The sequence below is a fragment of the Erinaceus europaeus genome, chromosome 1 (assembly GCF_950295315.1).
Source record: "Erinaceus europaeus chromosome 1, mEriEur2.1, whole genome shotgun sequence".
NCBI classification, from domain to species: domain Eukaryota; kingdom Metazoa; phylum Chordata; class Mammalia; order Eulipotyphla; family Erinaceidae; genus Erinaceus; species Erinaceus europaeus.
The window spans coordinates 42,964,648-43,036,736 of NC_080162.1; the positions used below are offsets into that span (position 1 = coordinate 42,964,648).

A 72,089-nucleotide genomic window follows, 5' to 3' on the forward strand; every position below is an offset into this window, starting at 1 on the left:
TTGTTGACTAATCATGAACCTAACGGCAAGAATATTGCTGATGAAGATTTGAGGTCTCCATTTTGGAAAAAGCTAGTAGGTCTACTTTAGGAATATTCCAAGGGGTCCATGACTACTTATTTAGTGGTTCTTGCTTTCTTTTGCCAAAAGATCATGAGGAATTGCTCTTACACAATGAAATCCCTGAATATGATTAAATAGATCTAACCCAGTGACTCTGAACAAGAGATGATTTTGTACCCAGAGCATACCTGGTAATATTGAGACCTTTCTGATAGTTGCATGTAGAAGCAGATGTTTTGGGGATGTTGTTAAATGTCTTGCAGCATACTCAGGACAGTCCCCTATAAAGAAGAGGTATTCTATCGGAGGCACTGATAACACCAAGGCTGAGAGATGGGGACACAACTAGACAGCATGCACAATAGTGTACAGAACAGGTGCTGCCTAAAAACTGCACTCAGGCCCTGAACCTGACACCACCCAGCAATGTGAATTAACCAATTACATCACAGCCTTGGTTTCCCCACCTGTAAATCGGAGATGAAAACTTCAGCTACCATTCTAGAATGCCCGTGAAAAATTGAAATGACTATAACATGTAATTTGCCTGGGATCTGGCACAAAGCAGGAACTCAGTAGTGAAAGCCACCTTTTTTATGACAAACAACCTAATGTTGGCATGTAAATTTCAGTGTGACCCTAGGCAAAGTTGGGCCACTGGATCAGTCTTGCTGTCATCTTAAACCCACTATAAAAATCACTTTCCCAAAATGTATACCCTTCAATTCACTTCCGTCTCCTTTTCCAAGAGCAGCTGTCCAGGCAGCTTCCCAAATTCTAAATGCATTTCCTTTCCCTACATTTCTTGCTCTGAAGTCCCTGGACCATGGTTCAGGGGTTTTGAACTCTTCTGTGATCACAAGCAACTTAAATCTACTCTGTTTACAAAGGTTAAAATTGATTGTGTGCAGATCATACTGAAAAGCTAGAATAATAATAGTGTTAAGCAGTACTAGACTTAGTTTATTCAGCCACTCAGTCAATATTAAGAAGTATATAGTACGTTCTTAGCACTTGTCAAGCACAGTAAAACAGACTAGCCAATGAGCTTCCTTTTAAGTAGAGAAGAAGGTTGTTAGATAAGTAGCACAGATAGTAAGGTCATGCCAGATGGAGATGTTTTGTAAGGATATTAAACAGGTCAATGGGTTAGAAAATTATCAGAGGGTGATTACAGTGAACTGTAATTATAGAGAGTATTCTATGTCCAGACTTTCCAAGTGGAACCCACCTTGTCTTGGAACAATCCTAAAACAAGCTTTATCATCCCCACTTTAAAGATAAAGAAACTAAGTCACAAAGACTTCTGTAATTTGTTCAAGATTCCACAAAGCTAGGGAGTAATAGAACTGACTGACTGAACACTAATACTAACCCAATGAACTTGAGAGATACTCCACCACCCATGAATGAGATATTTATTTAACACAGCATCTGACACAGAATAAATGTGTGCAAGAAAAGTTTTGCTGTTGATGTTGCATTATTTTTATTCAGATGCAACTTCTTTGTATTTTTCTGTAGGGACCAAAGCGGATGTTGGATGCTCAAGTGCAAACGGATCCTGTATCTATCGGACCAGTTGGCAAATCCAAGTAAACAAATCACTCCAGTTCCTAGCGAATTCTCCTGCCACAAAGATGTCTTCTCCTTACCCCATCTCCTCCCCAACCCACTCCATGTATATATATTTTTTTTTTCTTCTGATGTCCATCAAATGAAATTCTACCTACAAATTAGCCTGAGAGGTTGTATATTGAGTTGTATTATTTACTTCTCTGGTCCAGTCTTTCCTGATAAATAATGTAAAGATGGTTTAGTAGGTTAACTAGTCAGGTCAGAGGCATTGATGGTTGCCAAGCAGGAGAAAAGTGGGTGGTGGAATGCATTCGGGCTAAGTTATGAAAAATAGTAGTGACAAGTAAGTACAGAAGAAAAATGCCTGCTGAGAGGAACTAAGCCTTGTAGTAAATACATGCTCATCCTCTAAGCTCGAAGAAGAGAGTTGAAAATCTATTTGCTTAAATTCACATTTCAAGGAGGGAGAGCATGGACTCTGTTGGGAGGTTGCCAATTTTCTAGAATGGAATGTGTGGGGAGTAAAAAAAAAAAAAAGGAATGAATAAGAGTTGGTTTTCAAATAGTCCTTGAGAGTTATTGACGAGAGGGTAAAGATTGACTGGAGAGGGCTTGAGATGATTTGGGAGAATAATTGCTTTTTAGAAACTCAGTGACAAGCGCAAGGATTATGACTCCAAAAAAAAAAAAAAAAAAAAAAAAAAACCCCGAAACAAAACAGATAAACGAAGTCACAAGCTCACTTTACAACACAAGGGGGCGCCGAGGTCTTCATTTAATCCTGTATCCAAGCTAACAAAGATTTGGTCTCTGCAATCTTACATTATTAATGTTTCTCAGATGGCTGAGGGGCTTGCTTCATCTGTTCTGTCTGACACTTATCTCAAGTCTGTCTGTAATTTCCTAATGTGCTCTGATAAAACCCTCCCCGTAATCCCTGTTAATAAAAATTTACTGAAGATGATTCAAATACCTGGGCTTTTTCTTTAATACTTGTACAGAAGAATAAATAGGACCATGATCTATTAAAATGTAATTCAAAGTAGAATTTGGTTGACTTATATCATGTTTACTGTATCTTTTTCTGATTTAATAAAAAAAATACATTTATATCTAAAGCATCTTTTAATTTTCAACTTTAAAAGCAGGTTTTTCATATGTTACGCTCAGATACCCATACACTCCACAGTACAAATCAATGCCCTTCCACTGTCTCATCATTGCTCCCAGATTCTCCTATATCTCTTTATAAATGGGCAGAGACACACGTAAATGTGTACACCTGTATATTTGCATATGCACATATGTGCACATACACAGGTACTGCCTTGTGGTTGGCTGTCTAGTGTCAGGAACTTGGGTGCACAAGCACATGGCTTTCAAGGGAGGGGAAGAAGATTAGTTGCAGTGGAAGCTGCAAGGATTGGTTTCCACTGGAGCTTTATGCTGATCCCCAGGGGGCTCTGGAGAATAAATTGCTCCTTGCAAGTGATTCTGAAACTAAGTGGTGGGATGAGTTTTGTAGTCTTATCCAGAGACATGGGCCACCATGGGAAGTAGGCAGATAGGTAAGCTGCCTCCTTTGGGCTCAGAAGCTGGCATTCCTTAGTCATAGAGAATGAGCTCATCAGCAGGGTCAACTACTGATACCTATTTTCAGATATATATATATATATATATATATGTGTGTGTGTGTGTGTGTGTATGTATACATACATATATATATATAGTTGTACCCACGTGTTCACACTTTTGCCCATATAAACATTCATTGCCTTCAAGAATAGGTAAATGCACATACACAATTATTCTCATGTGCTTTTAAGTCAACATGTAACTAACACAAGTCCACATATACAGTGACTTCCACAAATTATCTGTGCCTTTTATCAGTTACTGGTAGGAAATAAGCATTGACTAATCTCTCCTGACAAGTACACCACAGCACTAAAGCTATGACTTCTGCAGAAAGTTGTTTGGAAAATAGGTTTTGTAAAACGCACACAGACTATATATATAGTTTTTAACATAAATGTAGGTTTTATGGGGTGGATCTGTTCGCTCTCAGTGGGAACTGACTGAATGCTAGGATTGTACAAAAGCCAGAAGTCTCTTCCCTGTAGCAGGGTTAGCATCCACAAACCTCCTGCCTGAAGCTGGAGCTCACATATCTTATTCAACACAATTGAGACCCACCTCCTCTCAGAATACTTAAATTGGCACAGATGAAGGGAGGGAAACATTTTCTGGAAGCTGATAATAAAAGGTGACTTTCCTTCTTCCGTTGCTGCCTTTCAAGAACAAGGATGATGCTAGGAAATGAGGCAGCTGCTATTCCTTTGTCTCCTAAGGGGAGAAGAGGTGTGCCTGGTGCGACCTTTGACCTTTGGCAAACTCATCTCCCTCCCAGCAGTCCATTGAGAAATGAGATCGTATCTGTTGCAAGTTTCACCTCACTGGACACTGGGGCTCTTTGCCCTGATGAAGAATAACCTCAGGTCAGGATGAGTCACTAATGCAGGACAGCACCCATCCTTCACACTCCTCCACCCCCCAAAAAGGTTCTCCCTTGCCAATAGTTTCTGTAACTGGTTTCCCATCTTCCAATTTAAAAAAAAAAAAAAAAAAGGAAAAGTGAAAATGGCTACCTTTTTTTTTTTCAAAGTGAGAACATATAAGCCAATGAAGAAAATTACTCTAAGTCCAGCTGTGAATTCATTAAACTCCATTTTTCAGATCTGTGGGGGTTTTAATTTTGTTTTGTTTTGTTTTGTTTATTTTATGTTAAAAGTTCCATCCAGATGCGTCGTCAATAAATACTAATTTGCCCAGCTCATTCATCTCATGCAGACCTAGTGTTTTAAAGAACAGAAACCCACCAAGGAGGCCAGAAAAGCTTCTCAGAGGGACCTCACAATACCAAATCCAAAGCTACTATTCATTGAGCTCACCACAGCTAAACACTAATGCACCTGAAAGGAAAAGAGAGACCATGGACTACGGGAGGGAGCAAAGGTGCCTTTTTCAATGTACTTACTCATGTGTTTGTGTACTGATTTATTTTTAGATGCAGAGGGAAGCATGTCTTCTCCCGTGTCAAGAAGAAATGGCCTTTCCAAGAAATGAGCTGAGATGAAACGGCTGCCACTGGTAAACAAAAACATTGCTTTCCAGTCTCAGATGATGATGATTTGTTACCAATATCCACAAAAGAACTCGTTCAAAAACATAACGATTCTCAGCAGCCCATGAGGTCCTTCCTGAATTCATCATATTTGAGAAGGGAACATATACCTAAAGAAATGCCTGGACAGGAGGCAAAGAGAAAGAAAGTACAACTTTTGTTCTATAAGCAAATAGGAATTTTAAACATACATTCACAGAGTCTTTCCCTTCCCCCCTTCTCTTCTCTTCTCTTCTCTTCTCTTCTCTTCTCTTCTCTTCTCTTTTCTCTTCTCTTATTTGTTTGCAAACAGTTCAAATGCACCAGGGTCTATTAAATAAGATTCCAAGAGACTAGAATCTGTGTCCTGCTTGCACCAGGGAACAGATTTCTACAATATGGGTCTGACAAATGTCATTTAAATATTAGAGTTCCAAACTGATATTAAACTATGAAAATAAAATAAATCAGCTCGTCTACTACCTTAACGAGATAAAAAGAAAAATGTTTTCAATTGTTAGCTAACCTCAGTTACAGAGGATGCACTCTATAAAGACATAAGATTACAAAAATTGATTTTTAAACTACCCTCCCAATGCCACTTTGTATGCTTTTTTTTAAAGACAACTGGCACAGTGAGTGGAATCAGACTCCTTTGTGGTCTAGATCTTGTTCAATCTGTCAATGAAAATAAAGTGGCATTAGCCCACTGGCTCCTTAGAAATCACGGAGCAGCAAATTCTGTAAATTTGTAATTCAGATCTTTAGTTGTAGCCTCAAAGCTGGTCTGGAGTCAGTCCTTTGCATAAATTGGGGGGTGGGGGGTATTTAAACCTTTTCACTCCATTTCCCTCCCCCTATCCTATCCTTTAAGGGACCCTAGCAAAGGTAGCAGCTTCAATTTCACGGAACTCAGGATAACAATAGTAGTAATGCCTTACATCATCACACTTTACAGTTTATACAATTTATAGAATGCTTCTGAATGCATTATCTAATTTAAAACTACATGTCCCTATCAGAACTTAACTGCCTTCTTTGTTATATTTTACTAGAAGGGTTACAGACGGGCTTACACTTCTATGGTTTGGGTGTTTTTTATTCTAATCCCACAAAAGAGACCTTACTAACGCCGTGCCCACCCCCACCCCGTGTTTCCCCACAACGATGGAATTCATTGCTTAAGATAAGCTAGACGGTATCCTTAAATTCAACCACACGGGGGAGTTCTAGGACCAGGGGTCCTACCATCTGGGGGCGGGGGGAGGGGGTTCCTCCCTCACAGCCTAACCAGGAGGTGGGGCCAAAGTATCAGTAGCTCTTAATAATATATTTGTTGATAAATTTCTAGGGAGCGGTCAAATTTAATGACGAAAACTAGAAAAAAAAAAAAAAGGAACTAGGTGAATCTGCCTTGTCTGATGGCCAGCCCTGTACACAATGATAAAATGCGTTGGCTTATTTTTCCATCCCGAGCAGCTCTATCTTTAAAAAAACGCTTAAGGAAGCAAACCTTTTAAAATGGAGTCATGGCAAAGCATTTAAGTCACCTTCACCAGCCCATCCTGCTCCACAAAACAGCTTTCCTTACCTCTCTGATCTCCACGCTTAACTAGAGGACCAGTGACTTTGACTTAACCACTCAGTTTCTCCCCTAAACACTAGTGTCTAACTGAAAGAGAACTGTGAACACGGAGAAATGTAGGCAAGCACCCAATGTAATAAACAGTGTGGAACAGTTGTATCATAAGGAACTTTTAACACCTCCTAACAGAAAATCTCTACTTAAAATTAGGGTTGGGAATAACAAAGGTTATGCAAAAAAAAAAAATTCATGTCTGAAACATCATAGGTCCCAAGTCCTAGGTTCATCTCTAGCACCACTATAAACCAGAGCAGAGCAATACTCTGGCATGAAAACAAAAACAAACAAAAATACCAATGAAAATAACAAACATAGCAGTAAAGATATCACTTTTTATAACGAGTGGCTAATAATAGCAATAATAATAAGGAAATTTATCATTTCATATAAGTTATATTACAACTTGACTGATTCTTTGGTGCTCAATTCTGGGTTAAGTTTATCATGTTTCATGCATTGACTTTATTCTAAAAGTAGTGCTGAATGATAGAATCTCCAGACAAGAGGATTATGGGATTGAAATAAACAAATCTGATTTATCAATTTGGTGAAATCACTATTACAAAAACAACCACAATGATGCAGAAAGCAGTAAAGCAAAGATTCATATCAGCATTTTTTTAGGCTTAGTCTTTTCCCCACAGAGTCATACCCCTTCAATTCAGACTGACGGAATGGATGCAATTATGATACTCATCCTCCAAAGCAGGTCATTAGACCATGAGCTCACCAAGATTCAGGATCTTGTAGTCTATCTCATTCAGTGCTCTGTCATCAATGTCTGGCACAATGTTTGGATTTTGTAAATACTCAGTAAACAGTAGTTGAATTAGCTGATGGATATTCTGCTGCCACTTCCATTGGAAAGTGGGTTGCTTTTACATTCTTGTGTTGATTACTTTTGTCACACATATTTAATCAGCTTAATCACACATCTACCATTCTTAGGTGTTGCTCTTGCTGTCATTATAGGGTTGCATTCTCAGATCCCATAATACCACTATCATGATAGCAAGAGCAACTCCTGAGAATAATAGGAAGTTAAAACTTTCACAGCCCACTCTAGTCCTACCCAATCAAAACCTCTTGAGGTGCCCCCAACCATAGTTTGTATTTCATCACGTTCTTCAGGTGGTTCTGATGCATGCAGAATTTTAGAAAAGATTGGTCTAATAATCACTGCCACTTCACTGAGCACTAAGTGTTTGATGCAAAGATCAGCCCTGGAGATGTCAAGATAATAACAGTTAACATTAAACAGTACTATCTGCTGGGTACTGTGTGTTATGGATCTTGTTTACTGCCCATTTCACAGACGAAGAAACTAAGGCTCAGACAGGAAAGATCGTTTTGCCAAGGAATCACATGACAAAGGCAAGACTGAAATCTAATTGCAGCTCTTAAAGACATATTTTCCTGTTTAAAGGGGAAACGGGAAGACAAAAGGACAATGCATTGCAAGAATATTGCCTATTGTAAGTTAAGTAAATGTAGGTTGTTGTGGAACTCAGAGGATGGCACAGTAGTCACAAGATGATAGAAAGCATAAGGTGGGCCTTTGAGATAGAGACAGTTGAGTTAACTCACACACACACACACACACACACACACACACACACACAAAAAAAAATGTAAGAGTTAGCCAAAGGGTTTTCCAGTAGAATAAGTAGTCTGCAGAGAGAATGACAAGTAGGTCAGCAAGGCTGGAGTGGGGTTAAAGGGAGGGAAATAATATGGTAGAGGTTGAAGAAGAGTCACAGATCATATCAACAAGGGCATTTAGTAATGAGCCTATAGAAGAAGATGAAACTTTTTCCTGCTATGAAAAGGTAGCCATGGGAAAGTTCTAAATCTGGAAGGTGGCAGAATCATAATTTCGGTTGAAGGTAGGAAAGATCTAATATAAACTGATGTCAACTCATTCTCATTTAGGTGGTATAACCATGATTAATTTCTTTATAAGCTTCTTTTTGTTTTGGGGTTTTTTAATTAATTTTTTGTTATCTTTATTTATTTATTGGATAGAGACACCAAAAATTGAGAGGGAAGGGGGTGATAGAGAGGGAGAAAGGGAGAGAGACATCTGCAGCACTGTTTCACGACTAGTGAAGCTTTCCTCCTGCAGGCAGGGACCCTGGGTGCTTATACACTGTAACATGTGTGCTCAGCTACGAATGCCACCACCTGGTCCATAAGTTTCTTTTTGTTAATGATAAGAAGTATCCGATTAGATAAAGCTAATAAATTACTTTGACCCTTAAAAAGCTGTTTAAGCATTTATGTCCAAGTGTCAAAAATATGGATTTGGAATTTGGTCTCATGATTCACTCAAACATAGTCAGTCACACCTGTGATTCAAGGCCATGGTTCTTGATCAGCTTTCCTTACCTCTTGTCACCACAGTTTGGTCTTTTGCAGGATGGGGATAATAGCAGTATTTTTCTCAGAGAACTACTGAGAAGAGACCATGAGCTTAAACATTACATAAACTGAAAGTAATCAGTGTTCAGTAAGGTTCATGGCAGAACGAATAATATCTCTTTCATGGGTTCAAATGACATCCCAATCTCTAAAACACCCTTAGACTCTGACCCAGTCCCTCTTGATAACCAGTTACATGAGTGGTTCACCTAAGAAAAAAAAGGCAGGAAGGATTAGAAAGGGGAAAAAAGTAACATGTTAATTTTCCCAGGGTTCACCTTTACTCTAAATTAAAGTATAATTTCTGAGGAGGACACTTGGTCACTTGGTTGTCCTTGTTTGCATCTACTTGATTTATTAGCCAGGCAGCCCTGGAGGCAGACATATGCTATGCATACTCTACCTCACTACACTGCAGGCCACTTCTCAGTCCACCTGCAGCAACGATAGCTTCCCATCTCATGGATACATCTTTATTTGCTTTCCTTCCTGGTGGTTTCTGTCAGTGTTAGAGGAACTTGTTCAGTACTTATGTGAGGTATCTTGAAAGACCTGAAATATGTACTCCATGAGACAACTCTCAATCAATAAAGGATAGAGACTTCCCTATCATTCAGTCACGTAATTTTTTATTCCCTTTTGTTGCCCTTGTTTTATTGTTGTAGTTATTATTGTTGTCGTTGTTGGATAGGACAGAGAGAAATGAAGAGAGATGGGGGAAGACAGAGGGGGAGAGAAAGATAGACACCTGCAGACCTTCACTGCTTGTGAAGTGACTCCCCTGCAGGTGGGGAGCCAGGGCTCGAACCTGGATCCTTAAATTGGCCCCTGCGCTTTGCGCCACCTGCGCTTAACCTGCTGCACTATAGCCCAACTCCCTAGTCGTGTAATTTTGAGATCTATTTTATTTGTTCCCAGAAAAGTACCCAGCAAGACTGAACAGCCACTGCCCACAGAAGTAATATATTTTTTAACATACTCTCCCTCTCTTGTTTGTATTCCTTGGGATCATTTCCCAAATAAACTACTTGCTCTTAACCTCAGGGTCTGTGTGTAAAGCACCACTGTTAGTGCCCTGTAGGATGAGGAGTTCCACATGTGGAGCTAGGGAGGCTGGCTGAGGGTAGCCTCTATTGACCAGGGGCACAAGAAAAATATCTTGGAGCAGGTCCCTCCCAGTGACTAAACATAGCCAAAAGTCAGTCGCCAATGGAACCTGGAAAATACAGCTTGAAAGGAAACATGGAGAGAGGAAGTCAAAGCAAGTAAGCAAGTACACAGTGTAATCAAAGATGCTGCTTTAAATATATATTCAACACAAAGTTAAGGTCCCACAGCTTAGCCTGCATCTAAATATCTGTACAGTGTGTGTGTGTGTGTGTGTGTGTGTGTGTATGTGTGTGTGTGTGTGTGTGTGTGACAGAGAGAGAGAGAGAGAGAGTCCCAATGAAAACCCTGCCACCTGCTAATTTTCAGAATGGGGTTGTGGTTATAAACAGAAACTTTAGATACCAAGGCATTAGCTGGTAGGTTAGTATCCCAAATCATGTAACTTTCTGAAAATGTATTGTTGTTGTTGTTGGCTGAAGCTTGGTGCCCGCATGATAAATCCACCACTCTAGGTGAGCACTTTTCCCCTTTTTCTTTCTTTTTGATAGAGACAGCGAGAAATAGAGAGGGAGAGAGACACACAGAAAGAGATATACATAAAGTACTACTTGACCATTTGTGACGCTCCCCTTCTACAGGTAGGAAGCGGGAGTTTAAAGCTGAGTCCTTTTTCATGATAACATGTGTGCTCTACCAGGTGTGCCACCACCTGGGCCCCTGAAGATCCACTTTTACATTCATAAAGTGGAGATGATGATGGAATTCACCTCACTGAGTTGCATGTTTGTTTTTGTTTCATTGTGTTTTTAATTGTCTTATGAGAGAGGGGGAAAGGGGGAGAGGAAAGGGGACAGGGGAGAAGGGAGAGAGAAAAGGAAGGGATAAGGATAGGGATAGGAGGAGAGGGAGGGGAGCAAAGGAGAGGGAGAAGGAAAGGAGAGAGAGGAAGAAAAAAGAGGGGAAAGGGGTTGGGAGATCCTGAGGGAGAGGGAGAGGGGGGGAAACGGGAGGGGGAGAGGAGGGAGGGGGGAAAGGGGAGGGAGGGAAGAGGAGAGACTAGAATTTGGTATCTCAGATATGCATGTATTGTCAAGACTTGAACCCAGGGCCTCACACATAACAAGTATCCCCTCAACTAGCTGAGCCACCTCCCCAGCCCCACAGCAGGAATTTAATGTTGTCTTCCAATTTGTACTGGGCCTGGTACGTTAATGCCTAATAAATGCCCGTGCTTATCAGATCATTTTGAGATTCAACTGTTCTTTGAGTATCTGGCAGCCCATTAAAATTCCTGCTAACTTGTTTATTCTCCTCTTTACCACTCAATCTCCCGACTTCTCTGTTTAGAATCTGCCACCAGTGTCTACTTCATTGCCTTAAAAAAAAAAAAATCTTTCCACTTTCATAGAAGTTCTGCCAAAACTGAAGGAGGAACAATCTTCTCCTCCTCTCTTGGCTCACAAACCTCTCTCCACAAACTCTCCTCACCCCACCCTCATTTTTGCAGAGCAGTTGTTCACAAGTAACTTAGCAGTTTTGAGGATACAAAAACAGGAAATTATGCACTAGTCTTGACTAAGGCTAAAACTCATGGGCAAACCCTTCATTACACAGATTTCTTCAGCTCTCAAAAACCAGGGCCTTGAGAAATCAGGTCTCTAGCCAAGATATCTGGACTTGCTTAATCATTTCCTTTGCAAATTCATAACCTCTTAAACCATGAAGAAGTGACGGTGAGAAAGAGGAAGGCGGGAACTGAAATGCTTTAAGTCAACCACAAGACAGAACAGGAAATTCTGGAAGGGGGGGCTATTTTCTAATCCCTCAGTGCCAAAGCAGCCTAAGATAGCAACTCTGGAAAAAGACCCTTTCTAGGATAATCTTCTTTTGTTGACTCGACCCAAAAGGAAATGTAGTTTCTCACTCAGATGAGAATATTCATAGAGAATATTAGAACAGAGGACTCTGAAATGTATCTGTCTAACACATTATTTGACTCAGGCGGCAAACATTTATCAGACCTGCTCTACCTCTGCCCTTTCCCTTTACAGAGAGGTATAATATGAATTCCTAAATAGGCAAAAACAACTTGCCTGCTTGCTCAGTGCACTTGAAAGTTTACAGAGCCAACTGCAGGCTGCCAACTGTGAAACTTTGTAATGGGGGTTTCAAAGCTATTTTGGTGTCACAACCCCTGAAAAACAAGAATTGTGGCTACTTTTAATGACAGATCAGAAATAAGACCTTTGTTAATGCATAAGGCAAATCACTATCTTGAACAATGATACTTCTCTGAAATAGGATCTAAACCATTAATGTTGATTGGAATATAGAACATAAAATGTAGATTTAGAAATGGGATGGGATAAGAAATGATGAAATGTAATAGAGGGAAATAAATTGAATAGAATAGTGTTCCCTCCCCCTCCCAGACAGCTCAGTGGGTAGCGTGCTGGACTTGCATGCATGAGATCCTATGTTCAACCCCCAGCACCGCATATACCAGAGTGATGCTTTATTTCCCACTCACTATATAAGAGCTCATGGCTCACTATATGTAATGTGAGCAATATTGACCTGTGAGATATGAATTACTGAATATGAATATGTATAGATAGACTTCCAAGTGTATTTTTTTTCTTTTTTCACCAGAGCACTGCTCAGCTCTGGTTTACCCTGGTGCAGTGGATTGAACCTAGGACTTTGGAGCCTCACACAAGGCAGTTCTTTGCATAACCATTATGCTATCTACCACCACCAAGGTGTATTTTTTTATTTATAAAATAAAAAATAGAAAATATGGACAAAACCATAGAGTAAAAGGAGTAAAATTCCACACATTTACCACCCCTAGGGTTCCATATCCCATCCTCTCCACTGGAAGCTTTCTTATCCCACTGGGAGTATGAACTCAGAATCATTATGGGATGCAGAAGGTGGAAGGTCTGGCTTCTGTAATTGCTTCTCTGCTGAACATGGATGTTGGCAGGTCAATCCATACCCCCAGCCTTTTTCTATCTTTCCCTAGTAGGGCAGGGTTCCAGAGAGATGGGGTTCCAGGATACACTGTGAAGTCCTCTGCCTGGGGAATTCAGGTTGGCATCATGGTAGCATCTGTAACTTGGTATCTGAAAAAGGATTAAGATATAAAGATGAACAAATTGTTTCATAATCTGGAAACTAAAGGCAAGAATATAGCAGGTAAAATTTGAGGTCTCCATTTTGGAAAAAGTTAGTAGGTCTATTTTAGGTATATTCCAAGGAGCCCATGACTCTACTAATTTTTGCCTGAGCACGATAGCTAACATGCAAGTGGACCAAAGGCAAAGAAAAAATGTAAAGTGGTTAGTCCTCTGTATTGTTTAGTAGTTAAAAGTGGAGACTCTGGAGTCTGCTGGATTCCCAAATACAATGTGAGATTTCTGCAGTATTGAATAATCTCTGTGGATTGAGCCACCTCACGGGAGTATAACACAGTAAAAAGAAATATAAAATGCAATGCTAGATATGAAAGTCTCTGGTTCTGGGTCCATTTGTTTTCAGAAAGCGCCATTTTGTTTCCTGTACCTTTTCTATGGTTTCATTCTGTTGTTAGTTTAGTCCTTTGGAATTCACTCATGTAAAACTATATGTCTTAACCTTGCTCCCTTTGACTGCCCTTCATTCCCTCAGCTGCCAGGAAGGTATATTTCCAGTTCTATGTTGAGAAAATCAAGGTCATACGTAAAACTTCTCTTTGGGAAAATGGCAAAGGGCTGATTTAAAAAACACAACTGAGAACAACTTCAAAAATCAGGCCCTAAAATTAGCCTGGTAACATCTGAGAACTGAGACACTACTTTCCATTTCTGTGACAGCAACAGTGAGACTAAAAGTTAACTTTTCAGTAAAGCCAAAGGCAAACCCCAAATAAAAATGAAACACTGAAGAAAATAACTGCCAACCCATATTTCTACATCTAGTTAAAAACATCCATGAAAATTTTAAATGAAATAAACCTATCATCAGAGAAATAAATCATCAGTAGAATATATTCAAATTACCAGCAGAGTTTAACTAAAGGGAAGATGAAATAAAGTTTTTAAGATAGAAATATTCTCTAAGAAGAATAATTAAAAAAGAAAAAAGATTAACAGAAGGATAAATGTGTTGGAAAATCTAAATGAACATTGACTGTGTTGAAAAATTGATAATGTCTTGTGGGATTCAAAAGAGATATAGGATTAAAATATATGAGAGCAATAGTACAATAGAAAAGATAAAATAAAAGGGAATTTAAAATGTCCTAAGTTTTTAGCACTGTCTGAGTAGCAGTGAAAGCATTAATTTTAGTAAGTAAAGGATCATATTTGTAATTTTTTTTTTACCAGAGCATTGCTCAGCTCTGGTTTATGATGGTACAAGGAACTGAACCTGGGACTTTGCATCCTCAGGCATGAGAGCAGTCTCTTTGCATAACTATTATGCTATCTACCCCCACCATATTTGTAATCTTAAGTGTATAGATTACAAAGAGCAAATATGGAGCAAACAAGCTATAAAAGAGAAGAGCTATACCGATGTAAATAAAAGAGCTCATTAATTAAAAAGTTCATAAAAAAGAAACTCTAATGGAACTAATTGAAAACCGCTAGTAATATACTAATATTCTATTACTAATTATATAAAAGGCAGGTGGACTAACTACTTCAATTAAAAGACAGATTACTGTGACAAGGGAAATAAGTCAACTGGTAGAGCAAAGGATTTATATGTCTGAGGTTTCTAATTCTATCCCTGGTGCTACATATTCTGGAGTGGTGTTCTGGTCTCTCTCTCTCTAAACTGTGTGTGTATGTATCATATAAAATAAATCTTAAAAAGAACAGATTGCCATGCTAAATGAAAAATCAAAACACCAACTATACCCTGCTTACAAGAAACATCTTAAAGATAGCAGAGAAGATAAAAAGGATCACTATAGTTATTGCACATACATGCTAACCTAAAGAAAACTGGCTGGCTAGTATAATATCAGATGAAGTAAGTAAATTTTAGGACAAGATGTTATGTAATAAAATAGACAAGGAGAGACATTTTATCCAAACAAAAAGTCAATCACACCAAAAAAGATAAAATAATTCTAAGCCTACAAACACTTGCTGAAATAGCCTCAATGTATATGAAGTAAAAACTGCCAGATCTACAAGGAAGGATAAGGGAATCCACTATCACCATGGTAGACTTTAATATACCTTTATTAGTGTCTAGTCTACAATATGACAATAAATCAGTAAGAACAGAAAAATTTTGGCCAGCAGTATTTGTATCCTTGACTAATGGACAGCTTTTGTCTTTTTATTTTGTTTTATTTTGTTTTGTTTTGTTCATCTCTGGGGTGTCACCACTCTGAGCTGACTCTTTCAGAGAGAGTAAGACAGAGATGGGGGTGGGGGGTTTAGGGTAATGGGAGAGAAGCTACAGCACTGAACTTCCCTCAGTGCAGTGGGAACTGGACTGGAATTTTAGTTGCAGGCATGGCAAAGAAGCATACTACCCATGTGAGCTATTTTGCTGACTTGACTAGTATTTATAGAAGAAGTCAATAATTTCACAATGCATATATTTTTTCAAGTGTGCATAGAACATTTACTCTGGTTTTTAATTACAAGTCTCAACAAAGATCAGAGCATAAAAACATCAACATATATTCTCTGACCACAGTACAACTAGCTAAAATCAATGGTAGTAGAATGCGCTGGAGATTTTCATCAGCAAAATGACCATAACCTGATCACTCATAAGATTTGTTTCTCTTTTGCCCCTCAAAGTAGGTTACTTTGTTATATTCCTTCCCAATAAAGTTTTTAAAGTCTATAATTAAGCTTCCAGTAACAAAATTTAAAAAAAAAAAAAAGAAGAAGAAGAAGAAGAATGGAAAGGAAAAGAGAAAAAAAAAAGCAAACTTTCCCTCAAAGATCAATCCTTTGGCATTCCTACTTAAAGAACACTTTTCAAGGACCCATTTTCTCACCCAGCCTCAGCTGGATGTTAGGAAATTAACAGGGAGAAAGAAGATTTTTTTTAAAAGATCACTAAATTTTGATGACGCAGTGGACATAAACAATGCTACAAGAAGGGAAGGAATCTAGTTTGGAACAATTCTTGTGAGATCAAGAAGCATTTTAGAGGGGGTCAGGTGGTGGCACACCTAGTTGAGCACACATGTAAGAAGTATTTTTGAGGAGCAACCATGAAGTTACTGCTCAGACAGAAGGTAGAAAGGCTAATGACACTAGAGAGAAATTCCACCCAAGTAAAGATAAGCACTTGGTAGCCTTCAAAGAAGAGCAAGCATGAGAGGGAAAAAAAATTCAAATACAAAGTCCCCAATGAAGCTTGCTGACATGTTTCCTCAGGCAATGGGTATTGGGTGGGGAGAGTATTCTGTTAAAACTTGAACTTGCCCAGAATGAAATATTAAAGGGAATCATACACAAATTTCTATACCCAGTCCTTTTAGAAATTTGGAAAACCTGGACAAAGTACAGTGGGCTTCTCCTCTGATGGAAAGTACTCTCACTTCAGTACTCAAGGTTCCCACTGAGAATTGTTGCTCAGCAGCCTACAAAAGATAGCTGTAAATGGACCCTCAGGCTCAGGAGGAAAGCTTAAAGTGATTGTGAAGGGAAAACCGCCAGTAGGGCAAATAGGCTTTCGATCGATCTGAGGCACTAGTATTCCCAGTTCAATCGCCAGGATGACCATAAATGGAGCTGACCAATGCTCTGGTAAAAATAAATAAATACATACACACACAAGTACTTATTTTTTTCCACAAATATTACAAGTTGGTGTTGTTTATAGCCACTAAATTTGTCTTAATTTATAAGACAGCACTACAAAACTACTACATATGTTCCTTTGGTTTCTAATAAGCCCATCAACTATTTGTTCCATGCCGTTTCAGAAATTACAGCTGTGCCAAAGAATCAAACAGATGGAGTCTTGCTTTCCAAGAGTCTATAAGGGACATTGGATAGCACACAGGAAAATAGAGATATATACTTTTATTTAGGTTGATAAGTGCCCCTCCCCCACCCTGAGAATCTTAAGTCAGAGAATGGGGTTAGAAGGCAATTCATGATGCTTTCTTTGGGAAGGTTACTATGTGAGTGTGGACATGAGTGAAGTAAGGGAATGAGCCCTATGAGTATCTGAGAGTAACACTCTACTTTGTCTTCTTGGGGATTCACAGGATATATTACTATGAGATGTGAATATCATGCTATGCATATTGTGCTAACACACCTCAATATGAAGACTAAATGTATAACATGCAATATGGATAATATACAATGGTATCTTAATATATCCATAAATGTAACAGGTGCACTCAACCAGGTGTGCCACCACCCAGTCTCTAGTATATCCATAAATGTATAGTATATGATGTAGGTAATATGCTAACTTGTCTGCCAAATATATTCGTATATATGATAATATGTAATGTGTGTACCATGAAAAATGTATTTTAGCATATAGACTAATGTATAAAGTGGGTCATATACTAATGTTCCTTAGTATATGCAGTCATATTTAATGTATAATACGCTAAGATACATATATTAAAGCTCTCCAGTAAAAAACTGGTAAAGTTCCTGAGTTCTGTGGCCCTAAACTTATTAGAACTGATGATCTCATGAATGAGTGGATCCTCTTCATAGACTTCATAAGATTTTCAAGCAGGAACCAGACTCTTGGGGAGTACCTGCTTTAGAGACTGAAGGAAAAATAGGCAAACAGAAAGGACCTAGAGATGTTTATATAGATCATGTTTATAGCAGGGAAACTGAGTCCTTTAAAATGTATGTCAGGACAGTTAAAATGGGGAAAAATATATCTATATAATCAGCCTATTTCAGTGACTGTAGTTTCCAGTGGAAGGGATGGGGACCCAGAACTCTGATGGTGGGAACCATATGGTATTATACCTCTATTACAATTGAGATGATACCCCTATTACAAAATTGATTTATAATTTTATAAATCAATACTAAATCATTAATTTAAAATAATAAATAAATTAAATGTATGTCAGAAGGAGCTGGGTGTGGCACACATTACCATGTACAATGACACATGCTCAAGCCTCCAGTCCCCACCTACAGGGGGGATGCTCCCTGAGTGATGAAGCATTGCTGTAGATGTCTCATTGTCTCAATTCCTCCTTCCCTCTCAATTTCTCTCTATCTCTGTCAAAAGAAAACAAATAAAGGAAAATGACCACCAGTAGCGGTGGATTGTTCTATGCAGGTACCAAACCCCACAGTAAATGCTTGTGGCAGTAACTAATAAAGAAGAAAAGAATGGGAGACTTCCAAGAGGCATGGCCATGAAGTAACAGGGAACACAACTGATCTCCCACAAAACAACAAAAACCTACAGTTATCCAACTTAACAAAACTCACCATGTACAGCTGAGAAATCTGCATCCTCAGCCACCAAGTTATGATTCCATGCTGATTTCCCTGGGCAGGTGAACTCATCAGAGTGCGCCCTGGAACCTCATCTCTCCATAGTCCTACCCCATTAAGAAAAGATAGAAACGGGATGAGAATATGGATCGACCTGCCAATGCCTATGTCCAGTGGAAAAGCAATTACAGAAGCCAGAAACCCTACCTTCTGCACCCTCAAAAGAGTTTTGGTCCATACTACTCCCAATAGGGGAGAAATAATAGGGAAAGATGACCAGAGCGCTCTTAACTTCAACTCCATCAGGACCCGGAGAGAGAAGAGGAAAAGGGAGGGACATTTGGGTGTAGTAATAGGTGTATGTGTGACTTGGAAAGGAAGAGAAGATGGGACCATGAAAAGCTCGGAGGACAGGTGGTGGTGCACCTGGTTGAGTGCACGTTTTTTCACACATTTTTGCCCATGTTTTTATAGTGTGGAAGGACCCAGGTTTGAGCCTCAGTCCCCACATGAAGGGGGAAGACTTTGCAAGTGGTGAAGCTGATCTTCAGATGTCTCTCTGTCTCTCTCCCTCTCTATCACCCCCTTCCCTCTTGATTTTTGGCTGTCTCTATCCAATAAATAAATAAAGATAATAAAAAAAGAAAACAAATGGGCAAATATATACAAATATAGACAGAAAGTTGTAGAAATTATAGTTAACCTACAACTACAACCTTAGCAGAACTGCTGTAGCTTCCAATAGAAGAAATGGAGATACAGAACTCTGGTGGTGGGACCAGTGCAGTTATACCCTGTTATCTTATAATTTTTGTAAATTGATATTTAATCACTAATAAAATAAATAAGAAAAGAATTTCAGAGCACACTGCAACCTCATGCTCCTTCCAAGGATGGAGATAAGGAAAGCCAGTTATCGTCCAATTAGGGATGACCTGGATTTAACCAGGTTACTGAGGAGCAATCACACTCTGGACCCACTTAGAAGATGTGTTGAGCAGGTTTTGTGATGAACTGTAAGTATGAGAGAAAGTGGAGTCAAGGTGCTCTGACTCACTATACATAGTCAGCATTTTGGAAAAGTAAAGGTGTGTGTGTGTGTGTGTGTGTGTGTGTGTGTGTGTGTGTGTGTGTGTATGGTGCAGTCACAGTAAGTCAGGAGTATTAACATGTGTGAGTCAAACTGGGAGTGATCTTATATCTATCTGAACATAAAACAATTATCCAAAGTTGGTTTCCAGAATACTCTCAGAGTGAAATAATTTCCTGGTTTAGTCAATGTCTTCTCAGTTTAAGTATTTATTCTTCTTATTAACTGACAACTAATGTCATCTATCTCAATCTCTGTGACAAACCCACAGGTAATATCATTCTCAAAGGGAAAAAAGGTGAAAGATTTCCCCCCTAAAATCAGGAACCAGGCAAAGATGTTCACTATCTTCACTATTATTCAACATAGTCCTCAAGGTCCTTGCCACAATCAGACAAGAAAGAAATATCAAAGGAATACAGTTTGGAAAGGAGGAAATCAAACAAAGGTATATATATTGGAAAGGAAGGAATCAAACTACCACTATTCGCTGAAGGCATTAGAATATACTTAGAGAACGCCAAAGACTCCACCTAAAAACTACTAGGAATAATCAATAAATTCAGTAAGGTAGCAGGATACAAAACACACATAAATCAATTTCTGTGAGCACACAGAAAAAAAACCTCAGTGTTCCATACACAACACAAGACACTGGGGGAAAAAAAATGAAGTGGGCAACTCAGTTCCTAATCTCTGATCAAAAGAAGGGTTGGTTTCTTCATCACTGAAAGTAAGTCATGTTTGATACTTTTTTTTTTGATACTTTTTTTTTTATTGCCACAATGATCTTTACTGGGATTGGTATTGGCACTACAAATCCACCACTCCTGGCACCCATTATTTTTCCTTTTCTTTCCTGTTTTTTCTTTCTATTTTATTGGATAGGACAGAGAAACACTGAGAGAGGAGGGGGAAGTAGAGTCGGAGGAACACACCTGCATACCTGCTTCACTCTTGTGAAGTGTCTCCATTCTGGAACTCAGTTTTCATACAAACATTCCATGACACAGGCTGATCTAAAGTAATATATGTGTCTCAGTTTCTTCAGCTGGAAAAAGGGGAATGAAAATTTTGATTAAATCAGAATATAAAACTAAACTAAATCAGATAAAATACATAGACTATTCCAGACAAAACCTAGGATTTAGTGAGCACAAAATTAGCAATGTCTTTGCAATTTCTTCATTTTTGCTCTTTCAGATATATTTGTGTGTGTGTGTGTGTGTGTATGTGTGTGTGTGTGTGTGTGTGTGTGTGTGTGTGTTTTAATTATGGGACCATGATATCTTTTGAAATTGGAGAAGAGTAAAAGTAAAACAATTCATCATACCCCATCTCCCTAAATCAATGCTGTCTTTATATAGCCACATTCACATTTTTGTGTTGATCATTTCATAGTTATGAGACAGTCACTTATATATTTATTCCAGGTTCTCAATAAAGTGTACACTGACTACCTCTCTGATTCAGTGCAAGCTGTTCCATGCTTTGTGTAACTAAAATTATGTCATATACTTTCCCCTTACATTTTTTTTCATGAGCTTCATAACAGTTTTTATGGTTCCAGAATACTCACCGTGTTAATGTATATACATCATGGTACTGTTGTACAGGAGATGACTTTAGACTGTGCTACTTTAGGCAACACAAAGTGAATAGCTCTATATTCAGTGTTTTGTCTTTTATTTATAAAATTGTTTTTTAAATTTTTTATTTATGAAATTCTTAAAACATCACAAAATACAAAAATAAATATTCTGGGGGCCTACAGGTGACTCACAAGGTAGAGCACACATGTGTGAGACCCAGGTTCAATCAGCAGGTCAACACGTGGGAGCATCTGTATAATGGATGCAGTGGAGTAATACTCCAGTTTCTCTCTCTCTCTCTCTCTCTCTCTCTCTCTCTTTCCCTCCCTCCCTCCCCTCTCCCTCCCTCTCTTTCTCTCTCTCTTCATCCTCTTCTACTTTCTGTCTAGAGGGGGAAATAAAAAGAAATGACCACTGAAAGAAATAGAGTATATGGGCACTAAGCTCCAGTGATAATCCTAGTAACAAAACAGAAAGAGAGAGAGAAAGAAAGAGTAACTTAGCTAATAAGATACTTCAAAACTGGGATTTCTTCCCTGTGATTATAAGAAAATGAACTCCACAAAATTATGACATCATATGGTGATTTTGTTTTCATTCTGAAGCATTGATTTTTACTTTTTCAAAAAAAAAAAGAAAAGAAAAGAAAAGAAAAGAAAAGAGAAAGCAAAAAATTTTTAAATGTATTTAAATGCTTAAGTGCCTCAACACAGGCCTGGAAAAAAGCTGAGTATTTTGATGTGTTTGTGAATTAAAAAACAGCAACAAATTCACCCTTAGTACATATACATAAGGAGAGATTTCAGTGGACCTTTAGTTACTCAAGAATGGACTTTCCAAATCTTCCGGGAAAGATTTTCAACTGCGTATTATTTTTCCTGAAGCAGCATTCCCAAAATCATATGATGTGTTGGATGGATAAATGTCTCCCCCATGGTGCTTGTAAAGCAGGGGGAAAGGGTGAATCACGACAAGCTATTTGAGGGAGAGAAACTTACTATTAATGCAGAAACAGTGGCTACACACGATTGTTCAATTCTCAGCAATAATGAGGCATAGCAAGCCTGAAGACCCAGTGTGGGGGCTTGGAGCCAAGATAGTCTTGTTTGTGATCAGTGACTTTGTCACATACTCTTGTGACCATAGGCAAGTTGGTTATGAACAAGGCAGGATTTTATTCAAGACTCCCTGCCTCCAAAGTCCCTGACCTGCCAGCACATAACACTTTAAATTGTTCTCCCTTTTTTCTTTTCTTTTCCTTTCCTTTTCTTTTTCTTTTTTTTTTTTTTTTTTTTTGAGGGGGCAGGGTTGATTTCAAAAGCACTAGAAATAATAAGGATGAATTCCGAGAAGTCAGGAAGATGGTTTAGTACTGTCACTTTTTGAAAAATAGTGATAGCTTGGAGTATCATGGTTGATGAAGAGATGTGGGGTGGTATTTGTTTTCAGGATTTAAATCAATAAAACATAATCTACTTGCAGCTTGATGGTCAGCCACACTGCCTAGAAGACAGTAGTACTCAACAAAGTTTCTTGTTGTCTCCAAATGGACACCAACCTGGACCTTTCTTTTCACACGAAAGTTTGTAGGTTATGAAGACTATGTTTCTCCTCAAACTGTCCTGTCATAACATCATTTTTTTGATTTAGGAGCATTGAGTCAGATAAAAAAAATAGGTAACTTGAAAATAAAGTCACTCATTCAATGAACACTGCATGCCCACTTCCCATACTTTATTCCACTAATCTTCAAAAGGAAGTTCACACACACACACACACACACCCTTTTATTCACATGAGAAATCGGACATGCAAAAAAGTTACAGAATTTGCAACAAAAAAAAAAAAAGCCAAAACAAATTGTTCCGTAAAAGAGCAAATATTGGGGGTCAGGCGGTGGGGCACCGGGTTAAAAGCACAAAGTTTGAAGCACAAGGACTGCGCAAAGATCCCCATTCTAGCCTCTGTTTCTCCATCTGCAGGGGGTTCGCTTCACAGAGGAAAAGCAGGTCTCTCCCTCTCTATCCCCGCCCCCTCCTCTCAATTTTTTTTCTGTCCTATTCGATTAAAAAAAGGGGGAGAGGAGGGAGGGAAGGCTGCCAGGAGCAGTAGATTCATAGTGCAGGCACCAGAGCCCCAGCGATAACCCTGGAGAGAAAGAAAAAAAAAGAAAAAAAAAAGCAACTATTACATACAGGCTTGGTTGACTCCAAAATATTTAGGTTTAAACATAGAATTGTGTTGCTTCCTGCCATGTTTGTCAGTGGAAAGAAAGGAGATGCACCATGAGAGGCAAGGGTTAGAGTTTGTCTTTCTGTACATTATGTGACACTTTCAACTCACCTTAAGAAAACAGGAGCAACCTCTGTTGGTCAGCTTGATGCTCCAGCCTACTGAAGTGCTATCTCAGGGGCAGGAGGTGTGCGGTGTACTTCATTGAGTGGACATGTTTACAGTGCACAAGGATGGGGGTTCTAGCCCTTGGTCCCCACCTGCAGAAGGAAGGCTTTGCCAGTGATGAAGCCAGTCTGTAGGTATCTCTCTGTCTCTCTCCCTCTGTATCTCTCCCTTCCCCTCAATTTTTTGGCTGACTCTAGCCAATAATAAAGACAATAAAAAAAATTTTAAGTGCTGTGTTTCCTCTTATAAATTGAAAGACATTCACTAGTCCTTGGGTTGGTGGCTGCCGGAAGGAGTTAACATTTGCCACCAGTGCTCAAAAGGTTGGCCATTTTGAGCCCTTTATCTGTGTGTAAGCCTCACATTTGAAACTGCAACAAAAAGGAGAGAAGTCTCCAGAAGAGTACTTGGCCTGCTGATCTCTTGCCAAGTAGGAATCCTTCACTGGCTATCTTCCCTAAAACGTGATTTTCAAACTACAGTTTTAAAAACAATTCCTTTGGGGAGTTATAAAAGCAATAATGTTTTTGATAGAAAATTGCTGTGTCAAAAGAAATGCATGAAAAATAAAATTTGCCAATTTCCCTATCACCCAGAGAAAAGGACTGTTAATAATTGAACGCTTTTTCCTTTCTTGTTTTCTTCTGTGTATATGCCTATATTTATAAGTCCAATAAGATTCCATTTTATTTATTTTTTTGTGCCAGAGCACTGCTATGCTCTAGCTTATAGTGGTGCTAGGGATTGAACCTGGGACTTCAGAATCTCAGGCATGAAAGCCTTTTGCATAATCACTATGCTATCTCTTCCAAACCTGTATAAAATTTTATAACACACATTTTCATTAATTATTTAACATTGGTTTACAAAGTTACAAGATAACAGGGTTATAGTTCCACATCGTTCCCACCACCAAAGTTGTGTGTCCCCATTCCTTCTACTGGAAACTGCAGTGATTCTCCCAAGGTCACATCATATATCAGTTAACTGTTATTTCTTTCTTTTTCCCCACATCTTGTATTTATTTGTTCATTTATCTCCAGGTTCATCACTGGGGCTCAATGCTTACAGGATGACTAACACTCTCAGCAGTCTCCTCCCTCTCCCCCACCTTTTTTCTTTTCTTTTAATATTTTATTTTATTTATTATAGGATAGAGACAGAGAGAAACTGAGAGGGGGCTAGAGAGGAAAAGAAACAGAGAGACACCTGCAACCCTGCTTTACCACTCATGAAGCTTTCCCCCTGCAGGTGAAGACCAGGGGCTTGAACCTGGGTCTTTGTGCACTACAATGTGTGCATTTAACCAGGAACACTACCACCTGGCCCCCCCTTTATTTATTTTTGGTAGAAGGTGAGACACAGAAAGGAAGAGAGATAGGCAGAGAAGGGGAGATACCTGCAACACTGTGCCGCCACTAGTGAAGCTTCACCCCTGCAGCCATTTTTTATTTTAGTGACAAAACCGCCATCTGTTAAATAGAAAGATTATAATGTATTTATATAAGTGCAACTCAGCTGAAATTTGATATTGGCTTTCCTTTGGAACAAAGGAGATGCCCTAAAGGAGATGCATGAAGTTAAATATATATATATATATATATATATATATATATATATAAATGCATGGGGGGGGGAAACTATTGTTTACCAACAGTATTTGGGGCTTCCTATGCACCATGGTAATCAGTTGACTGTTATTTCTATAGCTGTCTGTCTATTTATACCTGCCCATTTTTTCCATGGCCCTGCCTTCTCTTCCTTTCTTAATCACACCTGCATCTATTACTTGCTCCTAATGTCTTTCTTTTTTTCTGCTTCTCTCTGTGATGGAATTGGGTTTCACAGCCCTCTAGTGATCTTCCCCTAATATTTCTCCCTCTCTGGGAGTATGGACCAATATTCTTTGTTCGGGTACAGAAAGTAGGAGGTCTGGCTTCTGTATTTGCTTCTCCTCTGTACCTAGGCATTGGTGGTTTGATCCATACCTCCAGCCTATTTCTATCTTTCCCTAGCAGGGTAGAGCTCTCTGAAGAGGTGATTATAATATACATTTCTAAGTAAACATTGTGTAACTAGTATTTCCATATATTTTTAATTAAAAATGCAAATCATAATTTTATTTTATTTTTAAATTTTTATTTATAAAAAGGAAACAATGACAAAAACCATAGGATAAGAGGGGTACAACTCCACACAATTCCTACCACCAGAACTCCATATCCCATCCTCTCCCCTGATAGCTTTCCTATTCTTTAACCCTCTGGAGTATGGACCCAGGGTCATTATGGGGTACAGAAGGTGGAAGGTCTGGCTCCTGTAATTGCTTCCCCGTTGAGCATGGACTTCGGCAGGTCGATCCATACTCTTAGTCGCAAAGCATGATTTTAATAGCTATTTAGTAGTCTACTACGCACACTATTAAAACCTAATCATTTCTCCACTGGTGAATATTCTTTTGCATATTTTTAAATATTTTCTTTATTTTATTTTAATGAGAGAGAGAGAGAGAGGGAGAGATACAGAAAGAAAGATATGGACAGAGAGAAAGAGAAGGAGGCCAGAGCTCTGCTCAGCTCTGGTTTATAGTGGTGCTGGGGATAGAACCTGAGATCTCTGAGCCTCAAGCATCAAAGTGTTTTACATAAACATTATGCTATCTCCCCAGCCCTCTTGTATACTTCAAGCAACATTCTCCTCATATGAATTTTTCACCTTTATACAGGTAGTGTGATCGATCCTACCCTACCAATCAAATAATTGTGATTTCCCATAAAAATTCTGCTAGACTTTATCTGGTATGATACAAGGTCAAAAGTAAACCCTTAAAAAAAGTAAACACCATACTTGACTATAGAATCAATACCCTTATAGAGAAGCAGAAAACCTTTTACTAGAGCTTTTGAGTCAACGTTTGAAAACCAATCAATAAGCAAAATTCCCTAGACCTTCTCCCTCAACCACCCAAGCTTTTCTGGAGCTTTTTCCCATGGTGTCAGTTTTCATCTCTTTATCTCATTTTCTACTCAAGATTTTGTAATCTATTTTTCATTCCCACTGCTCTTCTGGGAGAGTCCTTCAAAATACCAAGTATACATGCTTTTAATTAAATTTTAATTGCACAAGTGATACAGAAATGCAATTTCTTAGTTAATATAATTAGCAACTCAAAGATACCCTCTTAACCATTTATCCCACATTTTGGCACATTTCCCATTCAACAAGGATACATACTGCTATAAGTGGAGGGGGGTCGCACCAGGGTGATAAAGGTTCTGTTAATGGGGCAGCTGAGGCAGGTTGATACATGGCAACACACATTTATACCTAGAACCTTTCTCTGCCCTTCCACAGATCTTCAGTAATATCCTACAGCAGATACTTACCTCGATTTCTTGTTTCATTCCTTCTTTTTCTTTATCTCTTCTTCTGTTCTTTTTTGTTTTTTTTTGATCTCTTCCAAATCCTTTTTTACAATCTCTTTCTAACTTCTCAGTTTTGAAATCTCTTCATCACCTTGATACTAAGTGATTCCTTATACTTCTATGGCTTCCATACTTTTCAAGGTCACAGATTCAAACACTTAAAGGAGTCAGGTGGATGAAATAAATGCTTGGAATTTCTGTACTTCTCTTCACTATCCAACGGCACCTCCACCCCATCTCCTGTCATTGTTGATTTATTGAAAACTGTACCTATACTAGTAGAGACCAGGTGGTAGCACACCTGGTTGAGTGCACATGTTACAGTGCAGAAGGACCCAGGTTCAAGCCCCCTGTCGACACCTGTAGAGGAAAACTTTCACAAGTGGTGAAACAGTGTCTCTCTGTTGTCTCTCTGTCTCTCTCCCTATCACTCCCTTCTCTCTTGATTTCTGGCTGTCTCTATCCAATAAATAAAGATAATAATAAAAAATGTTATAAATACTATACCTATACTTTCAGATTTTCTTTCTCTAAAATTTGGAAAGTTAAATTTATATATATTTACATTTAGTGAGAGTTGAAAGTTAATTTAAAAAAGAAATTACTGGCCTACAAAGCATATCTGTGTCATAGTTTCAGCTATCCAGATGTTAGATCTGAACTTCTTTCTCAGACAAAATCATGTCCTCCCTGAAATTCTCTTTTTCCTAACTTGGATCTGCCCCTCAGGTGGTCAGTCACTAAACCTCTGATTTAACCTAAGAAATTATTTCAGTTTATTAACCATCTTGTCTCAGCTTAGGTCATGTCACCTTCCAGACACCAAGTTACAGATGCTACCATGACTCCATCCTGACTTCTCTGGGAAGACAACCTCACCAATGTGTCATGAACCCTCACATCTCCAGAGCTCTGGTCCACTAGGGAAAGATAGAAACAGGCTGGGGGTATGGATCGACCTGTCAACACCCATGCTCAGTGGAGAAGTAGCTACAGAAGCCAGAACTCCTACCTTCTATTCCCTATAAACAACCTAGATCCATACTCCCAATAGGGGAGAAGTGGTGAAGTTAAAGATAAGAGGGCTCTTAACTCCAGCTCCATCAGTACCCAGAGAGAGAGAGAGGGACATATGGTGGTAGCTACGATGTTATGAGTGACTTTGAGGGGAAGAGAGGATTGAATCAGAAAAAGAAGGGGGAAACTATGTATAAATGTGGACAGATAGTTGTAGAGAAGATGGTTGGCTCATGTCCACAACCTTAGGGGAACTGTGGTGGATTGCAGTGAGGAGAGTGAAGATTCAGAACTTTGGTGGTGGGAATGGTGTGGATTCAAACCCCTGTCGACATGTAATATAAAATAACTAATAAAAAAAGAAATTATTTCAGAATTCAGCCCACATGTCCATCCTCACTGTTGTCTCCTTTATTTTTTTTAACTTTTTGTTATCTTTATTTAGTCATTGTATAAAGACAGCCAAAGTCAAGAGGGAAGTAGGAGATAGAGAGATAGAGACACATTTGCAGCACTGCCACACCACTAGCAAACCTTTCCCTTTGCAGGTGGGGGACTTGGGGTTTGAACCCAGGTCCTTGCATATTGTAACATTTGCACTCAACCAGCTGTGTCACCACCTGGCCCTCTCTTTTTTTAATTTATTTAATTAATTTATTTTTTTTACTCACTGTTCTTTAATTCCTATGCTCACTGAATTGTATACTGTGACTAATGATTCTTACTGGCTGCCTTACTACCAGCAAAATAACTCCTTGCCTCCATCTTTGCACCACTCTATTCACCATTCACCAATGGCTGTCAGAAAGAGGAGAAGGACAAGAGAAGAATTAAGTGGGGGGAGAAGATTATATGTTCCTCTTCTACTCAGACAGCCATCTTGTCCATAAATCAAGGTTGCCACATTTTATCAGCCCTCAAACTGGCATTATATAATCAGACCCCATATTACCAAATCAGATTTCATATAAGCAGTTAGGCATTGACTTTACCAGAGCTGCCTATCAGTGATCTGTAGATTCTCATAGAATCAATTGGCTGGAGTCCACTAGTAACTGTCACCTTGGGGGCTGAGGGGGTTTTGTTTTTTTCGTTTTGTTTTGTTTTTTCCTTCCCTACTTCAAGTATCCATATGACTGCCTCACTTGGAAAGAATTTGCAACCCCAGAACCACGGGGTAGAATTCAACCTGATGAAGTGCACAGAGAACCCTAAGCAATTGGTCTCCTTTGCTCAGATCCCCAAACTCTAGTCCCAACCCTCCCCTTCACCACATTGTTTTCTTCATCACTAGTAACATCTGACTCACAAAGAAGTGGTTTCAAACCTGAACCTAACCACCACTCAAATGCTAGGGCTCTTTTAGTTTCTTAAATCAAAGTAGACATTCTCCCTTCAGAGAAGTCTTCCCTTTAGCTCAGTAAATCTCCTTTCAAATTGCTAATGAAGTTGAACTTGCTCTAGACAGTACATGGCAGATTTAAGAAACTCCTTCTGAAGGTCTTTATTTACTTCTCAGGAATATCCTTTACAGTTCATATGAAGACTGAACTGTTAATGGACAAAGTCAAAACTCATTTATTTAAACTCTCAGGAAAAATATGCTGAAGATGCTTCAGCTAGCTGCTCTCCTTGGCACATAACAAATGCACTCTTGGGAGTCGGGCGGTAGCGCAATGGGTTAAGTGCACATGACATGAAGTGCAAGGACCTGGGTAAGGCTCCTGGTTTGAAGCCCCCGGCTCCCAACCTGCACCGGAGTTACTTCACAAGCAGTGAAGCAGGTTTGCAAGTGTCTATCTTGTTCCCCCCCATCTTGTCTTCTCCTACTCTCTCCGTTTCTCCCTGTCCTATCCAACAAGGACGACAATAACAACAAAAAACCAAGGGCAACAAAAGGGAAAATAAATAAATATTAACAAATGCACTCTTTTTGGAGAACACAGAACACCTATCTTAACTAATTTTTTAACCTTAGCACACATATATACATACACAATGTGCAAGATTATTGTTTTACTAGATAGTAGTTATAAATAAAAGTTGCTTATATAAAAAATTAAGTTGGAATTCTACAAAACTAGACAGCATACTTATTTTTAATTCTATTAATATTTCTATTAATAATTAAGATTATTTGGAGTAGTGAAGTGTACTTGACACTTACCCCCCACACACACACCCTCCCCATTCAGTTTCCTTGCTTACTCAACGTATATATGGGTGGAGGGCATTTTAAAACTTTAACTGTAAAAACTACATATCCCAGTGTCCTTTGCAACTAGAATGGCCAATTAACATGACCCTGACCAATGAGATGTCAGGAAGTAATTGAGTGAACTTCAGAAAAAGCTCTATTCAGAAGTGGAGGTGGATTTGATGATTCAGATATCTCTTTTTTCCCCTCCTCCTAAAAAATCCTATTTAAGCTGCTGATATTTACTGTTTTTAACTCATACACAGATAAACCGAACTCTATACAAAAAGACTTTGAGTAGTCAAGAGGGAAAACATTTTTACCACCACCCCAATTTGGTTAGCCTACTAAAAATCACAGGAAATAGCTACTTAAGGATCAGCAATAAATAATATTATTATATTCACAATATCTCAAAATTTTTTACTGTGCTATTTTGCCATTTTCCATCTTTTTTGGCCCAAGTGCAACCCAACATGAAATTTATCAACTGTATACATAATAAATAGTGACATAGATACCAGAAAAATCTGAACAATTTCAACCTCAATTTTTATTTCCATTTTGGCTGAGAGCATGATGTTTCTATTAGTGGAAGAAATACCTCAATCTCCCACTTTACACAGTCTGGATGACTCAACCCAAATGCACTCCCATTGGCACTCTGGATTTTTTCAGTAATCTCCTTTCCTTAACAAATTCAAGATAGTGCCACAAATCGCTATGAGTTTATAATAGCATTACTGTTTCTGAGCTAAATGGCGGATGCAAGACTAGCCAGTAGCTATATCTGTGGATATGTGAGTAATTGCTTCAATTCTCCACTTGTTACTGAGTGAGTGTAGGCCTGACCTCTGGGCAGGGCTGAGCATTACTCATAGTCAAACTGAGAGCTTCAACACTAAATGTGACAGTGTGTGCTATATCTGTTTTCTCTCTGGCAGATTATTCAAATACCATCTTGTTTAAGTCAAGTTGTCCCAAAGCCCACTGAATCTTTGCCCCAAAGGTCCCTGCTGGGACTCTTACTTAAAGGGCTTCACTGGCTATAATGTAATATGTGAATATGTGATGATTGGATGTTTTCAGCCTGATTCTTTCCTTCTGCTTCATGTCCCCTAGAGATCCTGCTGCCTCTTTCTAAAAGCCATGTGTATCTTATCTCATCCAATGCAGTTGCTAAAACCAGAAAACAAGCTGGAAAACATTTTCCCAAACTGTACTGTTTTTCATCATTTCTTTCTGACACTTCCAGATAACTTGTTAGCATATTGTCTTTCCCTACTCAATAAAGCCCCACTGCGTGTTTGGAGGCTCAATGACATCACTCAGGAATTTATAATTAGAAGCAAAAACACTTCTAAATCCGTATCACCAGGAAACAACTGGAAAAAAATTCTAAGTAGTTGGTGAAACCCCAAATAAAAGGAACTTTTCTGACCAGGTGGGAAATCTGCTTGCTTTCAGGGTGTATGCTACCAGAAAAACACTAGGAAAGAATGGCAAATAAGCTTTCCAACTGCCAATCCCAATGCCAGGAATGATACTCAAGACCTGTGCTTAGTGTTAGATATTTGACGGAAAGTGTCACTTGGTCCTCCTCAGGCAAAGTTGTGTTTGCTGAGGTTCCTCGAAGTCTCTAAGAAGTAGTCTCAACTCCTATCACCATGGAGATGAGGTGTAATGACTTCTGCTGAGTTTTTAATTGACATCAAGTGGGGGAGGGGGCTCTCTCTCATCAAAACCTATGCCTGAGGCCTGAGCTGATGGTCTTTAGGGTTCTGGTCTGTTCCTGTGAGTAATATGACTGTAGTTATACTGTTGAATACATTAGACACATGCAACTGTTTACATTTAAGTTTAGATTAACACAAAGCAAAGGGAGCTAAAAATATTTCCCATTGCAAACATGGGACTTGTAGTTATGCTGTGGGACACTATGGCTCTAGGACATTTTCACTTTAGAAAGTTCTCTTGAGATAGTGGTGAGCTAGCTGGTCCAACTTGTTAGGGACTCCTAGATTATACCTACTGATTTGACTCAACTACTAATGGGTTGAGAAATACAATTCAATGACAAAAATTAATTTGGCTACTGTTTCCACACAACGCTCTGAGCCATAGTCTTCACAAGAACCTCCCTGGGACCGCAAATCTTTTTTCCTATTTTTCTTTCTTTCTCTGTCTCTGTCTCTCTATTTTATTGTCTCCAGGGCTTTACCACTTCAGAGCAACTTTTTCTGACAGAGTCAAAGACAGAGACTGGGGGTGGGGGAGTTGGTGTTGGCACACCTGGTTCAGCACACACATTATCAAACACAAGGGCTTGGGTTCAAGAACCCACTCTCCACCGTCAGGTATCTTTCTCTCCCTCTCTCAATCTCTTCTCCCCTTTCAATTTCTCTCTAACATATCTAATAAAAAAATAGGGGGGCGGGGGAAAGACCGCCGAGAGCAGCATATTAATAGTACTGGCACCAAGTTCCAACAACAACACTGGTCACAAAAAGAGAGAGAGAGAGAGAGAGAGGGAGAGAGAGAGAGAAGGAGAAGTAGGAGGAGGAGCAGGAGGAGGAGGAGGAGAAAAGAAGGAAGGAAGAAGAGACAAGACAGAGAGACAGAAGGAGAGAGAAAAATAACACAGCACTGAAGTTTCCTCTAGTGAAGCAGAGGCCATGCTCAAACCTGGGTCATGTACATGGCAAAGTAGGCACACTATTCAGAAAAGCAACCTTTCTGGTCCTCAAAGTTCTCTGCTTGATGTAAAAATTGGCAATATCAGCAATTCTCTTGCCCTTTTTCCACCTTGACTCTTTTCTACTTATCAAATCCAATAACCTAACAATAGGAAGAAAAATTCACAATTTAATACCACATATTTGTATATTCAAAATGTTAATAAGCTATTACATCTTAAGTTTCAATATTTACAGTTTGGTATCATTCCCCCTACATCCTCAATTTGTCATTATATCTTATGATCTTTCAGCCACCAAGTTGCAGATGCTACTATGATTCCATCCTGACTTCCCTGGGCAGATGACCTCATCAATTTGTCCTGAAATCTCACCTATCCAGAGCCCTCCCCCACTAGAGAAAGAGAAACAAACTGGGGGTATGATTCAACCTGCCAATGCCCATGTCCAGGGGAGAAGCAGTCACAGAAGCCAGATCTTCCACCTTCTACACCCCAAAAAGAATGTTGGTCAGTATTCCCAGAGGGATGACAAAGAGGGACGTTTTCCAATAGAGGGGGGGGGGACACTGGACTCATGGTAGGAACTGTATGGAATTGGTACCTCTCTTGTTTTACAATCTTGTTAATCATTATTAAATCACTAATAAAAAGTTGAAAAAGAAAAAAGTGTATAAAGTGAAATGTCCCTGTACCAACCCTCAAAACAACCAATAAAGTCCAGGTGTTGAAAAAAAAAAAAAAACACTGAAGAAAAAAATATTCCAGTAAAGAAACTGTCAACCCCTGTCCCCCCCGCAAAAGGGAACTGCTGACATGAAAGTGGTTTCAGTTTTATTTATTTGTTTTTGTTTTATGTCCCTTACCTTACATTTGGTCCCTTTGCCCTGAAGGATGCCTTCAATCACCTAGACGGCCCTAGCATTCTCTCACCCTACCACTACTGTGGCTTTCCCTTTGACACCCAGACCCATGCACTCCTTCCTTCCTCTACTACACAACCTCTGTTCCAAAACCCCTTTAGCTCAGGATAAACCGACACTGGAGTGCCTGCCACACCAGCCCGTCCCCTACTTTTCTCATCCAGCAGAGGGCATCTGAGTTTAACATTCTTGATAAACAATATTTACACAATCGACTTGGATTTTTTTTTTCTTCTTCTTCCAGTGCCCCCCCCCCCTTGAGAAGAAATCCAAGGTGGATGATAATACAAGGTCATTTTAAGGACAGGTCATGAAAAAGCTTGGAGATAAGATTTACTCAGACTGGCAGTCGGTTCTCCTATAGGTTAGTCAATCCCTCCCTCTCCCATCGCTGTTTCTCTCTGTCCTTTTTCTCTCTTTCTCCCTCTCTTTTGCCAGTCCTTTTCTTTCTACCCCACCTCCCTTTTCTTCTTTTCTCCCTCCTCTTCCTCTTCCACTTTCTCCGCTGTGGTCTCCCCCTCCCCCTACAGAAAGGGGGCTGGAGTCGCAGCTGATAGGATCACTGCTCCCAGCTCCTCGCTGTTGCTAAATCATTGCTAGGCAGAGTTTGTGATTTGTTTTTCAGTATCTAAGGAGTGAAGTGCTGAGGCTAGTTGGGAGTTTGGGTTATTTGTGTTTGCCTGTTTTGATGCACTGAGTGTATTTATTACTTGAGAAAACTGCTTTCTAAATAGATGCTAAGTGATCTCATTAAGATTCCCAGAAAATGTCTGATAGAATGGTCTTCTAAATGGCAAAACACCCAGTTAGTGTCATTCCATTATTTGGAACTGAACCAACCTGCGGCTCATCACTTGGGTGCTAGTGGTTGTGGAGTAGTGGGAGACTGATCCACTGCATCCTTATTGTTCTTTTCCTTGATAACTATGCCTTCCTTAAGGGATGAATAAGACAGTGTCCTCCACAGGTTTTAGCAAAAGCACAGGGCAGGGGCTCCATAAGCAATGGCTACTACTAGTTGATTATTTCTTTTCCCTGAGTTTCTTCCAGGATACCTGAAGCTTAGCTGTGCACACACTTCTGGAGGGAGGAAGCTTTGTTACCTGACCAGAAATCCTGAAGGAGTGTTTGGATCCATCTCACCTGCAACTTCCTCTCTGTGCTGTTGTAAGGCATGGCCCTGTGATTCAGTTTCTCTTCTGAATAAAACAAATGAGCTTATTTTACCACCCCCTGAGACTGTTGATGAAACATGCTCAGCACACCTTTCTGGAGCCTTGTGATGAGTCGAGAAGAAATAAACATTTGGCTACTGCCCCCACCCCCACACACCCTGGGGCAGTGCCAAAGCCTAACTGCTACCAGGGCTTGTTTTCACTCCCCAAAGGGTCCTCCTTAGATAAGAAATAAGATCCCCAAACTGCCAATGTACATGTTCAGCAGAGAAGCAATTACAGAAGCCAGACCTTCCACCTTCTGTACCCCATAAAGAATTTTGGTCCATACTCCAAGAGGGATAAAGAACAGGAAAGGGTCCAATGGATGGGGATGGGACACAGAACTCTGGTTGGTGGGGACTGTATGGAGTTTTACCCCTGTTATCCTACAATCTTGTTAATCAAAGTGATCGTTAAATGACTAGTAAAGAAAGAAAGAAAGAAAGATCCCTCTACAGGAAAAAAAAAAAAAAGACCAGATGTGGGTAAGTTCAAAGTCAAATTGAGAGTGAAAATGGGGGAGATGGGAGCTAGCAGAGCTCAACAGGGGAGACCAGATACAGAGAAATGATATAAGATAAATGACTGATACATAAGTAGATAGATAGAGAGAGACATAGAGATTAACAGATTAACTGACAGGTCCTACCTTCAGAGCCTACTGGTAGCTACTTAACCATAACCCCTCACCTCTCTAGACCTCCTCCACTTCCTCTTCTGCAATACAAGGACAAACAGAGATAGCAATGGGCTCCTCAGGGCAGGGGCATTTAGCCTGTTTTGGGTTCACAGCCAGTACAGTGCTTCTTAATAGGCAACTATGTGGATAGACAGACAAAACTCTGGCAAAGAAAAGCTTCACCTCCGTAAGGGAAAGAAAGAGGGGTGGGGGGGAGACAGGGCTAGGGAGATAGCATAATGGGAATGAAGAGATTTACATTCCTACGTCTCTGAGGTCCCAAGTTCAATCTCTAAAAACCACCATAAACCAGCACTGGGCAGTGCTCTGATCAAGATCTATAGCTCTCTCATTAAAATAAATAAATACAAATAATTTTGAAAAGAAATAGAATATCGTAGAAGAAAATTACATCAACGTAGTATAAGGAACTGTGCATGATGATTATATTTTAAGATTCAGTTTTTTCCTTTGAGCTTCATTTGGGGCTGGGGAAATAACTCTGTTCATCTAGCATAACCTCTCAGGTGACCTTGAAAACTGTTAAAGCTCAGCCTGCCATTACCCATAAGAGTAAAACCTCACTTGCAGTCCCAGCAGTAAGGGTCTGGGTAAAAGATTATCCTCCAGTTCTGTTTATCTGAGAGGAAAGAGAAAAAAAGAAGAACACTAGGACATAGTAATACGTATGACTTAAAAAGTAGGTAGGGGCATAGAAATGAATAAAAATAGGCAAAAAGAGATATAGGTATAGTAGATATATAGTCAACCCATATCTATGTCCTTGGCAGGACCATTTTAGTTTCTTTTTTCTTTTTTTTTATATTTATTTTATTTATTTATTTATTCCCTTTTGTTGCCCTTGTTGTTTTATTGTTGTAGCTATTATTGTTGTTGTCGTTGTTGGATAGGACAGAGAGAAATGGAGAGAGGAGGGGAAGACAGAGAGGGGAAGAGAAAGATAGACACCTGCAGACCTGCTTCACCGCCTGTGAAGCGACTCCCCTGCAGGTGGGGAGCCGGGGTTTGAACCGGGATCCTTATGCCGGTCCTTGTGCTTTGCGCCACCTGCGCTTAACCCGCTGCGCTACAGCCCAACTCCCAGGACCATTTTAGTTTCTGCTGGAGAGGAATGGGAACCAAGAGCTCTGGTGGTATAAATGAAATGAAATTACATCCATAATATATTATTATTGTGTAAATCACTAATAAAAATATTTCAAAAAGGGAAGATCACCTGAGAATGCAATAAGACTAGGACTACTTTAAGAACCCTCCCCCCAAGTCACAAGAGTGAGTGAGTAAGCTACTTATAGTTAAAAAGGCCTCAGACTCCCATAGCCTACAGGGAAGAAAAAGAACATAATAGGGTTTAAAGCCACTGTGCTTCAACTCAAGGATTGAGATAACATTGAAACAACTGTTAATTTCCACAACTGTGAAGTCTTTAAGTACCTTACTTAGACACAAGTCAACCCAGGAAAGAGTGATCAGTGGATTGAAAAGTACTCAGAGAGGGACTTCATAACACACTATACAATGGTTAATCCAAGAAACATTGGAAAAATGAACCAGAACAAAAACCTAGCTAAAAGTCCCCCAAAGTTAGAAGCACATAAGAATAAGGACAACATCCAAACACTAATTGAAGCATTAATCACAGGAGTGAGGAAAGCTGTTGAAATTAGTATCATTAGAAATGGGAAAAAGCAAATGAGACTCTGAAAGAAAACACTGACTATCTTGAGGTAATTAGAAAGCTGAAAGCTGAAATAGCTGAGCTAAGAGCAGAACTAGCTGAACAAGCTAATAAAGTATCATAACAGGGTGACAAAAATAGCTGAATTACAAAAAGCAACAGAAGAGAGAGAGAATAGAATAAATGAGGCAGAAAATAGAATTAGCAAGATCAAGGATGAATTAAAGAAAAACTAAGAAAGAAATAAGAGATCTCAAAAGGAGATTAAGAGATACTGAAAACACAAAGACATATGGGACAACTTCAAAAGAAGTAGTATATGCATGATTGGCTTACCAGAGGAAGAAAGAGAGGGAAGGGAAGAAAGCGTTCTACAGGACATAACTGCTAAAAACTTCCCTAGTCTAGACAACATAAAAGATATAAAGGGGGATTCAGGCAGTAGCTCAGTAGGTTAAGCGCATCTGGTGCAAAGCTCAAGGACCAACGTAAGGATACCAGTTTGAGCCCTGGCTCCCCACCTGCAGGGGAGTAGCTTCACAGGTGGTGAAGCAGATCTGCAGGAGTCTGTCTTTATCTCCCCCTCTCTGTCTACCCCTCCTCTCTCCATTTCTCTCTATCCTATCCAACAACAATGATAGCAATAACAACAACAATAATAACTACAACAATAAAACAACAAGGGCAACAAAAGGAAATAAATAAAAATATATTTTAAAAAAAAGATATAAAGATTCAAGAATTCCAGAGTGGGGAGTCAGGTGGTAGCACAGCCAGTTAAGTGCACGTGGCAAGAATTCCAGAGGGTCCCAAACAGAATTAACCAAGACTTAAGGATACCAAGACACATCAAATTTATTATTTTTTTATATTTTATTTTATTTATTTATTCCCTTTTGTTGCCCTTGTTGTTTTATTGTTGTAGTTATTATTGATGTCGTTGTTGTTGGATAGGACAGAGAGAAATGGAGAGAGGAGGGGAAGACAGAGAGGGGGAGAGAAAGACAGACACCTGCAGAACTGCTTCACCGCCTGTGAAGGGACCTGCCTGCAGGTGGGGAGCCGGGGGCTCGAACTGGGATCCTGACGCTGGTCCTTGAGCTTAGCGCCACCTGCGCTTAACCCATTGTGCTATAGCCCGACTCCCGACACATCATATTTATAATGAAAAGGATAAAGATAGGATAAAGAAAGGATCCTGAAGACTGCAAGAGAAAAACAGAGTCACTTACAGAGGAAAATTCATAGATTAGCAGCAGATTTCTCCACAGAAATACTACAGGCCAAAAGAGAATGGCAAGATATATATAAAGCTCTCAGTGAGAAAGGCTTTCAACAAAAACTTTTGTATCCTGTTAGACTGTCATTCAGACTAGATGGAGACATAAAAACCTTCTCAGACAAGTAATAGTTGAAGGAATCAACTATTACCAAGCCAACCATATGTTGTGTGCAAGGATACCACCTAACTCAGCAAGACAAGCACACGCTCAAAGTGAAAGGATGGAAAACTACCATGCAAGCCAGTGGACCACAAAAAAATGGCAGGAACAGCTATTCTCATATCTGACACAATAGACCTTAAAATAAATAAGATCCTGGTTCGAGCCCCCAGCTCCCCAGCTGCAGGGGAGTCACCTCACAGGCAGTGAAGTAGTTCTGCAGGTGTCTATCTTTCTCTCCCCTTCTCTGTTTTCCCCTTCTTTCTCCATTTCTCTCTGTCCTATCCAGCAACAACAATATCAATAATAGCTACAACAATAAAAATTTTAAAAAAACAAACTGGTCTTTCAAATAGAAACCAAACATCTTTGCCTGTGGCCTACATTCACACTCCCCAAACAGAGCAGAAGCAGTACAGATCCTAAGGGGAATCATTTTGTTTTAGGATGTTTTCACCTCCTGCTCCATCAGTTTCCTAAATGCTGTCTCAAAATCATGTAGGATCCAAAAAAAAAAAAAAAAATGATGTCACTACCTACTTTGAAGGGTCATGACAAGCTATGCAACTGAATCCTTGAACAATTCTGTGAAATCAGCCTCATTATGCCACCACCTCCCCATGCCAGGAAAGCAGCAGGATACCAGAAAGATCAAATGACTATAATATCTCTCAGCCACTGGTCATAGAAGCAACTGTTGGTCTCCTTTCTGTAAAGCTTTTCTGTCTCTGATCACTTTCTATCTTAGGTCAAGTTAGCAGGTCTTTTAGCTAATATATTTTTTACCTGTTTTATTTTTTTAAATATTAATTTATTTATTTTAATTAAAAGAGATAGAGACAGAGCACAGCTCAGTTCTGGCTTATGGTGGTGCTGGGGACTAAATTTGGGGTCTCAGATCCTCCGACATGAAAGTCTTTTACATCACCATGATGCCATCGGCCCAGGGCTGTCTTACTTGCTTCTTAAAGCTCAATTCAAACTGAGTTAAGCAAAATAGATATTTATTGACTTATATAATTTAAAGACCTGGAAGTAAGTAGCTTCAGGTGTGGTTGGATCCAGATCTGGGTCTCAAACCATATTTACTGAATTCACCTCATTTTCTATCTTCTTCTACCTTTACTTCTCTCTTGGGTCGGTTCCCTTTTAGTAGTAGCCTAGGTCAACTTCATGTTTACTTTTTCTTACTTTGAAACCATCTCTTCTCCAAAAGTTTCAAAGAAGTCCTGGGTCAAATTTCATCTGCTCAATTTAGACTCTTCATGAACCAGTTTGTGAGGTCAGCAAATCAGTACTCAGGATTCAGAGTCAAACCCAAATATTACATGGGTCATAGATAGAGTTGGATGAAGTAGCCAAAGGAAAACCTGGGAACTTTATTTAACTGTAAAAGAGTTAATAAAATTGATAGCCAAATGTAATAAAACCTTATCTTGACATGGGAAGGACTGGATGTACTTAAACTATGAAAAGGAACACTTGACCTCAAACATTAACTAGTATCTGGAGGTCACTGGAGTTCCTGGATCATGCCTGCTCGCTGGTAGTTTTATATCTTGGTGGGACATTAGACATTCCTATAGAGTTTTTTTAATTTTTATTTATAAAAAGGAAACACTGACAAAAACCATAGGATAAGAGAGGTACAACTCCATACAATACCCACCACCAGAACTCTGTATCCTATCCCCTCCCTTGATAGCTTTCCTATTCTTTATCCCTCTGGGAATATGGACCCAGGGTCATTATGGGGTACAGAAGGTGGAAGGTCTGGCTTCTGTAATTGCTTCCCCACTGAACATGGGCATTGACAGGTTGATCCATACTCCCAGCCTGTCGCTCTCTTTCCCTAGTGGGACAGGGCTCTGGGGAAACTGGGCTCCAGGACAAATTGGTGGAGTCCTCAGCCCAGGGAAGTCCGGTTGGCATCATGTTAGCATCTGGAACCTAGGGGCTGAAAAAAGAGTTAACATATAAAGTCAAACAAATTGTTGACTAATCATGAACCTAAAGGCTAGAATAGTTCAGAGGAAGAGTAGACCTATTTTAGTTATATTCCAAAGGGCCCATGACTATACTAGTTTTTTTTTTTTTTTTTTTTTGAGCCTGACATTGACATCTGATATGCAGGTGGATCCAAATTATTGTCTGGGGAGGTGATATCATGGCTGGAAAAAGGACCAGAAAGCTGTATCAGGGAAGAGAGTAGCTCTCAAATATGGGAAAAGTGTATAAATATTGTTGACTGTAAACTTCATCCATTTGATCTGATCTAGGGCCCATACTCAGCTTAGGAGTCTATGTGAACTCTGCATCTCTGTAGATCTGAGCTCACATTCTGTGGTCTTGAGTAGGAACATTCCAAGCTGCCCCACTATCAGGACCCATCTTCCTCAGAGTATGTTGTCCATCCTCCCTTCAGAGGATGGAACATTCTCTACCATTGTTGATCCAGGTTGAGGGCAAGGTCCTATGGGGGCCCACAACGGCGTCTATTGTGTTGTTCCTGATGGAGATGACCAGTAACAACGGAGAAAGGGATTTATTTGAGATGTAGGTCCATCTTGTCTGTTTAGGAATCTCAGGACTCCCCAACTAGGGCCTCAGCTGATGGGGTGGCCTGATAGTGGCTAAAGAGTCATCACTAAAGCATGCCAGTCTCTGCCTTTATTCAGCTTTTGCAGTCCTTGCTTTGCTAAGGTTAGCTTTGAAGTGAGTGAGAGAAGTATAATAGGAAGTAGGTGAAGAGGGTATTTAAGTCTAAGTAGACACTATTTCATTATGAACTTTATACTGACTCACTGCAGACTATTGTGCACTTTTGCTTTCAGGTATATATTTTGTCCTCATTTATGGATACATTTGAACATATGCCCTATCTCATGGGACCTGGTCTATAAGGTTTGGGACTTTGTTAGGAAGTGAACCGCGTGGAATGGAATTAGAGAATCCAATGAAAGGAAAGGTCTCACCTGAGTAGTGAGGCTGAAGGACTGACATTCCATGCCTTCACTTCACAGTCTGAAGTGAAGCATGCTGAGGTGGTACTCATTGCATTGATTAGGTTGGGATCAGCAGATGCAATATCATTTGGTATGAATTGAAAGAAGCATGCAGGAAAGTGAGCTCCACCCTAGAGGCTTCAGGACTGGGGAAAATATAGGCTCTATATTTCCTAAGACAGGAGATTCCTGCTGTCTTGAGGTTTAAGAAGGCAATAGATGGCTACTGCTATAATCATATTATTTGGCAATGGGGTTAACTTTGAAAATCCCTTTGTTAGGATTTTCTATATCATACACAACATCACCATAATTTATGTCCTTTGAAATTGTTTGTATATAGCTGTGTCTTACAGAGTAATGCCACCAGTTGCTTCTGTTCTCCCTGGTCTAAACTCTTAAGAAAGTCAATATTTCAAAGGCTCAGCCTGTGCATTAAAACGTTTGAGGCATACAATCAATTTTTTCCCTCTCATATTAATTAAACAGTGATTTATATGATTACAAGTTAATAGGAGTGTACATAAACACCATTCCCACCACCAAAAGACTGTGTCCCATCCCATCCTCCCCCCTTACTAAAAAAAAAAAGGTTTGAATGGCAGCTAGAAAATATCTGATAGGAACTGAGTGTTGGTGTATGCATGTGTAAGTGCATGTATGTGGGATCCTGGGTGTGTGTGTATGTTTATGTGTGTGGATATGTGTGGACGTACAGCCCTTGTGATTACATAAAACCGGTTATTGGGTGATTAAATCAGCAATACAGATGACTCAGGAGCTTCACGAATGCTGAGTCATATGCCTCCTTGTTTTTTAACTTTTCTTCTCTTTCCTCCACCTCTTCAACTACAGACAAAGGACAAAGGTTGAGTTGTTTTTTTTTTTTTCTTAACATGGCTAGTGACAGATAGATGGGCATCATGTGTCTTCTAGGGTGATATCCTGAGAAGTCTACAATATCCTCTGTAACCCACATTTCTATCCAAGAATGAATAATCTATAGCTAATCATAAAGTAATATCAGATAAAACCCAAATGAGAAGCATTTTTTCATTTTTGATTTAACACTGATTTATAAAATTATAAGATAACAGGGATATAATTCCTACCTTTCCTGCCACCAGAGTTCCATGTTCCCATCCCCTCTACTGGAAACTGTGTTAGTTCCCCCAAGATCACAGATATGAGCCGATTATTGTCTCTATAACTATTTCTATATAGATATATTTCTCCATTTTTTCTATGAACCAACATTCTCTTCCTTTCTAATTTACATATAGTACTTCTGAGTGTCCTTTTTTTTTTCCCCTGTCTTTTCTTTCAGGGTCCTGATGGAATTGAAGTTCAGAGCTCTCTACCCATCTTCTCTAACATTTACCCATCTAGAAGTACAGACCAAAATTCTTTATGAGGTGCAGAAGGTAGAAGGTCTTGCTTCTGTAATTGCTCTTCTGCTGGACATGGATGTTATCAGGTCAATCCATACCCCTAACCTGTTTCTATCTTTCCCTAGTGGGGTAGACCTCTTGGAGAGGTGAGGTCCCGTGACACATTGGTGAGGTCATCTACCCATGGAAGTGAGGGGGGAATCACAGTAGCATCTAAACTTGGCGGCTGAAATGCAGTAAGATATGAAGCAGGACAAAATGTCTAATGAACAAGAACCATAAAGTAGGAATAGAACAGATGAGAATAGGGACTTTAGGGTGGATAGAAGCTAGGATATATATTTTAGGTATATTCCTAGGGACCCATAACTGGTGATGTTTGCTGCAACTTGATAACTAACCTGCAGGTGGGCTAAAAGTGTTGTCTGGGAAGATGGTGTCAGAGTTGATAACAGGTCTATAAAGCTGGGTCAGGGCAGAGACTAGCTCCCAAAATTGAAGAAAATGTACAGATACAATTTACTACATTGATCTGATCCATATTTAACAGAGAAGCCTGTAGAGCCTCCAAGTCCCTGTCAGTCTAATCTTGTAGTCTATGGTCACAGCTGAGAACATTCTAGGCTGCACTAATTTCAAGGACAGTTTTCCTTGAGTGGCAGAGTAAGGTGACCCAGCCTCCCTTTGGAGAGTGAGACAGCCCTTTCCATTGATAGTTCATAGTGAGGGTGTACTCCTGAAGAACCCTACAAGAGGGCTTATAGTGATGTCTCTGATAAAAATGACCAGTGATGGTGGAGAGAGGGATCTATTAGAGGTCTAGGTCCATTAAATCTATGGGGGAATCCAAAGATTCCCTGATTAGGGTCCCACGCTATGGGATAGCCTGACAGTGATGAAGAAGGCCATTAGTAAGAGAGCCAGTCTCTGGATCTTATCCAGCTTTTGTAGTCACTTCTTTACCTGACAAGCTTAGGCTTTATCCCAGTTGTTAAAGTGTTTAGTGTCATTTGTTGTATTCAAACCAGTATTAGGTTTATGGGGTCTGGCCTCAAGTTAGAGAGGAAATATACTTGGGACTTTAGTGGGGGTCTTAGCTAACCTTGATTTTTACTGCATTTACTTGTTTGGTAAGTCAGATAAAAATTTTCGTAGAGACAATAATTGTCCTTTAGTTAATAAATACTTTTTGCCAGAATATCTCTTGGCCAACTGTATACAGTGTTTCTTATAAGGATTATCAGGGGGTGATAATAATGCTGTTGCTTTCAGAAGAGATTAAGAAATGTATCTCATTTTCTTTTGTGTAATTAGTTGAACAGATAAAGTGATTGAGGGAAGTAAAGTAGTGGGTAGGAGAGAAGAGTATATAAGCCTAAGAAATAAATATTTGATTAGAAAAGTTACGGTGCCTTCTTTAGGCCTTTCTACTAGATTGCTGAGCTAAATAATTCTAAATCTAATCACAGAGGATTATTAAGCACTTTAGAGGCATATAGTTGCACATAACTTATGGATATGTGTACATGTACCCAATCCCCCAGGCCCTAGCCAATTTCTAGGGTCTGTAACTTTGCTAGAGAAAGCACTACCTGAATGGAACTAGGTAGTCCCACATGTTTAAAAAAATGTCTTACCTAGTTATTGGGGTTGGAAGGTTAACATCTCCAGTTTGGCATCTCTGGACAAAATCTGAAGCAAAAAAAGCAGTGGCAACATAACATGGCATGGTGGCACTGTTTGCATTGACTTAGTTGAGGTTAGCAGAGTCAATGTGACAGGGTAAGGGGTTGAGAGTAGAGGCATGAGGAAATACAAGCAAAGTCCCAAAAGTGTCAGGACTGGGTAAAGACAATTTTTCTTATAGTTTTAAATTCTTTTTCAAATATATTTTAATGTATTTATTTATAAACTGGAAACACTGACAAGACTAGGATTAAGAGGGATACAATTCCCAACACTAGAGCTCTGTTCTGTCATGCACAAAACCCAACCCCTACCCTAATAGCTTTCTTATTCTTTAACCCCATGGGAGAATGGACCCAGGGTCATTATGGGGTGCAGAAGGTGAAAGGTCTGGCTTCTATCATTGCTTCCCTGCTGAACATGGACATTGACAGATCGATCCGTACTCCCAGCCTGTAAAGACAAATTTTAAAGAAAGTGGGGAAGTTTCCTTGTAGTCATAAGTTTATAAAAGGTAATTACTATTATAACCAATTTAGTTGGGAGCTTGTTTGTCTTCAAAAGTCTTATGGTTGTGATTTACCTTACTATACTTCACCTCAGCATGCTTTATGTCATTTAGTGATATCTACTAGCAACAATATCTTAGATACTGACAGGACCAAATGATCCTGGCTGATCTGTTCTAAGGTTGTAGGTAACCTAGTATTACAAAATAACAAAAACAAAAACTTTTAATTTAAACTTCTTAAACATTTTAAGCCCAGTGTTTGCATTCAATCAGTTTACAAATTTGATACATTAAGTGCTTAGACTAAAGAATATATACTCATATTAAAATGTAGACAGTTATAGAACTTGAAATATTTGGTGTATTTTCCCTGGCATATTGAATTAATAGTGATTTATAAAACTATAAGTTAATAAGAGTACAGTTTCATGCCACTCCCATCACCAAAGGATTGTTCCCCACTGCGACCCCCATAAGATGAACCTGAAAGTCCCCTTCCCCTTAGGCTCCTTTACTTGGGTGCAATACATCAAACCCAGTTCAAGTACTACATTATGGTTCCCTTTCTGTTATGGGGTGCATTCTCTTAGAACAGCCCAGAATGCAGAGGGGGGACTGTATCTTTCAAAAATGCTAGTATCCTAAAACACAAAAATAAAGCTCTGGGAATACTCCAAGTTAAGGAGGCTAAAAAGACATGCCACTTTGGTGCTTATCATGACCCTAGACTAGAGTGACTATGTCATAAAAAACTGTGTGGAGCCCTCTTTAAAGCCCAACCCAACTATGAAAAGGTAGAAAATGGTTGGGGGTATGAATTGACCTGACAATGCCCATGTCCAGAGGAGGAACAGTTGCAGAAGCCATACCTTCCACCTTCTACACCTCATAAAAATTTTTAGTCCATACTCTCAGAGGAGTAAACAATAGGAGAAGTAAACCAGAGAGCTCTGTACCCCAACTCCACCAAGACCCAGAGCATTGGTCACCAGGAATCTTGTTTCTATACCATCAATGAGAGGGAAGCCAATCTGGAAAACACCAGAGGAAATCAGGCACAGTTTTGCTTATCCAAGAGAGAAGAGGAAAAGACAAATTTGGAAGGAGTAATAGGTAGGAGTGAACTAGAAAAAAAAGTAAAGGTAGGATCATTGAAAAAAATGGAGCAAATATATATATATATATATTTTCTATGGATATATATATCCATAGATATAACATGTATTAGTGACCTTGGGAGAAGTATTGCAGTTTCCAGTAGAGGGGATAGGACACAGAACTCTGGTGGTGGGAACTGTATGAAACTATACTCCTATTATCTTACGACTGTGTGAATCAATATTAACTCACTAATAAAAAAAAATTAAAATCTTAAAAAGAGATGATCAAAAGCATAGCTAAATAAAAGAACTGTGTGAAGCTAAGGGATGAAATGGAAATATGGATAACAAATTAGATCAAAGAGTACACAAGTGTAAATGTATGAAGTTGCTAATTCTCTGTCACTATGTAAGAAAGAGATGACTATCATTCTTAGCAAATACATGCTCAGTGTGTGTAGGAGTAAAGTGTCATGATGAATAAAATAAAAACAAATGGTTGAGGGAAACAAATTATGTTTATGTGAGTAACAGCCCAATCAGGCAAGCAAATGGCACAAAAATATTAACAGATAAGTCTGATCAAAGGTATACAAATATTCTTTGGTTTCTATCTAAAGTTTATAGCAAATTTGAAATAAAAGTCTTTTAAAAATCTCAATACAGATCTTTAACAATCAACACAATGTTCACTTCTTTGGTTGAAATATGGAAATACTCTTCATGACTCATCTAGATTATGCCAAAGAATTCCAAGCACACATGGACACACATATGTCGGCTGTGACGCAGAGGAGAGAGAGAGAAAGGAGATCCAGAGCAGAGAGGGAACACAATTCTTTATTCCCGCGAGCATCTCAGAGTTGGGTGAGAGCACAGTGGTTTGGGCCACGTGGAGGTAGCAAAAATAGCCGCCTCCCGCTACTCGCAGCAGCCCTCCATTCACCGAAGTGAAAAACTGGCAAGAGAGAGAGGGGCTTTATACGGCAAAAACCAGGAGTGACAAGCCAGGACAGGATTGGTTGGGAAGGGCACTTCGAGAATATCATATTAATTCTAGCGGGAACTGGCACTAGCCTGAGGGGACAACATGGTGGAACAGGCACTCCGAGAATGTCCCAACTCTCACAGGAACTGTCACTAGCCTGAGGGGACATCTGCATAGCACACATACACCCATATATCAAAACTCTTAACTCATTCTAATAAAATGAAGTATATCTGACTTCAGGACTTTTGCACTCTCTCTCTCTCTCTCTCTCTTTCCACAATGGTTCATATAACTGCAACTTTCTATTTGTCTCAGTTCAACTGCCTTCCATATCAATCTGTATTATCCATAAAATTATCACTACTTGTAGTTTTTCATCTTTCCTTCATTAAATTAGACTCTTTAAGGGCCGTAAATTCATGTGAACTTTCCCTGCTCCACTGAGACTCTGGACACTTTCTATCTTGATGAAAGCACATTTGGCTTATCCCCTCAATTCTTTTAGGTTAAGCTCATCTCTCACCTCTTGAAAGAGTTCTTTCCTCACCTCCACCCCTTCTTTTGGCTTATTTTTCTTCATAGTACCTATTACCAACTGACTACATATGCACAGTGTATAAGCAATACTGTGTGCATATATATTTACTTTTATTTATTTTTATACTTATATTCTTTCTAACTAGTACTTGAACTGGGCTTGATGCATTGTGCCCAAGTAAAGGACTCTGAGAAGACGGGGACTCTACACTCCTAAATCATAAGAGAGCAGGGAATTTTTATACTTTTGTCACCAGAACTAAAAACCCAGTTTGGAACATTACTAATTTCCTAAGAAACATTTGTTTGGATAATACACCTGCTCTGTCATGCGTAAAACCCAGGTTTGAGTAAGGCCTCCAGCACAATAGGGAAAGCTTCATTGCTGTGGTGCCTTTAGCTCTTTCCCTCTGTCCCTCAGTCTCTGTCTTTCTATCTGAAAAGGTCAGCTTGAGCAGTAAAGACTTGTCTATATATTTATTTATTAAGTAAATAAATGAGTAGGACTAGATATCTAAATAGCACTTCATAAATAAATGTGAAGAACTAAGACTTCAACTGCCTGAATTCAAGACTTATTATAAAGCTACAGTAACCAAAATAGTGTGTTACTAGAGTAAGAGTAGACTGAAAATCCAGAAACATATGCACACAAACATGATCAGTTGATCTCATGAAAAGTTGTCAAATTAATTTAGAGAGGAAATAGTATTTTTTCAACACATAATGCTAGACTGATTGCATATCTACATTCAAAAAATAGAGAACCTTAATCTGTTCTTCACAGCATACATAAAAGATCAATTTGTAATGGGCCATAGAGCTATCACACCTAAATATGAAAGACAAATGTATAAAACTCCTAAGAAAGTCTATAACAAAAATCCTGCTACATGGAATTGTCAAATATTTATTAGGATAAAAAATCATTCATATACATGAAAAAAATAAGTAAAATACTCCTCATGAAAATTTAAAAGTTGCTCTTCAAAATACATTAATAAGAAATGAAAAACCATGAAGATAGCACACCAAATTTTAGTACCTGGGTCACAGTTTCAATTCCCAGTAGCATCATGTGTCAAAACTGAGTAGTGCTCTGGTCTCTTTCTTGTGGAAAATATATACATAAATCTTTTTATAAAAAGAAAATAAAAGTCACAAACATAAAACATATTTACAGAGCATTTATCTGACAAAAGACATGTCTCAGATACTTAAGGAACTCCTTACAATGCAATAAGAAGCCAGTTTTTAAATGGACACTATATTTAAGCAGATATTTCAAGAAAAAATGTCAGAATATTAAATAAGTATATGTATATGTGTTCAGTATCATTAGTTATTAGGGGATTGCACATTAAAATCATAAAGTGATATTATCATATACACTCTAGAATTTAAATTTAACTTTGAAGTCTAAAACATAAAAGGTTAATAATACCAGGTATTTTTGGCAATGGTTTGAATCAACTGGAATATCCATACAATGCTGGCATAGTAAAAAAAAAAAAAAAATGATGGAGAAACTTTATTAAATAATTCTGTGTTATAAAGTGAAACACACACTCAACAATCCTACAATCTAACAGTTCTACTCTTACCCAGAAGAAATAAAAGTATATATCTATATAAAAACTTGTGCTCAATCATGTATAGTAGTTCTATTTATAATCGTCCCAAACTGAAATAACCCAAACGTTAATCAACTGGTGAAAACAAAAAAACAGATGGTAATACACTCCTGTGGTGGAATATAATTTAGGGGAAGAATTATTACTAATGTACTCAAGAACAACATAGTCAATAAAAGTAATGTACAACCAACTCATTTACAAGAAAAGATATATTCTTGTCAAATATTTTTTTACTTTATTTTCCCTTTTTCTGCCCTTGTTTTTTCTTACTGTTGTTGTAATTATTGTTGTTGTTATTGATTTCATTGTTGTTAAATAGGACAAAGAGAAATGGAGAGAGAGGAGGGGAAAACAGAGAGGGGAAGAGAAAGATAGACACGTGTAGAGCTGTTTCACCACCTGTGAAGCGTCTCTTCTGTAGGTGGGGAGCCAGGGGCTTGAACCAGTATCCTCATACCAGTCTTTGAGCTTCGCATCACGTGTGCTTAACCCGCAGCACTACCGCCCTACTCCCCAAGTATGATACTTTTTTATTTTCTACTTCCAGAAAGCCTCAGCAGCCATTGCCCATCCATGATGACATTTTTCCTAAGCGGTTGGGTTGCATAATCTTCTCTGGTGTTGGCAAATAATGATGACTAATGTTTATGCCTCCACCTAATCACTTTTTTCAGCCTTCTCATCTAAAAAATGGGATCATAATAATGCCTGCCTCATACATAAGACTGTTTGGAACAGGGTGAAAAGAATTAATGTATATGAAATATGACTTGGGCGATGCTCAGTAAACATTAGTAAGCACAATGTTAACAAGAGGTTCAGTATTTATTATATGCTCTGTCCTGTGCTAAATCTTTTTCTGGAGACATTAATCCAGTTCACCAACACAAATAGTATTTCTTCTTATTTCTTTCTTACAAAGAAATCAGAGGATAAGACTAAAGTTGGGGAGGGAGGGATATGTAAAAATAGAAACTAGAAAAAAAAATTCAGTCATTTATATATTTTCTTCAATTTCAAAGCCAACTCTCTGCCCTAAACCAACTTTCTAGTCCTATTCTCAACTGACACAATCTTCCCAGACAATATTTTTAGTCTACCAGCAGACTAGATATCAAGCTGCAGCAAAAATTATCACAGTTATGGGTCCCTAGGAATATACCTAAAATATATCTCCTAGCTTCTATCCACCCTAAAGTCCCTATTCCCATATGCTCTATTCTTACTTTATGGTTCTTGTTCATTAGACATTTTGTCCTGCTTCATATCTTCCTACATTTCAGCCACCAAGTTTAGATGCTACTGTGATTCCACCCTCACTTCCATGGGTAGATGACCTCACCAATGTGTCACGGGACCTCACCTCTCCAAGAGGTCTTCCCCACTAGGGAAAGATAGAAACAGGTTAGGGGTATGGATTGACCTAAGAACATCCATGTCCAGCAGAGGAGCAATTACAGAAGCAAGACCTTCCACCTTCTGCACCCCATAATGAATTTTTATTCATATTCCCAGAAGGATAAATGTTTAGGGGAAGATGAGAAAAGGGCTCTGAACTCCAATTCCATCAGGACTCTGACAGAGAAGATGAAAAAAAGATGAAGAAGTAGTAGTAGTAATAGTAGTAGTAGCAGACCTAGGTGTGACTTTAAAAGGAAGAGAAGGCTGGATCATAGAAAAATTAGTATATATATATATATATATATATATATATATATATATATATATATATATATACATACATATTTGTGTGTGCAGATAGTTATAGAAATAATAGTCAATCATATCTGTGATCTTGGGAGAACTACTGCAGTTTCTGATGAAAGAATGGGGACACAGAACTCTGGTGGTGAAAAAGATGTGTAATTATACCCCTGTTATAATTTTGTAAATCAATATTAAGTCATTAATAAGAAAAATGCAGTCAAGATTCAAATGTAGACCTGCTTGACAGCATGCTGAGAAGTACTCTAGAATCTATTCTAGTCATCCCTATTAATCTCCTTTCTCTTTCTTCCTCCGCATCTAACTTAGACTCACCAAGGAATCATTTTCTGTTTGTTTTTGATTCTGCAGTACCTTTTCTAAGTATATCCCTTCCCCCCACACTAATGTAGTCTCAGTGATTCCGTATGTGTTTTGTTAAGATAGTGGACATCAGTAGGAGCCATTCACAGTCATCTCCTCTGAGAAATTATTTCTTACCAGTCTCTCCCTTTCTTTATAGATCTTCACAACATTCACTTTCTTTGACAAGGTATAATTAACATTACTGTCTACTGTTTACATAAATCCACACCACTACCACATGAAATGTAAGCTTCTTGTTGATAGAAACAAGATCTGTATAAAGTGTTCCTTTTTAAAATTTAAAAAAATCCCACCATTGTATCCCCAGTACTTGGACTGTACTTATGGAACTGGTATAATCATAAAATTTGCAAGTTCATCATTCAACACTAGTTTTTTTTTCTTTTAACCAAATATATTTCACATATAAATATTAATTTGTTTAATATAGTACTCATCTTTATGATAGAAAGTTTACAAAAAGTTAAAAATCTTGATAACTATGTTCTCTCCATGCTTTTAGTTTTAAATCTGAGATGTTTCCATTATCATCTGCAGCACAGCTAATTTTGAGTTCCAGGTTATAGGTTTTTATTTCTCATAAAACCTCCAAAGGCAATCTGGAAATCTCCAGGAGAAAAGAAAAATCAACACTAGTTTTTAGTAGATGGAGAGTACAAATGATTACACACCTTGTGGGAAAATCACAGAACATGCAGTGAATTATTTTAGGTCTGCATCAAATGAGAGTTCTGCTACTTCTTATTGCCCTTCCTTTATATATCTAAAGAGGCAAGACAATGCTTAATCATTAATTTAATCTTACCTTTTTAAATTTTTATTTATTTAAAAAATGAAACATTAAAGAAACCATAGGATAAGAGGGGTACAACTCTACACAATTCCCGCCACCAGATCTCTATATCCTATCCCCTCCCCTTCACATGCCATACATCAGACAAGAAACTAATCACCAAAATATATAAAGAGCTCAGCAACCTTAGCACCAAAAAAGCAAATGACCCCATCCAAAAATGGGCAGAGGATATGAACAAAACATTCACCTCAGAGGAGATCCAAAAGGCTAACAAACATATGAAAAACTGCTCTGAGTCACTGATTGTCAGAGAAATGCAAATTAAGACAACACTGAGATACCACCTCACTCCTGTAAGAATGGCAAACATCAAAAAGGACAGCAGCAACAAATGCTGGAGAGGTTGTGGGGACAGAGGAACCCTTTTACATTGCTGGTGGGAATGTAAATTGGTACAGCCTCTGTGGAGAGCAGTCTGGAAAACTCTCAGAAGGCTAGACATGGAACTTCCATATGATCCAGTAATTCCTCTCCTGGGGTTATACCCCAAGGGCTCCATAACACCCAACCAAAAAGAGGTGTGTACTCCTATGTTCATAGCAGCACAATTCATGATAGTTAAAATCTGGAAGCAACTCAGGTGCCCAACACCAGATGAGTGGCTGAGAAAGCTGTGGTATATATACACAATGGAATACTATGCAGCTATCAAGAACAATGAACCCACCTTCTCTGACCCATCTTGGACAGAGCTAGAAGGAAATATGTTAAGTGAGCTAAGTCAGTAAGATAAAGATGAGTATGGGATGATCCCACTCATCAACAGAAGTTGAGTAAGAAGATCTGAAAGGGAAACTAAAAGCAGGACCTGACCAAATTGTAAGTAGGGCACCAAAGTAAAAACCCTGTGGTGAGGGGTAGACATGCAGCTTCCTGGGCCAGTGGGGGGTGGGAGTGGGTGGGAGGGATGGATCACAGTCTTTTGGTGGTGGGAATGGTGTTTATGTACACTCCTAGTAAAAGGTAGTCATATAAATCACTAGTTAATTAATATGAGAGGGGGAAAATTAATTGTATGTCTCGAAGTTTTTTAAAACACAGACTGAATCTTTTTAATATATAGGCTGTGTATTTGATAGGCGAACTCTCTCAAAAGCCTAGACCAAGTAGATCAGAAGCAACCAATAGCACAGCTGTACACAAGATACTGGGTACTGTACAGCAAACCCTAACAAAAGGACTTTTCAAAGTTAACCCAATTACCAAATAATGTGATGATAACATTAACTATCGATTGTCTTTTTGAACCCTAAGACAGCAGGAACCTCACATCTACACTATAGAGCCTCTACTTCCCCCAGTCCTGGAACCCTTGGATAGGGCCCACTTTCCCGTATGCCTCTCCCAATCCATATCATATAATATTGCATCTGCCGATCACAACCTAATCAACGCAACAATGGCCACCTCAACATGCTTCACCTCAGACTGTGTCCAGAGACTTCACGTATAGAATGACAACCCTTCAGCTTCATTACTCAGGTGAGACCTTTCCTTTCATAGTATACTCTAATTTCATGTCAGTTGATTCACTTTCTAACAAAGTCCCAAAACCTAGATATACACCAGTTTCTGTGAGAGAGAGCTTATGTTCACACGTATCCATAAACTACTGCAAAATATATACCTGAAAGCAGAAGTACACTAGAGTTTGCAGTGAGTATCCCCCTAACACTTCCTCTCCACTATTCCAAACTTTGGGTCCATGATTGCTCAACAATTTGTTTGGCTTTGTATGTTAACTCTCTTTTCAGTCACCAGGTTCCAGATGTCATCAGGATGCTGGCCAGGCTTCCCTGGACTGAAGACCCCACCAATGTGGCCTGGAGCTCCACTTCCCCAGAAACCCACCCTACTAGGGAAAGAGAGAGGCAGACTGGGAGTATGGACCGACCAGTCAACGTCCATGTTCAGCGAGGAAGCAATTACAGAAGCCAGACCTTCCACCTTCTACAACCCACAATGACCCTGGGTCCATGCTCCCAGAGGGATAGAGAATGGGAAAGCTATCAGGGGAGGGGGTGGGATATGGAGATTGGGTGGTGGGAATTGTGTGGAATTGTACCCCTCCTACCCTATGGTTTTGTTAATTTATCCTTTCTTAAATAAAAAAAAAATAAATAAATAAATAAAAGGAAACATTTAAAAAAACATAGGATAAGAGGGGCACAACTCCACACAATTCCCACTACCAGATCTCTATATCCTATCCCCTCCCTTGATAGCTTTCCTAATCTTTATCTCTCTGGGAGTATTGACCCAAGGTCACTGTGGGATGCAGAAGGTGGAAGGTCTGGCTTCTGTAATTGCTTTCCCGCTGAATATGGGTGTTGACTCGTCGATAGATACTCCCAGCCTGTCTCTCTCTTTCCCTAGTAGAGAGGAGCTCTGGGGAAGTGAAGCTCCAGGACACATTGGTGGGTCATCTGTCCAGGGAAGTCTGGTCGGCATCATGCTGGCATCTGGAACCTGGTGGCTGAAAAGAAAGTTAAAAAAGCAAAAGAAATTATTGAACAATCATGGACCTAAAGGCTGGAATAGTGCAGATGAAGTGTTGGGGGGGTCCTCCATTTTGTAGATAGCTAATATGCCTACTAGCTGTATTTCAAAGGGCCTGTAGCTATAATAGTTTTTTTTTTTTCCCTCTGAGCCTGAAATCTGATAAGCAGGTGGATCCAAGTTATTGTCTGGGGAGGTGATGTCATGGCTGGAAAAGGGACAGAAAGCTGGATCAGGGAAGAGAGTAGGTCCCTAATATGGGGAAGGGGTACAAATGTTGACTGCAAACCCCATGGATTTGATTTGATCTGGGGCCCATACTCAGCTTAGGAGCCTATGTGACTTCTCCATCCCTGTAGATATGAGCTCACATTCTGTGGTCATGAGTAGGAACGTTCCAAGCTGCCCCAATATCGACCCATCTTCCTCAGATGTAGCACAGAGTATGTTGTCCATCCTCCCTTCGGAGGACGGAACATTCTCTACCATTGTTGATCCAAGTTAAGGGCAAGGTCCTATGGGGGCTCACAAAGGGATCTTTTTTGTTGTTCCTGATAGAGATGACCAGTAACAATGGAAAGAGGGATTTATTTGAGGTCTAGGCCTATCATGTCTGTTTGGGAATCTCAGGACTCCCCAAATAGGGCCCCAGCTGATGGGGTGGCCTGATAGTAACTAAAGAGTCATCATTAAAGTATGCCAGTCTCTGCCCTTATTCAGCTTTTGCAATCCTTGCTTTGCTAAGGTTAGCTTTGAAGTGAATGAGAGAACTGTAATAGGAAGTAGGTGAGGAGGGTATCTAAGTCTAATTAGATAATATTTCATTATGAACTTAATACTGACTCACTGCAGGCTATTGTGTACTTTTGCTTTCAGGTATATATTTTGCCCTAGTTTATGGACTATCTCATGGGACCTGGTCTATATCTAGGTTTTGGAACTTTGTTAGGAAGTGAACCGCTTGGAATGGAATTAGAGAATCCTATGAAAGGAAAGGTCTCATCTGAATAATGAAGCTGAAGGGTTGTCATTCCATACATGAAGTCTCTGGACATAGTCTGAAGTGAAACATGCTGAGGTGGCACTTCTTGCGTTGATTATGGGTGGATGCAATATTATTTGCTATGAATTGAGAGAAACATGCAGGAAAGTGCACCCCACCCTAAAGTTCCAGGACTGGGGGAAATATAGGCTCTATAGTTGAAATATGAGTTTCCTGCTGTCTTAGATTTCAAGAAGACAATAGATAATGTTATAATCACATTATTTGATAATTGGGTTAACTTTGAAAAATCCCTTTGTTAGGATTTGCTGTATAATACCCAACATCACCATAATTTATGTCCTTTGATATTATTTGTATATAGCTGTGCCACCGGTTGCTTCTGTTCTCCCTGGTCTAGGCTTTTGAGAGAGTCAACATATCAAAGACTCAGCCTATGTAGTAAAAAGACTCAGTCTGTGCTTTAAAAAGTTTGAGACATAGAATCATTTTTCCCCTCTCATATTATTAGTGATTTATTTAGAAGTGTGCATAAACACCATTCCCACCACCAAAAGACTGTGTCCCATCCCACCCACCCAACCTCCACCCCGGGAAGCCAAATATCCACCCTCACCCTCACCCCAGGGTTTTTACTTTGGTGCCCTACTCCAGTAATCTTACCTTTTTAATGAATTTGAACATCATGTTATGGAGCTAGCAATGAGGAGTCTGGGAGAATTTCATTTGGACTGCATATTAACCTTCTAATGTTGTGTCCAAAAATATAGCACACCTTCTCAGAGGTGCAGTAGCAGAACATCACACTTATGTCCCATTCATAGATAATACTCAATAGTTTATTCTAAGATGACAATCTTATAAATCCTATAGTCCTGTGAAGTGTCATTACTGTGAATGGTAATCTGTGAGTGTAATCAAACTCCTTTTGTTCAATGTACGTGGGAAACATCCCATAAGCAATCCCTGTTTTGACAAGTTTTCATTTTTTTTATTTCTGGAGATGCCAGAAGCCTCATTGAGTATGTAAACCCTGGCCTTCTCCCAATCTCTGAGTGGTTTTGAACCCTGCATCATCAAAATGTATTTTTTTGTATTCATATGCTTCATAAAAGCCCATCATCCTCACTTCTTGGGAGATACTACTCTCTAGAAGGCGAAGGGAGGAATATAGTTTCTTCTGCACAAGCTCTAAGAACAAGAGATGCTGGTTATGCGACTGGCTTACAAAATTCACATTCTTCATCTCTGATAGCTTAGCCCTGTTTCTGATTGCAAGCTGTTCTGTGGATGACCTGGCATGAAGCATTATCTCTACAAGAAAAACAAGTCAAAGGCTCAGGCTCTCTCGCTCAGTGGACAGCAAAGGAAAATGGGTATCTGTTATAACCCAAGATCCAGAATTATAAAGTAATATCCCAAGTGCCAGAACACTGCATGTACATTCTTAAGGACATACTTTGGAATGTTTTTTTTTTTGCATAAAGTCAAAATATAAGTGGATAAGGATTGCAGTGGTAGCAGAGGGAGGATACTTGTAATCAACCAGTGACTCAGAGGGTGAGTTTACACTTAAGTATGAAAAACAACTGTTAAAGAAATCATCACAAATAATAACATCTGCTAGCATCAAAGTATCCCATATGTCATAAATGACCATACAATAGCAATATGAAAATTTTTTTATTTCCTGCTTCAACAAACCTATGGTTTATTTTTTTCTTTTAATGTTTACTTACTTATTTTCAAAAGAAAATCAGAAACGGAGCATCAGTCCAATACAGGCAATTCCAGGGGTTGAATTCTGAGTCCTCTGGATGCAAATCCAACGTTCTACCTGCTGTTCTACCATCCTTTCACCCTAGGTTAGGATCTCTTCATCATGTCATTTGTGAGAACTACTTTGGCTATTGTTGGGAAACTGGACACAGAACTGTGGTGGTGGATATGGTATGGTACTATACCCCTATTATCTAATAACCTTGTTAAATCACTAATTTAAAAAAATCCTGGGCCAAGAAGAGAATAACAGGGCCAGCAGAGATAGTATACCCCTGGATATCTGGTTTAACCTAAAGTAATCCCTTGTAAGTACTAATAATAGAACTACCAAATATATAGGTAAGTGATAGTCTTTAAATGTCCTTAAAAGGGTGCCACTGAGATGATTCACCTGAACAGTGCTCCTGCTTTGTCAAGAACATGAACAGGTTGGAGCCTGGCCCCTACTGCATTTAATGAAGCTTCATTAAATGTGGTGTCTTTCTGTCTCTGTCTCTTTCTTTCTTATTATTAGTGATTTAATATTGATTTAAAAATTATAATATAGCAGAGGTATTTTTCTCCACCTTTCCCACCACAAGAGTTCCATGCCCCTATTCCCTCTTTTGACAACTGTAGAAGTTCTCCCAAGATTGCAGATATGGGTTCACTATACTTTTATAACCATATATTTGCTTTTTTTTTCTTGTGGTCCTGCCTTCTCTTCCTTTCTAAGTCACACCTATACCTCTTACTACTCCTAAGTTTATTTCATTTTTTTCCCTCTTCTCTCTCTAGGTCCTGATGGAATTGGAGTTCAGAGCCCTCTGGTCATCTTCTCCCAACATTTCTCTCCTTCTGGGAGTATGGACCAAAATTTTTTTGAGGTGCAGAAGGTGGAAAGTCTAGCTTTTTTAACTGCTTCTTCATGGACATGGGCATTGGCAGGTTGATCCATACTCCCAGCCTGTCTCTTTGCTTCCCTAATAGAGCAGGGATCTGGGAAGGCAGGGTTCCAGGACACATTGGTGGGGTCATCTGCCCAGGGAAGTCAGGTTGGTGTCATGGTAGCATCTGGAACATGATGGCTTATTGGGCAGCTCCCCTGCTCCATCCTCCATTGCTAATAGTATGGTCTATTCACAGAGTCATTGTTTTGCCTGAGACCCATCCTGCCTGCAGGGCATTAATTAATCCCACTGGTTAAAACCTTCACAACAATTGCTATGGAAGCTTTCTACCTTCCTGCTCTTTCCTTTTCTCCACTCCCTTTCCTAGCCACTTCCTTTTTTGACTTGCCACTTCCAGTCCTAAATACATAAAAGCGTTCTCTCTGATCAATAAAGACACAGTGCGTTCCCACTCCACCATGAGTTGCTGGTCTCTCTCCCTCATTGCTGAGTAAGCAGCAGCCCAGGCTGGCTCCAGTGAAGTTCTCTCCAACCCAGAGAGCACGTGCCTGTGAAGAAACACCCTCATGCTAGCCCAGCAATGGCTGAAAAAGAGTTAAGATATAGAACGGAACAAATTGTTTAATAGTCATGAACCTAAAGGCAAGAATATTGCAGATGAGATTTGGGGTCTCTATTTTGGAAAAAGCTAGGAGGTCTATTTTAGGTATATTTCAAGGGGCCCCATGGCTTTACTAGTTTTTACATGAGCCCAACAGCTAACATGTAGGTGGGCTAAATGTATTATCTAGGGAGAGGGTGTCAGAGTTGGAAACAGGACTAGAAAGCTGGATCAGGGGAGAGAGTAGCTCCTAAATATGGGGAAAGTATATAAATACCATTAACTGTAAGCCCCATTGATGAGATCTGGGACCCATATTCAGCACAGGAGCCTGTGTAAAATCCCTGTAGGTCAGAGTTTGCATTCCATAATCATAATTACTAACATTACAGGCTGCATTTCAGGACCAGTCTTCCTCTAGTGGCAGAGCATGCTGACCCAGCCTCCCTTCGGAGAGTTGGGCAGTCCCTACCATTGTTGTTCCACATTGAGGGCTAGGTCCTGTAGATGCCCACAAGTGGATCCATGATGCTGTTCCTGATGGAGATGACCAGCGATGGTGGAGAGAGGGATCTGTTAGAGGCCTGGGTTCGTCATATCTATGTGGGAATCCCAGGATTCCCTGACTAGAGCTCCAGATGATGGGGTGGCCTGGTAGTGACCAAGAGAGTCGGGAAGTGCCAGCGGGCAAGAGGCGAGGCGCGGAGCTGCCTTTTCCACCTGGTGGAACAGCCAGCCAGCCGGCTGCGCCCAGACAACCCCACGCACCGCGCCCGCAGCCCCGCAGCCCCGCAGCCTGCAGGAGGCTGACGCCAGCACGCAGGAGCCCGATGCCACCACACAGGAGCCCAATGCCACCACACAGGAGCCCGACGCCACCACGCAGGAGCCCGATGCCAACACGCTGGAGCCCGATGCCAACACACAGGAGCCCAATGCCACCACGCAGGAGCCCGATGCCAGCACGCAGGCCAGACCACGTGGAGCCAGCCGGCAATGGCCGACCACGGGGGGAGAGCAGGGAGCGAGACCTCAGAGAGGGAGAGCCGAGAGCCCAGAGAGAGAGAGGGGAGGGGTGAGGGGGCTTTTTATTGGGCGACAACCAGGGGTGACGTGTAGGGCCAGGATTGGTTGAAAGGGGGCACTCTAGGATTTAGCGGGGCATAGAAAAACCTGGGGGCGGAGCCAGGATTGGTTGAAAGGGGGCACTCTAGGATTTAGCGGGGCATAGAAAAACCTGGGGGCGGAGCCAGGATTGGTTGAAAGGGGGCACTCTAGGATTTAGCAGGGCATAGAAAAACCTGGGGGCGGAGACTGCATCAGAATAACTTCTCAGCAACAGGGTGGCCTGGTAGTGACCAAGAGAGCCATCATTAAAATATGTTGATCTCTTACCCTTATCCAGCTTTTGTAGTCCTTACTTTGTCTGACAAGGGATTGATCTTCTCGTGGTGCATCCCGTGAGTACCCATTCATTGGGGAAACTGACGATCCTTCCTAGCCGACTGAATCCACATGGATCCCAGTCACTTTCAAAGCCAGCAACAAGCAGCTCCTGACAGCTTTCAACCTGATGCTGTTGACTGGCTACGGAAGAAGAGCAAACGCTAGAAGAAGAAGCCATAGAAATAGTGATTTCACCATGTTCAGCCCATCTTGGATGGAGCTTGAAGAAATCATGTTAGGTGAAATAAGTCAGAAACAGAATGATTAATATGGGATGATCTCACTCACAGGCAGAAGCTGAAAAACAAGATCAGAAGAGAAAACACTAGTAGAACCTGAACTGGAGTTGGTGTATTGCACCAAAGTAAAAGACTCTGGGATGGATGGGAAGAATAATACAGGTCCTGGAAAAGGATGACAGAGGACTAAGTGAGGGTTGTATTGTTATGTGGAAAACTGAGATGTTATGCATGTACAAACTATTATATTCACTGTAAAATGTAAAACATTAATCACCCAATTAAGAAAAAAAAAAAGATTAGCCATAGAGTGACTGAAGGAAGTGAAATAGGAAGTAGGTGAGGAGGGTATCTAGGTCTAAGTATAAACTATTTGATTAAGTACTTTACGGTGTCTTTTTTAGGTCTTTATACTTGCTTGCTGCACTTAATGAGTCACAGCAAACTATTGTGTACTTTTACTTTAAAGTATATATTTTCCTCTAACTTAAGGATACATGTGTACATGTGCTCTATCTTATGGGTTCTGATATATATATATTCTGTAGTTTTGTTAGGAAATGCACCAGCCAAAAACTGAATTAAGGAGTCTTATGAGCCAGGAAAGGTCTCACCAGAGTAATGGAACTGAAGTGTTAAGATCCCACGTATAGGACATCTGAAGTTAAATATGTCAAAGTGGTATTGGTTGAAATCAGCAGAGGCAATGTCAAATGGTATGGATTGAGAAAAAAGAAAATAAGCCATTCCCCAGACATCCCAGGACTGGGAGAAATATGGGTTTTATAAAGAATGGGGAAGGTTCTTACTGTCTTAGGGTTTAAGAAGGCAATAGATAAGTTATTGTATAAACAAGTTACTTGGGAATTTGGTTTACTTTGAAAATCCTATGCTTAGGATTTACTGTACAAGGCCTTACCATGATTTATGTCATTTAATACTATTTACAAACAACTATTCTTATATACTCACAAAGCCAACTGATTCTGGTCTCCTTGCTCTAAGATTATAGGTGATTTATATTTTTTAAAAACCACACTCATCAAAACTACTTTAAAAAATACATATATATATATATATATACACACACACATACACAGAGAGAGAGAGAGAGAGAGAAATCAAGAGGGAAGTGGGGGGGGGGAAAAGACACCTGCAACCGTGCTTCACTGCTTATGAAGTTTCTGCCCTGCAAGTGGGAGCTGGGGGCTTTAAACCTGTAATATGTGCATTCAACCAGGTATAACAGCACCTGGTCCCTCAAAACTATTTTTATTGCAAGTGATAGCAGCATAACTTAATCTAGTATAAGAATTAAATGGAATTTATTATTTTGTGAAGCACTCTAACTTACTGCTGAATTCAAGTGTAGGTAGATCAAGATGTCAAATATAGTTAGCAGGACCATGTATTTCTCTATTTCTTGCTTCAGTATGAAATAGCAATGGCAGGGGCTGCCCCACTCTCTGAAGGGAGGCTAGGTCATTTTACTCAGAAGACTGGTCCTGAGATGAGTGTAGCCTAGAATGTTCTCAGCTGTGACTATGGACTGTGAGCTCAGTCTGACAGGGATTCAGAAGTTATACAGGCTTCTGTGCTAAATATGAATAGATATTGGTCCAAGGTTAGATCAATATGGTAAACAGTTCATTACATTTATATATCTTCTTCAAGTTTGTGAGCAACTCTCTGCCTTAACCATGCTTCCTAGTTCTACTCCCAACTTTGACATTGTCTTTCCAGAAAATATTTCTAGTACACCTCCATGTTAGCTATCAAGCTCAAGCAAAAATTATTAAAGATTATTAGGCTTCTAGGAACATTCTCAAAATAGGCTTCCTAGCTTTCTTCTATCCTAAGGGCTCTACTTTCATCTGCTCTAGTCCTACTTTATGGTTCCTGTTCATTAAACATTTTGTCCTGCTTTATATTTTACTGCATTTCAGTCACCAAGTTGCAGATGCTACTATGATTCCAATCTGATTTCCCTGGGCAGCAGATTTCACCAGTGTGCCCTAGAACCTCACCTCTCCAGAGCTCTCCCCCACTAGGGAAAGGCAGAAGCAGGCTGGGGGTGTGGATCAACCTACCATTTCCCATGTCCTACAAAGAAGTAGTTATAGAAGTCAGACCTCCCATCTCTGCACCCCCAAAAGAATTTTGATCCGTATTCCCAGAGGATCAACAAGGAAATTTCCAATGGAGGGGATGGGACACAGAACTCTGGTGGTGGGAACTGTATTGAATTATACCCATATTATATTACAATGTAGTAAATCAATATTAAATCACTAATAAAATAGAAAAAAAATATGTAAAAAATTGCTGGCTATCCTTACTGAGGTATATACTCAGTCCAAATACATTCTTTGTAGGCATTCCCCATGTATAGTACTGTCTACCATTACAAACAAGAATTTTATGATGATTCTTTTCCAGATATCCTTAAGATTTGCTCTGGAGTGCTGAAGTAACTATTTTTTTTTCAAATAGCAGATGCAGTGGTTGGCTCACAATTAGACATCATCATATAAAGAAAAAATGTGAATTTGTAAACCTTATTTATACACTGAGAAACAAGGGAAACTCCTTTTCTAGAGAAGAACTGATGTGTCTTCCCAACTTGGACTCCTCTGAGCATTGTAATTCTCTTTCCTATTTCTACTCTTGGCTCTGTTTGGTAACAGTTGGAGTAATATGTTTCAGTGAACATAATACAACTCCTCTGCTCTAGTGAGAAAAATACAGTAGGAAAAAGACTGAAAAGGATCAAGTGGCTTCTGGTGTACTGCTTGCCACCCTACAAAATGCCAGAGAACCAGGTTACCATGCATAGATTACCATGTGAAAGGAACCAGTTCAAACCACTAGGCATGTCTCTTTCGTTATCTGTATGTCTACCTCTCCTTTTTTCCTCTCAATTTGTCTCTGCCATATCAATAAAAATAATAATATTAATAAAACTAATGCAAAATATTTAAATGCCAGAATCCTTGGCCATATTTGGTGAGTGGAACTAATTCTACCCTGAATACTTCCCTCCTGAGCTTCTTAAGTAAGTGAAAATCACCTTCACACTGTGTCTCCTTCTTCCTACAGGAGGAAGTTCTCCCTGACATGGGTTCTTTTTCTTAGTAAATCACATGCAGTAGATTTCAGGTCTCAAGAAAAGTTTATTACTTGTCTGTTAGAACCAGCAAGAATAGAACTTCTTGGAACTTAGAAGAAGAAGAAGGAGAAGCGAGAAGAAGAAGAAGAAGGAAGAGGAGGAGGAGGAAGAGGAGAAGAAGGAGAAGGAGAAAAAGAAGGAGAAGAGAGGGGGGGAGGAGGCAAAGTTTTTAACTTTCCACTTTCATTCCTACCCCCAGTTTCCTTTTAATTCTTAATAACTTTTCATAAATAATGAGTAAAATCAAAAATAGAGAAAATCAAGTTCTATAAATACTGTCCAATCCTTTTTCTCCCTCCTTGTGAGAGCTGGAAGGTATACGAGAATAAGGATAACATTTTACTATTAGACTATTATTCATCCAAAACAAATGCCAGAACTTTTCATCCTGAGTTTAAAAAAAAAATGTTGTGCATTTGCCTTCATTCTGATAATGTACCTTCAGACCCAGCTCCAGGAATGGGATTAAGAACTGCTCTGGAATTTGAACTTGCAGACATTGGCCCTGACTCAGCCACATTGAACCCTGCTCTACTGTATGGGTCCGGGCATTTCCTTTTGCTTTTTCTTCCAAACTTGCTCGGGTGTGTCCACAGGAAGATTGTCATGAACAGACTTGCAATAAAATTAATCAAATACATGCCAAGCATGTCTATTTTTGGAATTGCATGCTTGTGATAATAAGTGGAAATAATAGGGAGAAATCAAATGGAATAAAGGGCATAGAAAAATCAAGTGAATACATATTATCATGTCCACATATTTATATTTCACTCCTCTGAGATCTGTGGTTGCTAACAATGACCCTTTGAGCTCTGGAGAACAGAATAGCTTACCTTTTTTTTCTAATCTGGCAATGAGAACTACTGTCATATATTAGTAAGTATTTCTGTACAAAATTCACTTGGAAAGGATATTGTTTCAAGTCTGGACAAAGCCCATATTGTCATGTTTCAATGCCAGTTATTTTAGGCAAGGGAGGGGGATTTCCACCTCTCCCTCAGCACTTGTGAACATTTTGCTCTGAGAAACCACTTCCTTATAATCTATCAGAGCCCAAGATATTTAACAGAGGGAAAAAAATCCCCTAATGTTATAAATTCCCTAGGTGAACGAGCCGCTAAGTGAGCTCACACAGGAGCATAGATGTAACTTCATTCAGTGAAGGCATGTAAGAGACCTGATTTTCAGAGGAAAGACTGAAATGGCCCAATACAAGTCCTCAGGGGGAGAGTGAGAAACTGACATAGTCACTCTGTCAATGGTGATGGTGATGACAGGTCTCAATCATGGCATATTTACCATATACCATGAAACAATTGTTGTACTAGTTTTATATATAAGTTTAAAGTATTCAAGATTTTTCTTGGATCCAATTATGGTGCATTAATTAATAACAAAATAGGTGGTGGCAGATAAAATGAACATCCTAAGGTTCTATACAAGCAACAACAGAGAAACAGTACACTGAGACAATATCATTTCTAGAAAAAAAATGCAACAAAGTTAAAAAAAATCAAATTATTACAGGTTTAATCTTAAGTAGCTACCAGGCACCCCATATTTATAAAAATTATTATTACCATTTATAGTTGAGGAAAGTAAAGCTTGAGTAATGCTACATAGCTGACTCAAGGTCACATGACTCAAGTGGCAGGATTTGACCCCACTCCAATTTGACACTGAACTCAGACAGGTATTAATTGTTACACTACTGCCACTTGTGCTAAGGGTGGTGTTGTAAGATTATCTCGATGATGCCACTCATTCCTCTGAGTGAAGGATATGTACAAGCCACCAGGAAAGAAACCACTTCCTGTTTCTGCAGAATGAGAACACTGCCATCAAGGAAGGTCCTCACCACCCCTGAGTTCAGCCTCTAAGTTAAACAATTTATCTCTGGAGTGACAGATGATGACTTAGTCACCCTGGCTCTGTCCTGCTCCTTTTTCCCACAAGCCAGCTGTGATTCACGGAGAGCTCACAGCATAACCTCAACACACAGGCTTTTACATCATCAGCAATCACAGGGGCACATGGGGAAGGATGTCAGTGTTCCCCCTTCCCTGAACTCCTTTACAGACAGAACAACTTAACAGGGCTGTTGTATCACAGAGAATAGTTTCCAGCTGCTCTTCTCAGAGTTGCCCTAAGCACTACAGGGACCAATTCACCTGGGAGATTTTCTCACCCTTCCTGAGGATAGCACACAGCCTGGTTGTACTAATATGTGACAAATCCATCCCTGACTCTCAAAATAAGACTAGTTCCATGTGCAAAAGATGTTCCACAGATCCTACAGAAACAAGCTAAAGCTAAACACCAATTAAGAAAAACCGCTGTGTGATGAAGCTGAAGGGTTGTCATTCCACACCTGAAGTCTCTGGACACAGTCTGAAGTGAAGCATGCTGGGGTGGCACTCACTGCTTTGATTGGGTTGCGATCCGCGGATGCAATATTATTTGATTTGGATTGAAAGAAGCATGCAGGAAAGTGGGCCCCACCCTAAGGTTCCAGGACTGGGGGAAATATAGGCTCTATAGTGGAAATGTGAGGTTCCTGCCATCTTAGGGTTCAAGAAGACAATGGATAGTTATTGTTATCATCACAGTATTTGATGATTGGGTTAACTTTGAATAGTCCCTTTGTTAGGGTTTGAGGTATAATACCCAGCATCTTGTATATAGCTGTGCTACCAGTTGCTTCTGTTCTCCCTGGTCTAGGCTTTTGAGAGAGTCAACATAACTTTCCTTTCATAATATTTTCTAATTCCATTCCAGGTGTTCCACTCCCCAATAAAGTCCCCAAACTTAGATATAGTCCAGGTCCCCTGAGATAGAGCATATATATGTTCACACGTGCCCATAAGCTAGGGAAAAATATATACCTGAAAGCTGAAGTACACAAGAGCCTGCAGGGAATACCTCCCAACACTTCATCTGCACTATTCCAGTCTTTAGGTCCATGGTCCTTCAACAATTTGTTTGGCTTTGTATGTTAACTCTCTTTTCAGCCACCAGGTTCCAGATGCCAGCACGATGTCAACCAGACTTCCCTGGACAGATGACCCCACCAATGTGTCCTGGAGCTCCACTTCCCCAGAGACCCACCCTACTAGGGAAAGAGAGAGGCCGACTGGGAGTATAGATCGATCAGTCAACGCCCATGTTCAGTGGAGAAGCAATTACAGAAGCCAGACCTTCCACCTTCTGCATCCCACAACGACCCTGGGTCCATACTCCCAGAGGGATAGAGAATGGGAAAGCTGTCAAGGAAGGGGATGGGATATGGAGATTGGGTGGTGGGAACTGTGTGGAACTGTACCCCTCTTATCCTATGGTTTTGTTAATGTCTCCTTTCTTAAATAAAAAAAAAGAAGAAAGAAAAACCTCTGCTTAGTGCCTTTGTGTAGTCCTGCTTCCCTCACTCTCCTCCTGTTTACTATCCCCAGGTAAACTATAAGCACAAAGAGCCCCACCTCCACTTTTAGAGACTCTACTAGAAAATTACCCACTATAGTCAAGACAATAGGTGCCAGAATGCCCATCAAATAAAACTTGGTCCTTGGACTGCAGGGTCTCATAGAGTTAGAGGAAACAGTTAAACAAACATACTTACAATGGGACAAAAATTATAACACCTACATTCTTTTCTTTTCTTTTTTTTTTACCCTTCTCTAATTATAGCTCTATGTGTCCAGCCTATTGCTAAATAGTACTCATTGTTCTATTTGATTATGAGAACAAGTTAACTAGTTAACCCCTTTTTTGAGTAAAAACTGGTCGATTAAACAGTCCATTCAAGCTCTTTCTACTAGTTCTATAATATGTCAGAGGTGAGTAAATCATGCTCCCTGGACAGTCTCTGCATCTATAAATAAAGTTTTATTTGAAATACTGTCATTTAAACTACTTAGATATTCTCTGACTGTTTCTAGCCAACAGGAGAGTTGAGTGTGTGACAGAGGTTGGGTGTCCACACAGTCAAAAAATATTTACAATCCATCCTTATAAAGAAAGTTTGCCAATCCCTCCTCTAAATGATGTGCTCTGTCATTGCTGTTATCCTTTACATACAGAGAAAGAGAAAATGTAAATTATCTTCCCTTAAAGTCAAAAAGTTCTCCACCCAGCTGTGGTTGACAGCAGATCCTGTATAATTATTCAGCCTCTGAGGAAGAAAAACATTTGTCCATTCAAATAAGAGCTTGTGCAACACCCCTGAAGCATAAAGTCAAATAATCTGAATGGCTTACATTTTCTTGTTATTTTACCTACTAACTCTTTGAAAAGAAGTCTATCGTTCCCTCAGCAAAGTATTCTTCTGTAGGTCCACAAGGAAGTTTCCATCTGAGATTTAACTCTGGAATTCTCATTGTTTCAGTCAATCTCATTAACATTTTGGTCCCCATCCTCCTTGAAGTTATTTCTCTAGAGTTTTATTTACTGAAATGCTTAGAAATGGTTATCACCCCCTTCCAGGATTGTCTGCCATAAAACTTTCAAACTCATTTTATCTTTTCCCTTAAGTCAGTTGCTTCTTAGTTCTATTTTGTTGTCCAGTCTTTGAACTGTTGCAAATCTGCTTCCATACTCAGATGAATAAAATACAATGACGATCATGGGACTGGCTGAGAGGAAATATACCCAATTCATTCAGGTTTAATTTGAACCCAACCTACCATTCTTCTCTTTCTAAAGTATTTTTCCACTAAGCAGTATTTTCCTTTTTTCTTTATTTTTATATTACAGAATTACATGTTGACAGGGGTTTGAATACACACCATTCCCACCACAAGAGTTCTGAATCTTCACTCTCCTCACTGCAATCCACCATAGTTCCCCTAAGGTTGTAGGCATAGGCCAACCATCTTCTCTACAACTATCTGTCCACATTTATACATAGTTGCCCCTTCTTTTTCTAATTCAATCCTCTCTTCCCCTCTAAGCTACTCATAACATTGTAACTACCTCCATATGTCCCTCTCCTTTCCCTTCTCTCTCTGTGGGTGCTGATGGAGCTGGAGTGCAGAGTCCTCTTATCTTCATCCTATCACTTCTCCCCCACTGGGAGTATGGATCCAGGTTGTTTATGGGGTGCAGAAGGTAGGAGTTCAGGCTTCTGTAGCTGCTTCTCTGCTGAGCATGGGTGTTGACAGGTCGATCCATACCCCCAGCCTGTTTCTATCTTTCATTAGTGGAAAAGAGCTCTAAAGATGCGAGGGTTCAGGACACATTGGTGAAGTCATCTGCACAGAGAAGTTAGGATCTCCATCATGGAGTCATGGTAGCATCTGTAACTTGGTGTCTGGAAGATGGCATGACCTAAGTTAAGACAAGATGGTTAGTGAACAGGAACCAAAAAATAGTATTAGATCAGATGAGATTAGGGATTTTAGGTAGAAGAAAGGTAGGAAAACCATTTTAGGCATGTTCCTGGGGGCATACAACTATAGTAGTTTTGCTTAAGTTTGGTAACTAGTCTGAAGTTAGTTGGACAAGAATATTGTCTAAGAGACTGGTGTCAGAGTAGAGAAAAGGGCTAGAAACTTGGATTAGGGCAAGGAGTATCTCCCATTCTTATAAAAAAAAATTCTGTGGCTAAAATTAACTTTTTACCTCCATCCACCTGTTCCAGGGACCATATACATTATATTTAGCACCAAAGCCTGTGTAACCTCTAAGTCCCTACTGGACTGAGCTTATAGCTCACGGTCACATCTGAGAAACATTGCAGGCTGCACTCATTTCAGGACCAGTCTTTTGCGAATGGCAAAGCAGGATACTCTCAGTCTCTCTTCGGAGACTGGAGCTATCCCTACCGTCATTGCTTTATGGTAGAGCCAATGTCCTGGGAGGGCCCATAAGACATTGTTCCTTATGGAAGCCACCAGTGATAGTGGAAAGAGGAACCCTTTAGAGGTCTATGCCCATCATATGTTTATGGGAATCCAAGTATTCCTTAACTAGGGCCCCAGATGATCAGGTGGTGTGACACTGATGAAGCAGGCCATTATTAAGTGGGCCAGTCTCTTGCCCTTATCCAACTTCTGTTGTCCTCTCTTATCTGATTATCTTAGATTTTCTCTCAGTTGTTTAAGCATCGAGTATCATTTGTTGAGCCCAGCCAGAGTTAGGTTTTGGGGATCTGTCTTCTTTGGGCCTTTTTGCTAGGTTATCTTGCTAATTTGGTCTAAGTCCAATCAATTACAGAATTTATGATGCCTTCTTTGGGCCCTTCAACCATTATTGAGCACTTTGACTTTGAGCTATATAATTGCCCCTTATTTATGGATACGTGTACACCTGTATCCAATACCCTAAACCCCACCCTAATCTGGTATCTGTTACTTAGTTAAATGACGTGCTATCTAACTTGGATATAGGTAGTCCCACGTGTTAGGAAAGGTCTCACCAAATTTGAAGAGTTGTGAGGCTGACTTCTCAGCTAAGCAGTATTTTCTAGCTATGCTATTCATAGCTTGAACAAACTATATTTGCTATTTGATGCAGTGAAGGTCATGCTTTTTTAAATTCATTTTTATTTTCTGAGAGAAGCCAGCACAATGTTTCAATGTGTGTGGTGCTGAGGATAAAAACTGTATCTTCACACATGCAAGATATATACTCTACCCACTGAGTAGCTCCCTCACTGTGATTTTTAGTGTAGACTTCTGTACTAAGAAATATTTGGGACGATCTTTATGTAGAGTGATTTCATCATGTATTTTACAGATATTTTTAGTTTGTACTCTTAGTGCCAAGTACCTTGATTCTAAAAAGAGTCTCAAGCCTGAGGACCTAATGATTAGAGATTTTCAATGACTTGAATGTAAAGATCTTCACCATAGTATTATTTTTTTCACAGTTGGAAAATATTCATTTTTCACATAAAGAAATAGCTTCCAAGTATTTCCTATCTTTCTGAGGGAAATTTTATATGTCTGACTTTTTATAATAGTTTATATTATACAACCTTTATGTTATTTATATATAAAATTTTATTTCTTTAGCATTTTTGTACTTTCAAATATTCATGAAAAATATAAGTATAAAACTATATGCTGAATAACACCATATTTGTAAACAGTTTGTTTTGTCTCTCTATATTAGATTATTTTATAAATGGATAATAAATAGATCAGTATTTTATTGCTTGGTTTGCTGGTATGTGCCCAGAACTCATATAAGACTTTCTCAGCCCAAAACTTAGATATAGACCAGGTCCCATGAGATAGGGCAGATGTACACATGTACCCATAAATTATGGTAAAATATATACCTTAAATCAAAAGTGCACAGTAGTTTACAATGAGTCAATAGATGAATCAAGCAAGTAGAAAGACCTAAAAAGACACCATAAAGTACCTAAAGAAATAGTTCCTACTTAGACCTAGATACCCTCCTCACCTACTTCCTATTACTCTTCCCTCACTCACTTCAAAGCTAACCTTAGCAAAGCAAGGACTGCAAAAGCTGAATACAGGCAAGAGACTGGCATACTTTAATGATGACTCTTTAGTCACTATCAGGCCACCCCATCAGCTGGAGCCCTAGTTGGGAAGTCCTGGGGTTCCCACACAGACATGACGGGCCTAGACCTCAAATAGATTCCTCTCTCCATTATCACTGGTCATCTCCATGAGGAACAACATAATGGACCCCTTTGGGGGCCCCCATAAGATCTTGTCCCCTATGTGAATCAACAATGGTAGAGAGTATTCCATTCTCCAAAGGGAAGTTGGATAACATACTCTATCTACCACCTGAAGAAGATGGGTCTTGAAATTGGTGCAACTCAAAATGACCACAGAATGGAAGTTTGGACATATAGGGATGCAGA

General features: G+C 39.5%; 1 protein-coding gene and 1 long non-coding RNA gene across 3 annotated transcripts in view; one reads left to right on the forward strand and one right to left on the reverse strand.

Annotated features, from left to right (window-relative positions):
• BCAS1 (brain enriched myelin associated protein 1) overlaps positions 1-2,605 on the forward strand; it is a 102,155-nt gene extending 99,550 nt beyond the window's left edge. Inside the window, exon 14 of the mRNA XM_060185116.1 lies at positions 1,588-2,605. Coding sequence (XP_060041099.1) covers positions 1,588-1,662 — 75 coding nt within the window. The 3' untranslated portion in view covers positions 1,663-2,605. The remainder of the gene's footprint in view (positions 1-1,587) is intronic.
• Positions 2,606-12,924: 10,319 nt separating this feature from the next.
• Positions 12,925-33,886, reverse strand: LOC132536743 (uncharacterized). Of its 2 annotated transcripts, none has more exons than XR_009548250.1 (4): positions 33,719-33,886; positions 24,918-24,990; positions 20,473-20,577; positions 12,925-13,108 (listed from the first exon to the last, which is right to left on the reverse strand). It is a non-coding gene; the product is annotated as an uncharacterized LOC132536743 (long non-coding RNA). The 2 variants fall into 2 exon arrangements; XR_009548252.1 differs by having other exon boundaries at positions 20,465-20,577.
• Between the last annotated feature and the right edge of the window lie 38,203 nt (positions 33,887-72,089).